At 48.7% G+C, this 56,469-nt stretch overlaps 2 protein-coding genes and 1 long non-coding RNA gene across 5 annotated transcripts; 1 reads left to right on the plus strand and 2 right to left on the minus strand.

The window, feature by feature from the left end:
- The first annotated feature begins 507 nt into the window (after window positions 1-507).
- On the plus strand, window positions 508-34,550 carry LDLR (low density lipoprotein receptor). Of its 2 annotated transcripts, XM_019964182.2 has the most exons (18): window positions 509-719; window positions 11,867-11,989; window positions 13,596-13,718; window positions 16,608-16,994; window positions 18,853-18,975; window positions 20,879-21,001; window positions 22,562-22,681; window positions 23,313-23,438; window positions 23,722-23,893; window positions 23,995-24,222; window positions 26,262-26,380; window positions 26,661-26,800; window positions 27,203-27,344; window positions 27,459-27,611; window positions 28,096-28,215; window positions 30,567-30,644; window positions 31,950-32,107; window positions 32,787-34,550. In XM_019964182.2, exons 1-18 carry the CDS (start codon window positions 653-655, stop codon window positions 32,820-32,822), a joined length of 2,538 nt encoding a protein of 845 aa, XP_019819741.2. In that variant the 5' UTR covers window positions 509-652; the 3' UTR covers window positions 32,823-34,550. The 2 variants fall into 2 exon arrangements, with proteins under 2 accessions (XP_019819742.2, XP_019819741.2); XM_019964183.2 differs by lacking the exon at window positions 20,879-21,001 and having other exon boundaries at window positions 508-719.
- A 1,577-nt stretch (window positions 34,551-36,127) lies between these two features.
- LOC139183897 (uncharacterized) lies at window positions 36,128-37,619 on the minus strand. Its single transcript, XR_011567405.1, has 2 exons — window positions 37,414-37,619; window positions 36,128-36,643 (listed from the first exon to the last, which is right to left on the minus strand). It is a non-coding gene; the product is annotated as an uncharacterized lncRNA (long non-coding RNA).
- Window positions 37,620-43,591: 5,972 nt separating this feature from the next.
- Window positions 43,592-49,677, minus strand: SPC24 (SPC24 component of NDC80 kinetochore complex). 2 transcript variants are annotated; one of them, XM_019964184.2, is made up of 5 exons: window positions 49,496-49,677; window positions 45,628-45,772; window positions 45,348-45,452; window positions 45,135-45,211; window positions 43,592-43,813 (listed from the first exon to the last, which is right to left on the minus strand). In XM_019964184.2, the coding sequence occupies exons 1-5, from the start codon at window positions 49,653-49,655 to the stop codon at window positions 43,707-43,709; spliced, it is 594 nt and encodes a 197-aa protein (XP_019819743.1). In that variant the 5' UTR covers window positions 49,656-49,677; the 3' UTR covers window positions 43,592-43,706. The 2 variants fall into 2 exon arrangements, with proteins under 2 accessions (XP_019819743.1, XP_070648969.1); XM_070792868.1 differs by lacking the exon at window positions 43,592-43,813 and having other exon boundaries at window positions 45,329-45,452.
- Window positions 49,678-56,469: the final 6,792 nt, after the last annotated feature.

The following is a 56,469-nucleotide window of genomic DNA, read 5'->3' on the forward strand; positions in this document are numbered from 1 at the left end:
ATTTAAATGCATCACTGATAACTGTTTTATGGGGCAATTTGGAAGAACCCTCTAAAACTATGTATGATGAAACAGTTAAAATCTATAAACAATTCCTAGAAAGGAGAAGGCAAGTAGAGAAAAGGGGTGGGGCTAAGTTTCCAACATCTCTAGTTTTTGGTTTTGAGTCCGAGGGGAGATGTCATTGGCCAATTAGACAATTTGGAAGGGCAGATAGAATCTTCTCTGGGCACCAAAGAGAATATAACAATCAAAATTTGAGAGAAATTTAAAGGAGATGTGGGATTTCATTTTGAGGGTGGGCATGGAGGCGGCTCAGCTCTTCCTGCCACAAACCCTGCAGCCTGTCCAAGACCAGCTTTGGAAAGAACTGGAATCTGAGTCAGGGCTTCATGGGTTAAGGAGCCCATGTCACATCGGCCGTTTGAAACTCCTCCTCTCCAAACTCCTCCTCCCACAGTGAGGTGAAGATATTTGAAAATCACCCCACTGCAAACTCCTCCCTCTCCGGGAAACCTCACATAGAAATGCTGCAAATGACTGACGCCCCGCGTGCAGTCGCGTCCGGGCCGCGCGAAGCCCGGGTTTCCAGAGCGGTCACTGCGAGCGGACAGCGGCCTGGGCCGGGGCGTGACAAGCGGAGGCTGGGATCATGAGGCTTGCGGGCTGGGGGCTGCGCTGGGCCATCGCCCTGCTCATCGCTGTGGGGGAGGCTGCAGGTAAGTCTGGCTCCGGAAGCCCGCGCAGGATAGGGGTGAGCTCCTGAATTTGGGGAGCCCCTTGGTATTTTGGGGGGCCGGCGGGAGAGAAAATGAAAAATCATTCAATCCATGGAAGACGTGGGAAAATGGCACAAAGTCCTTCCCCAATGGCTGCATTGGGAAAAGGGTTTGGGGGATAGGTGTCTGAGGGGTCTGGGAGGGAAACGCGACGCGGCTTTCCCCACAAGTATCCCCCCAATGGGGGACCACTCTACTTTTCTTAGAGCCGGGTACGCTTTAGGAGGAGGTACTCCCTCCCAGAGTTATTCCAGGGGTGAGACGGGCCCGAAAACGGGCTGCTCAGCCTGGAGGCCCTACGGGCGCTCCCTCACATCGTTTCACCCTCAGGGGTTACGGCGGCGGTCAAGTTGGCTTTGTGCTTCCCAAGGGTGCTGCTGCCCCTCGAAACGGAGCGGGACTCTTCTAACCTTCACCAAGCTTCCGCCCTTAGCCACCTCCTCCAGCCCCGCCTTCAGCCCTGTGGGCCCTCCCCCGAGCTCCCATTGGACGCCATTCGAACAGGCGAGCCTCGAGCCGCACCCCTTGGCCAATGGGAGGCGGTGGTTTTTGAGGCCCGGGCGGCGTGGGGCGGGGCTGGCGCACGCCTCGCGCCTCGCTAGGTCTCCGTGAGGATGTCGAAGGCGATTCCTCGGGTCATTCGGGGCTCCCGTCACAAATGCTGCGCCAAGTCCCGGGCCCCTGGAGAAGCTCTGCAAGCATGCCGGCCGAGCGCTTGAGCCCCGCTCGGCCAAGGCCTGTTTCCTCCTCTGTCTGCAATGATGCCTTCGTACCCACTTTGTCCTCAGGAGCTTCTCCGACCCGCCCGACTGGGACCAGTTCGCAGACGTGACCCCCCAGGCCACCTCCAAGGCCTCAGTCCCTTCCCAGTCTGAAACGTTGCCTAGAAACTCCAGTCCTTCCCGGATCGGACGTGAAGGGCACTTAACGGAGACTTTCATCCGTGCCTGGGCAGGGACCGAGAGTTGGGACCGAATGGACCCCTTTGGGATTGCCTTGTCTGTTCATAGGTGCTAAAATGAGTTCAGTTGAACTGCTCTCATGACAACATGACAACCTTTCATTTTAAGGGGCTTGAATTTTAGAATTGGGCAAGAGGCTAGTTGGTGCAACATCCTGAGTTATCCAGTGGCTGAGAGAGACATTGACCTCGCCCTGGATAATAAGGAAATGGTCCTTTTCCAGCTTAACAACCATCTGGGCCTAGAAAAGTATTGAAATTGTCCCATGAACAGGATGCAGGAAGCTTTTTTTTTTTTTAATGGGGGGGAGGGGTGGCTTTGAGCGGAGACCTTTGAACTCTTGGAATCAGACACACACATCACAGTTTCCTCTGGGAGGAAAGGAAGGAGAATTTCAGCCACATGGCAGAGGGTTATTGTAATAATTCAGCCATTGGGTTGTGTGAAGCAGAGGGATGGTGGCTTGGAAAAGAGACAGTTGATGAGCCTGTATTTCACACACAGATCCACTCCTTCCCTAAGAGGATATTAATGGCAGTGAAGTTTCATTGAGCAAGATATGTTGCTTCAGTTTCCTTTTTCACCGGGCAGCTTGAGGAAATCATATATTTTGGTTCTCAAGGAGGCTCTGAGTCTGGGTGTGTTCCCCAGACTCCTGAGAGTGAGTGGACAGCTACTAAATATCTGCCTGCAGTGTGGGAGACCTGAGTTTAATCCCTGGGTCCGGAAGATCCCTGGAGAAGGACATGGCAACCCACTCCAGTATTCTGCTGTGTATTCCACTAAGTATCTACTCTGCTGTTAACTTAATGATAGACATTTGTAGCAGCCCTGGCTACTCCAGTTTGCCCCAAGGGAGCGGGAATTTCTTGTCTGTTTACTTTGGGAATGGTAGTAATTGGAATCTTAGCTGCTTGCTTTCTTTCCTTTAGCCAAATCAAAGTCAGTTAATTGACAGTTGTATGTAGGGTATCAAATATGCCAGGGACACACCCAAACTCAGAAAGTAGAGTGTTCCCCTAAGTTGTGTCTGCTTTAACAGAGGATAAGATGGTTAGATAGCATCACTGACTCAACAGACATGAATCTGAGCAAATTCCGGAAGATAGCAGAGGACAGAGGAGCCTGGCATGCTGCAGTCCATGAGATCGGGAAGAGTCAGATACAACTTAGTGATTAAACAACAACTGCTTTAACAACAAGCCCCAGGGGGATTCACTGGTCATTGTCAGGCATATTTATCTTTCAGGGCAACACTCACTAAAGATAGGGAGAATGTTTCTGAGCTGTCTGCCTCATGCTGTCTTTCTAGGGCATTCCTGCTCATATCTGTAGGGTTCCTCCCCTGCTAAGTCACTTCAGTCGTGTCCGACTCTGTGTGACCCCATAGACGGCAGCCCACCAGGCTCCCCCGTCCCTGGGATTCTCCAGGCAAGAACACTGGAGTGGGTTGCCATTTCCTTCTCCAAAGCATGAAAGTGAAAAGTGAAAGCGAAGTCGCTCAGTCGTGTCCGACTCCCGGTGACCCCTTGGGCTGCGGCCCACCAGGCCCCGCCATCCATGGGATTTTCCAGGCAAAAGTACTGGAGTGGGGTGCCATTGCCTTCTCCAAGGGTTCCTCCCCTAATAAGACCCAATTCTAGATACCTTTTTTGCTCAGTGCTTTGATTGCCTTTCACATTCCACATTCAGTACATTAACAGCATCCACACTCTGCTCCGCTGTCTAGCAAGTAACCATGTATTGCTAAGACACCATGCACGTAGTCAGCAGTGAACAGAGATAGAAACTGGCTACCCCTCCCTCAAAGGAGCAGACGACAAACTACCACAGAGATCACCTCTGGGGAAAATATCTTGGTGGTCCCTCTTGTGGAAAAGAGCACCGGCAAAAGGATTTTTCATTCATTTTCTGCTAAGTCTCTTAGCTTCAGACATTTTTTTCTTTTTTTTTTTTTAAGATTTTTTTGGTGTGGAACATCTTATTTTGAAAGTCTTTATTGAATTGGTTATGATGTTGCTTCTGTTTTATGTTTTGGTTTTTTGGCTCTGAGGCCTTTGGTATCTTTGCACTGGAAAGCGAGGTCCCAACCACTAGATCGCCAGGGAAGACCCAGGCCATTTCTTTTTCAAGAAAATGATTCCAAGTATTTATTTTTTAATTTTATTTTGTCCATGCCTCTCGACTTGTAGGATCTTAGTACCCTGGCCAGGGGTTGAACCCAGGCCTTGGCAGTGAAAGCACTGAGTCCTAACCTCGGAACCACCAGGGAATCCCCTCCATGTATTATTTTGGTTTTCTTGAACAACCACTATCTTCAGTATCCGCGGAAGGAAAACCTTGAAAGCATTTACCACCTCATTATGTGTACTGGAGAAAAAGCAGAAATGTATATTCTCCTTTTCTGTTTCGATAACCTTGTTTCTGATTCCTCACCCGTGACAGGAGAGGTCTAAAGGCTAGAGTTTCGATTGCTTTCTTTTTTTGCAGAGGAGGGCGTGTGTTGCGTATGTAATTTTAGGCATCCCCAGTATGAGGAGGCGGAGAAGGCAATGGCACCCCACTCCAGTACTCTTGCCTGGAAAATCCCATGGACAGAGGAGCCTGGTAGGCTGCAGTTCATAGGGTTGCTAAGAGTCGGACACGACTGAGCGACTTCACTTTCTCTTTTCACTTTCATGCATTGGAGAAGGAAATGGCAACCCACTCCAGTGTTCTTACCTGGAGAATCCCAGGGACGGGGAAGCTTGGTGGGCTGCCGTCTATGGAGTCACACAGAGTCGGACACGACTGAAGTGACTTAGCATAGCATAGCATAGCATAGTATGAGGAGGAGAAGGCAATGGCAACCCACTCCAGTACTCTTGCCTGGAAAATCCCATGGACAGAGGAGCCTGGTAGGCTGCAGTTCATAGGGTTGCTAAGAGTCGGACACGACTGAGCGACTTCACTTTCTCTTTTCACTTTCATGCATTGGAGAAGGAAATGGCAACCCACTCCAGTGTTCTTACCTGGAGAATCCCAGGGACGGGGAAGCTTGGTGGGCTGCCGTCTATGGAGTCACACAGAGTCGGACACGACTGAAGTGACTTAGCATAGCATAGCATAGCATAGTATGAGGAGGAGAAGGCAATGGCAACCCACTCCAGTACTCTTGCCTGGAAAATCCCATGGACAGAGGAGCCTGGAAGGCTCCGCAGTCCATGGGGTCGCTGAGGGTCAGACACGACTGAGCGACTTCACTTTTACTTTTCACTTTCATGCATTGGAGAAGGAAATGGCAACCCACTCCAGTGTTCTTGCCTGGAGAATCCCAGGGACGGGGGAGCCTGGTGGGCTGCCATCTATGGGGTCGCACAGAGTCGGACACGACTGAAGTGAGTTAGCAGCAGCAGCAGCAGCAGTATGAGGAGTTATGGGATGTAGTGCTCTGGTTTGCATTTGCTGAAATTCAACTGAAACTGACATACAAAACCCAAACCTTGCTTGTGGAACTGGGAGGAAATAAGAAAGAGCTGTTTGTTTCTTTGGGCTGTGGTGTTTGAAATAGGACTAGTTCTGACTCCTCGCTCGGGTGGGGGTTGCCCACTGCCAGGACACCCATCCTGAGGTGCTCTCCTGGGTGCTCACTGTCCCTTATCCTCGGCCATATAAGCAAGGCCATGAGACATTTCCCAGCTGACTGCTGTCGGTAATGGTGAAATCCATTCACTCGTCATTCAGATGTTACAGCTGATGGCCAGCTGTTGGATGAACAGCTGTTCAGGTAGAAATATGTAGTAGTAGGGTCTTCTTGTTAGTAGGGTCTTCAGCCATCTATGACAAGAAAATATTTGATTAACTGCTGCCCAGGGGAGGGCTCGTTGGTGTCCAGGGAAGGGGGTTGTTATTCTTTCTCTCTTACTTTTGTTATTACTGTAATTTTTATTTTTGGCTATGCTGGATCTTTGTTGCGAGGTGGGGGCTCTCTAGTTTGTGGCACATGGGCCTAGTTGCAGAATGTGGGATCTTAGTTTCCCAACCAGGGATCAGACCCAGCGCCCCTGCATTGGGAGTGCGGAGTGCAGAAGACCACCAGAGAAGATCCGCCCTGGGATTTCTTTGGAAGGAATGATGCTAAAGCTGAAACTCCAGTACTTTGGCCACCTCATGTGAAGAGTTGACTCATTGGAAAAGGCTCTGATACTGGGAGGGATTGGGGGCAGGAGGAGAAGGGGACGACAGAGGATGAGATGGCTGGATGGCATCACTGACTCAATGGACATGAGTCTGAGTGAACTCTGGGAGTTGGTGATGGACAGGGAGGCCTGGCATGCTGCGATTCATGGGGTCGCAAAGAGTCGGACATGACTGAGTGACTGAACTGAACCGAACTGAAGATGGTTTAATGTTTCTAGCCTTTCCAGTAGGGTTTCCCTGGTGGCTCAGACGGTAAAGAATCTGGCTGCAATGCAGGAGACCTGGGTTTGATTCCTGGGTCGAGAAGATCCCCTGGAAAAGGAAATGGCAACTCCCTCCAGTATTCTTGCCTGGAGAATCCTATGGATACAGGAGCCTGGTGGGGTACAGTTCACGGCGTTGCAAAAGAGTTGGACACGACTGATCGACTAACACTTTCATTTTTGCACTTTCAAGATGGTTTAATATTTTTAGCCTTTCCAGTAGCACATTCTGTGTGTGAGATGGTTCCTTGGGCAAAGTGGATTAGCGATGATTGAAACTGCCATCTCCTGGCTGGGAGAGCAGATGGCGAAGTTCCTCCTCCAGAATCCTCCTCCTCTGTAGAGAATGCCCCTTGCCTGAACTTCCTTTTTTTTTTTAACTTTTTTTTTCTGAGAGTCCTGGAATTTTGATTGCTTTTTACCCACCCCATGTGGGAAGCCAGAAATGAGTCATTTCCTTTTTCAGGCATAATCATGATTCAGCTGTGAATCAGTGGGTGTGGGGTACATTGCAGAGGCACCTCAGAGGGCGATGTTCTGTCTGGATCAGTAGCTGGGCTACATTATCAGTCTGTCTTCTGATAGTGGCAGGTTCTAGAGCTCAGATCATTTGAATCTCCTGAGCTCTCCACTGGGGTTACCTCCAGCCTGGTCTCTTTGTAAGTTCAGTTACCAAGTTCTGTTGATGCTTCTAAACACTCCTTGTATGTATTTCTCTCTTTATCACCTATAGCCTCCTCCACCCCTCCACTCATCTCTCTTCTAATCTCACCCGACTGTTCCTCTGGGCAGGAACACTGGACAATGAGCTTTGAAGACCCAGAATTTGTTTCTTCTGAATTAAAGGTGCAATTAACATACTATAGAATCGACAGATAAGAGTTCAGTGAGTTGTGATAGACATCTACTTCCATGTAGCCACCTCTCATTAGGACCTAGAGGACTTCTCTCCCCCCAGGAAGTTCCCGGCTCTCTTCAGCTTACTCACCTGCCAGACACAGACCAGAGGCACCTCTAATCTGATTTCTGTCATTGCGAAAAGTGAAAGTGTTAGTCACTCAGTTGTGCCGACTCTTTTCAACCCCATGGACCCACCAGGCTGCTCTGTCCATGGGATTCTCCGGGCAAGAATACTGGAGTGGGTTGCCAGTTCCTTCTCCAGGGGATTTTCCCAACCCAGGGATCAAACCGTGTCTCCTGCATTGCAGGCAGATTCTTTACTTCTCAGCCACCAGGAAAGCCCAGTTTCTATCATTATCGGATAGTTGTGCCTGAGCTAGAACGGCACATGAATAGTATGTACTCGAGCAAAAGAAACCGGACAGGGAATTCCCTGACTGTCCAGTGGTTAGGACTCCGAGCTTCCCCTGTAGGGGGCAGAAGCTTGATTCCTGGTCGAGGAATTAAGATCCCACAAACCACACTGCTCAGTGGGGGAAAAAAAGCTTTGGACCTTTTTGAACTTGACATTGTTATACATCTGTGTTAATAATTCTTCTGGGTCCCGGGGACTTTGCACTTTAAAATTTGACAGATTCTGCCCTGTTGCCCTCCGAAGAGATGGAACTAGAAGAGTTCCGCTTTTCCAAAATCTTTGCCCAGTAGTAATATGATGGACCTGTCTCTGACTGGGGCATAACAGCTCAACAAATCTTGTTTTGACTCAGGCCTTGGGCTCTGATGGTTTCACGCTGAAAGGAAGAAAAAGACATTCCTTACTCTCCAGGAGTTTAAATCTAGGCTGGGGGACTCGGTAAACAAATGATTTCCATCTTGTATGTTAGGAGTAAGAAATGGGTGTTTTAAGAGCTCTTGCATGCGTGCGTGCTAAATCACTTCCAGTTGTGTCCAACTCTTTTCGACCCCATGGACTGTAGCCTGCCAGGCTCCTCTGTCCATGGGATTCTCCAGGCAAGAATCCTGGAGTGGGTTGCCATGCCCTCCTGCAGGAGATCTTTCTGACCCAAGGATCGAACAGTGACTCTTACCATCTCCTGCATTGGCAGGTGGGTTCTTTACCACCAGCGCCACCTGGGAAGTCCATGGGCTGCTAAACCCAGTTTTGGGGAAGGTTAGCTTCGAAGCTGAACTGTTAGCCAAGCAAAGAGGAGGGAGTTAGGTGGGGGCGTTGTACCAGAAGGGACTGCAGAGGTTTGGGATCTGAGGTTGTGAAATTTTTTTTACCAGATCCAGCATGTTCTCCTTAATATAATTATTTGTCATATAACTATGCTATCATCTGGTGTACATTAAAAACCATAATTATATAGAAAACCAGATATGTTAAAAAGGTGAGATAAAAATCGAACGCACATTTTAAAATATCTTGTTATTTGCAATGGCTTCCTACTATAGTTAAAAATCTCAAATCATGATGTAGTGAGGGCAAGGTTTTTTTTTCCTTTATATCTCTATATATGAAGTAACATGTGTGTATATATATATATATATATATATATATATATATAGTAAAGTATATTTGATTTACAATGTTGTGTTAGTTTCAGTGATTCAGATTCTTTTTCAGTTTCTTTTCCCTTACACATTATTACAAGATAATTGAGTATATAGTTCCCTGTGCTACACAGGAGGTCTTTGTTGGTTATCTATTTTATATATAGTAGCGTGTATGTGTCCATCTCAATTTCCTAATTTATCTGTCCCTCACTTCTGTCCTCTTTGACAACCATAATCTGTTCTCTATGTCTGTGGGTCTAATTTCTGTTTTAAATCAGTTCATTTGTATCTTTTTTTTTTTTAAGATTCCACATATAAATGCTATTGTATAATATTCATCTTTCTCTACCTGGCTTACTTCACTTAGTATGATAATCTCCAGGTTTATCCATGTTGCTGCAAATTGCATTATTTCGGTTTTTTTTATTGCCGAGCGTTAAGGGCAAGGCTGATGATTAGCAATTGGACACAGGGAGCCATACTTCAAAGAGTGCCTTTGATCATTCTTATTTTTATGGCTTGACCTTCCACCATATCTAATTAGGTCAGTTTTTATCTTGTACGTTGAGGTTAAGAGGGGCAAAATGCTCACTAGTAGGAATCAACTTGTCAGTGCCACCCTCTAAGGTCGTGAAGTTTGCACATTTACTTTCACTCACAGCTCATTAGCTTAAACTTGGTCCCATGGCCACACCTGGCTGCAAAGGAAGCTGGGAAATTATAGATCCTCCCTTGGGTAATGTGCTCAGTCAAAACTTGAAGGTCTCAAACTTCCCTGGTGCTCCAGTGTTTAAGAATCCACCTTGCAATGCAAGGGACATCGGTTGGAGCCCTGGTCTAGGATGATCCCATATGCCACGGAGCAACTAATCCTGTGCACCACATCTACTGAGTGTTTAAAGAGAATGTACATGCATGCGTGCTCAGCCATGTCCAACTCTTTGCAATCCCATGGACTGTAGCCCACCCAGCTCCTCTGTCCATGGGATTCTCCAGGCAAGAATACTGGAGTCGGTTGCCATTTCCTCCTCCAGGGGATCTTCCTGACCCAGGGATCAAACCCAAGTCTCCTGTGTCTCGTACATTGCAGGCATATATTCTTTACCATCTGAGCCACCCAGAAAGTCCACTTAAAGAGAATATCAAGGGGGGAAAAGTCTGAATACATAAAAAGACACAAAGCATGTAAGATCTTGAATCTTCTCCCATATGCAGAATGAAGGAAGAAGAGACTTCTTGCATAAGAAGAATCATTCAAGGATCAAGGATCTCTTTGTCTGGAAGTTTCTCCCAGGAATGGACTAATTCTGGAGACATAGTTTCTGCCTTGTGCATGAAGAGTTCATTAATTGCCTTTGTGAAAAATGAGCAAATGAATACATTTTGTGCAAACTATTAAACTATTTTTTTGTTTGTTTCAGTCAACATTCAAAATAAAGTGATAAAAAAAAAGTTCTTCTTACAAACGTAGTGAAAAATATAATAAACGTAGCCATCAGCCCGAACTTATATTTTACATATCATTTGCCTTCAGAATATCTGACTCATGAGGAAATTTCTGCTAGCTTCTTCCTTCTTGGTCTTATTTCCTTATCCTGAGATAAACTGGATCATAATTTTTATTAACTGTGTTACTTTACATTATGAAGGGGATCAAAGTCTATATTTAAAGATTAAAGGAGTAATACCAATTTTATTACCAACCAATAAAAGTTTATTGGAAGCTTGGTGCGCTGCAGTCCGTTGGGTCCCTAAGAGTCTGACACAACTGAGTGACTGAAATGACTGACCCACTCCAGTATTCTGGCCTGGAGAATTCCATGGACTGTATAGTCCATGGGGTCACAAAGAGTCGGAATGAGCAACTTTCACAATAAAAGTTTGCTTTGATCATAGCTCACACGTAACAATGCCCCTGAATCAAAGCATGATACCTAAAACTAAATGCAGTCAGTATTATTTTGCTCTCTTTGTGTGCTTGGTCGCTCAGTCGTGTCTGACTCTTTGCAACCCCATGGACTGTAGCCCACCAACCTCCTCTGTCCATGGGGATTCTCCAGGCAAGAATACTGGAGTGGGTTGCCTTGCCCTCCTCCTGGGAATCCTCCCCACCCAGGGATCATACCCAGGTCTCTCGAATTGCAGGCAGATTCTTTACCATCTGAGCCACAAAGTGTAAAAGTCATATATTTTAGAGGGGCTTCCCTGGTGGCTCAGGAGTAAAGAATCTGCCTGCCAATGCAGGAGACACAATTTCGATTCCTGGTCCGGGAAGATCTCACATGCCTCGGAGCAACTAAGCCCGTGCAGCACAACTACTGAAGCCTGTGGGCCTGGAGCCTGTGCTCTGCCACAAGAGACGCTCCACAATGAGAAGCCAGAGCACCACAGCTAGAGAGTAGCCCCCACTCCGGGAGACAGTGAAGGACAAGGAAGCCTGGTATGCTGCTGTCCACGGGGTCGAAAAGAGTTGGACACAACTCAGCAACTGAACAGCAACAACCCACTTCTTTAGATCTGAAATTTAGTTATATGATTATCTTCTCTGCTGGGTCTCTGCTGTCTGACCTCTACATTAATCATTTCTCATAACTTATATACCCTTTTTGTGGGGGCTGTGCTGGGTCTCAGCTGCATCATGTGGGCTTCTTGGGGTGCACGAGCTTAGTTGCCCTGTGGCAGGTGGGATCTTAGTTCCCCAACTAGGGATCAAATCTGTGTCCCCTGTACTGTAAGGTAGGTTCTTAACCACAGAACCATGAGAGAAGTCCCAATTTTTATCTCTTTAGTTCCTTTCTACCTACTGGAGAAAGCTTTTCAAGTTTTCCTCCAGCTTAATGCTTCTGCAGTCTCAATTTTCCTTGGTACTGTCTCCAGTACAGGTTTGTGACATGCTAATTCATGTCCTTTTCTTTGGTAATGTGCACCCAGGTTCTAATATTTTGTCCCCATCGCCCAGTGGATCCACACTTTGGACTCACCAACCATGATGTCAGAATCTCACACTGGGGATGCATCTCTTTTTAGGAAGTGTCCTTCGCATCCTCCACTACACTTTGGGTTCACTCGGTTTAGTTGTGGTGTATGTTTGATTTCCTGGAGACCTGACTGCTGCAGTAGGATTGTATTTCTGGTTCATTCTTCACTTGGCAGGAAAGAGACACAAAGAATTGGGTCATTTTGTGATCCCAGCCTTGATTCTTCCTTCTCCTTTCCTTCTCTTTAGTGGAAGACAACTGTGGGAGAAATGAGTTTCAGTGCCAAGATGGGAAATGCATCTCCTATAAGTGGGTTTGTGATGGGACCGCCGAGTGCCAAGACGGCTCTGATGAATCCCAGGAGACGTGCAGTGAGTTTCTCCCCGCCTTTGGACGTGACGTGTGTCCTAACCTTTTCTTTTTAACTCCTTTTTTTTTTTTAATCTAAGTATAGTTGTGTTACACTTAAACATTTTCAATGTTAATTTTCAACGTGTTAATTTCTGTTGGATGGCAAAGTGATTTGATGATAGCAGGTGACAGACGTGGTAGAAATTGACAAGCATACTAATGTATTCTTCTATGAATTAGGAGATGGGCAGAGAAGATATTGGGCTTTCCAGATGGGTCAGAGGTAAAGAATCCACTTGCAATGCAGGAGATGTAAAAGACTCGGATTTGATCCCTGGGTTGGGAAGATCCCCTGGAGGAGGGTATAGCACTCCACTCCAGTATTCTTGCCTAGTATTCTTCCATGGACAAAGGAGCTTGGCGAGCTATAGACCTTGGGGTCGCAAAGAACTGGACAAGACTGAAACGCTTAGCATGCACACAGAGACGATATTATTGGAACTTTCCTTTAAAGTTTCCTTTCCTCTTTTTTTTTTCATTGAGGTTCATGTTACACAGATTAGCCCTTTTTTAAGATTTTTTTTTTTTTTTTTTGGTGGACCATTTTTAAAGTCTTGATTGAATTTGTTATAATATTGCTTCTTAATGATTTAGGTTTTTGGCTTCGAGGCATGGGGGTCTTAGCTTCCCAACCAGGATCGAACCTTCACCCCATGTTAGAAGGCAAAGTCTCAACCATTGGACTGCCAGGGAAGTCTCACAAATTAGCCTTTTTGTGTGTTTGTTTTTTGTTTTCTTGGCCACTCCAGGTGGCTTGTGGGATCTTAGCTTCCCAACCAGGGATCGAACCCATAACAGCTGCAGTGGAAGCTTAAGAGTCCTAACCACTGAATTAGGCCATTGGGGGTAGGAATAAAATAGGAATTTGGGATTAACAGATGCATACTACTATATATAAAATAGATAATCAACAAGGACCTACTGTATAGCCCAGGGAACTATATTCAATATCTTGTAATAACCTATAATGGAAAAGAATCTGAAAAAGAAAATATATATATATACACACACACACACGTATAACTGAGTCACTTTGCTGTACACCTGAAATTAACACAACATTGTAAATCAATTATGCTTCAATTTTTTAAAAAAGCCACCCCAAAATTTTAAATTAAAAAAAAAGTGACCAGTTTAGTAGCATTAATATATTCCCAGTGCTTTGCAACCACCACTTTTATCTCATTCCAAAATCTTTGCAACACCTGGCATCTAACTTAAAAAAAAAATTATTTTTCTGCACTGGGTCTTAAGTGCAGCATGCAAGACCTTCAGTCTTCCTTGTGGTATGCAGGATCTTTAGCTGTGGTATGTGGTATCTAGTTCCCTAACCAGGGATTGAACCCAGGCCCCCTGCATTGGGAGCATGGAAGTCTTTGCCACTGGACTCCCAGGGAAGTCCTCAGCAACTAATTTTTAATAAGTTCCATTAAATTTCCTTCATTTTGGCCCAGAAAAGTGAGTCTGAATCTCCTATCAGAAAACTCTGGGTTCTTCCCTTGCAGAGCTCGGAGTGGCAAGGCATTCTTCCCTTTGCGTTAAGGTTCAGTTCTGTTTCTCCCATAGAGTCTGTCACCTGCAAGATGGGGGACTTCAGCTGTGGGGGCCGTGTCAACCGCTGCATTTCGGGGTCCTGGAGATGCGATGGCCAGGTGGACTGCGAGAATGGCTCGGACGAAGAAGGCTGTTGTAAGTGGTGTCCCTTGTCTGGTGGCCCGTGGATCCTAGCCGTGTCCAAGTGACCTGACTGGGTTCGTGGCTGAGGTCAGAGTTTATTCCAAACCATAGAGAGTTTCAGACAGGAAGGCACTCTGCAGCAGGTTCTGTCTTGCCTCTTTGATTTTATTCATTATTTACAATTTCTTTTCTAATCGTGTAGATTTTTTAAAAACAAAGTAAGACTCTTAAAAAAAAAAAAAAAACACCCTGGGGGAAATTTAAATAATTGAGATCACATCAAATCTTCAAGTTGACAAAATATGAAACCCCCCAAGAGAGTATTAAAAAAAAAAAACAACCTAAAAAGTGAGTGAGTGCTTAGTGATGCATATCTAACCTTGGTTCTCACTGGGGAACATTTTAAAATAAAAGGGATTGGGCCTCTTTTCCAAGTGTTTTATTTTTTCTTCCAGCTTTATTGAGAAATAGTTGACATGTAACATGGTGTGAGTTTAGTCTCCAGTGTGATGATTTTATATATATTGTGAAATGATTACCACAATAGGGTTATTTAACACCTTCATCATTTCACATAATTACTGTTTCTGTTGACTCTCTAATCATTCCAGCATAAACAACAAGGTCCTATTGTATAGGGCTGCTGCTGCTGCTGCTAAGTCGCTTCAGTCGTGTCCGACTCTGTGCGACCCCATAGATGGAAGCCCACCAGGCTCCCCTGTCCCTGGGATTCTCCAGGCAAGAACACTGTAGTGGGTTGCCATTTCCTTCTCCAATGCATGAAAGTGAAAAGTGAAAGGGAATTTGCTCAGTCGTGTCCGATTCTTAGCGACCCCATGGACTACAGCCTACCAGGCTGCTCCATCCATGGGATTTTCCAGGCAAGAGTACTGGAGTGGGGTGCCATTGCCTTCTCCAATTGTATAGGGCAGGGAAACTATAGTCAATATTCTGTGATAAACTACAATGGAAAGGGATATGAAAAAGAATACATTTACGTATAACTGAGTCACTTTGCTGTAGAGCAGAAATTAACACACCATTGGAAATCAACTATACTTCAATCCAACTTTAAAAAAAAATTATTAAACTCCGTCCACAATGGGAAAAAAAAAAGATTGACATGTATGTACAATAAAACTGAAGAAGTTAAAAAAAGAAATAATAGTACCATCAAACCCAGGAGGTGGGAGGATGAGTAAAATAGAGGAGGGAGATTAATAGGAACCAACTTCCTCCTGTACATAAATAATTCACAGTGATGTGATGCACAGCGTGGTAAATGTAGTCAGTAAGATGGTGATAACCTTGTAGGGTGGCACGCAGTAAGTGGACTTAGCTTGGTGATGGTTTTGTGCTGTCTAAAGTCACTGAGTCACTGTGTGGCACACCTGGAAACTGGCACAGCTTTGTAAGTCAACTATACTTCAACTTCAAAAGTCCATTATGGGCTTCCCTGATATCTCAGTTGGTAAAGAATCTGCCTGCAATGCAGGAGACCTAGGTTCAATCCCTGGGTTGGGAAGATCCCCTGGAGAAGGGAAAGGCTACCCACTCCAGTATTCTGGCCTGGAGAATTCCATGGACTGCATAGTCCATGGGGTCCCAAAGAGTGGGACACGACTGAGCGACTTTCACTTTCAAAAAGTCCCATGTCATTGTAAATAAAAACAAGCAAATAATAATAATAAGGGCAACAGTTTTTATTTTTATTTTTGCCTACTCTGAGTGGCTTTCGGGATCTTAGTTCCTCCACCAGGAATGAAACTTGGGCCCTTGGCAGTGAGAGCCTGGAGCCCTAACCACTGGACCGTCAGGGAAGTCCCCAGCCATTTTTTGGTTTTGTTTTGTTTTTTAAAGCCGAAATTACCTCCTTTTCATTTTATAAGTACTACAATGTGACATTTAAAGTGCCGTCTCTAAGCTTCCTCTGAACCTGAATGCATTATTTTCAGGGAGATATTTGAGCTGAAGGTCAAAGGAGGATGATCACATTTACTATCTAGTATTTCAAAGTCTCCAGTCGGATCAAAATATTCTACTTTACCTTCCTTCAACACCCAATTTCCAAACGTTCAGAGCTGCTCAAGGACCACTAATAAAATGAAGGATAATAAAATTTGAATAGTAAAATGGGGTCACAAAGAGTCATGTCTCTTTGTGACCCCATGGTCTATACAGTCCATGGAATTCTCCAGGCCAGAATACTGGAGTGGGTAGCCTTTCCCTTCTCCAGGGAATCTTCCCAACCCAGGGAACAAACCCAGGTCTCCCGCATTGCAGGCAGATTCTTTACCAGCTAAGCCACAAGGGAAGACTTTTAATAGTAAAGGAACACTTAATTTTAAGTGCTGAATTCCCTCAGTTGTGTCCGATTCTTTGCAACCCTATGGATTGTAGTCTGCCAGGCTCCTGTGTCCATGGGATTCTCCAGGCAAGAATACTGGAGTGGGTTGCCATTTCCTACTCCACTCATCCTTTTTTTTTTTAAACTAAAGTATATTTAATTTACAGTTTTGGGTTAGTTTTAGGTGTAGAGCAAAGTGATTCAGTTACACACACTCACACATATATTCTTTTTCTTCTTCTTTTCTACTATATTTATTATAAGATACTGACTATAGTTCCCTGCATAAACTCTTAAATACAGGTTCCCGTGTACCTTTACATCCCAGTCCTCCAGTAACACTTTGAGACAGAAACAGATGAGGAAACTGAGGCCCAGAGGGGCCCAGGAACTGGGTGGTTGTCGGCCAGGTCCCCTGACCACTGCCTGGAGTCCACTCACTGCGCTCTGGCCTCTCCTCACCTCAGTGTCCCCATCTGTGCAATGAGTTGGTGTCAGGATTGGGGAGTGGTTTCCCCGGTGACCAGGCTGTCCTCTCCCGTCCGTCCCCGCAGCCCCCAAGACGTGCTCCCAGGATGAGTTCCGCTGTAATGACGGCAAGTGCATTGCCCCGAAGTTCGTCTGTGACTTGGACCTGGACTGCTTAGATGGCTCGGATGAGGCGTCCTGCCCCATGCCCACCTGCGGCCCTGCCAACTTCCAGTGCAACAGCTCCATGTGCATCCCCCAGCTCTGGGCCTGCGATGGCGACCCCGACTGTGACGATGGCTCAGACGAGTGGCCAAAGCACTGCGGGACTCCCCACCCATCAGGCCCCCTGCAGGACAACAACCCCTGCTCGGCCCTCGAGTTCCACTGCGGCAGTGGCGAGTGCATCCACTCCAGCTGGCATTGCGACCATGACCCTGACTGCAAGGACAAGTCTGACGAGGAGAACTGCGGTAGGGGCGCCTCGGAAATCCCCTCACCCAGGCTGGGGGCTCCCCCGGCAGGGGACAGGAGTGGGGCGGTGCCTTTAGGTGCTTAAATGATTCCGCATCACACAATAAGAAAGTCAGTCCTGGACTTCCTTGGTCCAGTGGTTAAGACTCTGCTCTTCCAGTGCAGGGGTGAGGGTTGGATCCCTGGTCAGGGAACTAAGATCCCATATACCTTAGCTCCGTCAAAAAAAGAAAAAGGGACACTGCTTCCAAAGGTCTTATCTCCAGCTATAATAAATCCTTGATGGAGTGATTCAGATACAAGAAAAGAAAGAGCTAATATCCTGCATAAAGAATATGATATCCAAAGATATCTTCAGATTATATTCAAGGCAACATGGTGTCAATAAAGCATTGACCTAAAAAAAAATACCAAAAGTCGGTCCCATTTCATGTTCCTTTCAGTCTTTCTGATCACATAGAGGACACTGTCTTCCAAAGGAGTTCCCTTTTGAACACCTGTTTATTTATTTTTAACATTTATTATTATTTTAATTCAGTTACTTACTTTTTGGTTGTGTTGGGTCTTCACCGTTGCATGAGGGCCTTCTCTAGTTGTGGTCTGTGGGCTTCTCCTGTTGCAGAGCACAGGCTCTAGGCGCACAGGTTCAGTATTTGCAGCACACCGGTTTAGTTGTTGTGTGCTGCGGAAGACCATCCCAGACCAGGGATGAGACCCATGTCCCCTGTATTGGGTGGTGGATTCTTATCTACTATACCACCAGGGAAGCCCCTGGAGCCCCTATTTAATTTTTCTCTTGCCAAGAGGAGCAGACTGTAGCACGCTGTATTATTTTGGTCCAGAAAGGATCCAGGCCTGACTGGTGATGTCCAAGCTGTGTGACCCTTGGCCGGGGACGTAGCGTTACTGTGCTTTGATCTCCTCCCCTGTAGATGGAGCAACAGCGTCGGCCTCGGTGGACCTGGGTTACGACATAAAAGCACACACACACACAAATGAGTTCCAAACATTTGCATACTTATTTATCATCTTTTTTTTTTTCTCCACTGACCTCTTGAAATTGAATTTGCACATTGTCAGCATTTTCATAGTGAAATATAACCCACGGGAAAGTGCAGAAAGCATAAGCTTAGAGCTTAATGAATTAGGGTTAAGTGAAAACCTGTTTCAGGTCAAGGTCTAGTCAGAAACATTTTTCACGTTCACAGTCTGAGTCATTGAAAGGGCTGTGTGATACTCAGTAGTAATGACTTTTTTGGCGGGGGGGAGGTGGGCAGCGGGCTTCACTGGTGGCTCAGTGAAAAAGAATCCACCTGCTAATGCAGGAAACTTGGGATCAATCCCTAGGTCAGGAAGATATTAATTCCCTGGAGTAGGAAATGACAACCTACTCCAGTGTTCCTGCCTGGGAAATCCCACGGACAGAGGAGCCTGGTGGGTTACAGCACATGGGGTCGCAAAGAGTCAGACATAGCTTAGGGACTAACCAACAACATCATAACGTACCTGGCCAGGCTTCTATCTAGACTGGGACCACATCATTGCTTTTCTGCCAAGAATGGCCTACTAGCTCTGCCAGCTTTTTTTTTTTTTTTTTTTTAATATTTATTCATTTACTTCTGCCAGGTCTTAGCTGTGGCATGAGGGACTTAGCTTACTGACCGGGGATCGAACCTGGGCCCCCTGTATTGGGAGCACAGAGTCTTAGCCACTGATTGGGAATTCCCCGATCTGCCAACTTTTTAATGAATTTCCTGCATCCAAGGACAGACTGGAGAGAAATCTATGAAAATGTAATGGTTGTGTTAGGGTGCTTTCCCTTTCTTAATTCTCCACACTTGGCTCTTTGTTTCCCAGCTGTGGCCACGTGCCGGCCTGATGAATTCCAGTGCTCGGATGGGACCTGCATCCATGGTAGCCGGCAGTGCGACAGGGAGCCTGACTGTAAGGATCTGAGTGACGAGCTGGGCTGCGTCAACGGTGAGCCCCACCCCTCCAGGATCCCGGGCTGTGGGGAGATGTGGGGGGAGGAGCACAGTGCCTCCCAGACAAGGGAGGAGCCTCCTGTGTGTCCTCAAGCAAGTTACTTGAGCTCTCTGAGCCTCTTTCTCTAATCTGCAAAATGAAAACATCCACTTCAGGACTGTGAGATTTAATGAGGTTGGAGTGTACATAGCTCATGAACCTGAGCTCACAGAGTTACGTGTACAGTACAATTCCACTTTGCTGAGTTTATAGTGTAGCAGTTCCACTCATGGGAAACTTGTATCTGTGCACTGGGAGATAGGCTCTAGAATGAGCAGAGTAGCACTGTCCTAACAGCAAAGCAGTAGAAGCAACCAGAATGTTCATCAGCAGTAGAATTAATTTATATATATATATATATATATATATATATATATATATGCCATGTTGCATGACATGTGGGATCTTAGTTCCCTGACCAGGGATCAAACTCATGTACCTTGCATTGGAAGCTCAGAGCCTTAACCACTGAACCACCAAGGAAGTCCCAGCAGTAGAATTAATGTAAAAAAAAATTTTTTTTTTAATTGTGGTGAAATAGAGGCTTCCCTGGTGGCTCAGATGGTAAAGAATCTGCCTGTAATGCAGGAGATGTGGGTTTGATCTCTGGATCGAGAAGATCCCTTGGAAAAGAGAATGGCAACCCACTCCAGTATTCTTACCTGGAGAATTTGGTGGGCTACAGTCCATGGAGTCTGGAAGAGTTGGACAGGACTGAGTGGCTAACACAACCAAAAAAAACACATGTAACAAAATTTATTCTCTTAACCATTCTTAAGAGTATAGTCCAGTGGTGCTAAGTCACCATCCGCATGATCCATCGCCAGAACTCTTTCATCTTCCCGTATTGAAACTCTGTCCCCATTATACACTCGCTATTCTCCTTCCTCGAGCCCCTGGTACCCACCATTCTACTGTCTCTACGAATTCCACTCCTCTAGTATTTGACCTTATGTAACTGGAATCACAAATTTGTGTGACGGGTTTATTTCACTAAGCATCATTTCCTCAACGTGCATCCATGTTATAGAAGGTGTCAGAAATGCCTTCCTTTTTAAGGCAAAATAATATTCTGCTGTATGGATGGACCACATGTTGTTTATCCAGTCACCCGTGGATGAACACTTGGGTTGCTTCCACGCCTTGGTTGTTGTGAATAGTACTGCTGTGAACAGGGCTGCCTGGAAATAATTTTAAACGGCAGTGTCATCACAGAGTGGAATATCATGCAGCTGAGAAAAATGAGGCTACAGCCCCTGTCTGCAGCCCAGGTGAACTTCATAACCTTGGGGTTGCAAACAAGAAGGCAATTGCAGGAATTTAACTGGATACAGTTATTAAGACTCAAAAGCAAGCAAAATTCAACAGTAGATTGTTTATTCATACATGTTTGATAGAATTATTAATGAAAAAATAAAGAAGTAGTAATCAAAATTCAAAATTATCATTACCTCTGGGGGTAGTAGAATGGGATGGCTTAGACCACTATAATAGTTTAGGTCGGGGGCTGGAGAGTAGGAATTTTCAGCTCTGCAGGCCATAGTCTCAATTACATCTGCTTGAGTCTGCTGTTATAGCATGAAGTCTGCCACTGACTGTATGTAAACCAATGGGCAGCGCTGGGTGCTAATAAAACTTCTATTTAAACAAACAGGCATCAGGCCAGAGTTTACCAGCCCCTGCTATTGGTGATATTCTAATTCTTAAGCTGAGTGGAGGCTTCATGTATGATCAGTAACTGTTCTGTTTTACCACCAAATACATTTGTATCTATTCTTGCATAAATAATCATATTAATAAGAAGCACTAAGCCACCTCCTGTCTCCTGGAAGCACCTGACCCTACTCTGTGCTTATAGTGACTCTTTGCGAGGGGCCCAACAAGTTCAAGTGCCAAAGCGGTGAGTGCATCTCCCTGGACAAAGTGTGCAACTCCGTCAGGGACTGCCGGGACTGGTCCGACGAGCCCCTCAAGGACTGTGGTGAGCCCTGGGGTGTGGGCAGCTGGTAGTGTTGAGGGTGGGGTCCACCGCATTGAGACGTGGGTGCTGTGGTGCTGTGAGGGGCCAGCCCTGCTGAAGCCCACAAGTGCTGTGACTCTGGGGCTGGACAGATGTTAGGGGGGAGCCTGGGGATAAGTGGATTGGCTTCTAAGCCTCAGTTTTCCCATCTGTAAGATGGGGCAGTAACTTCCCAGACATCCTAGGGCTGCTGGGGATCAGGTGTTGCAAGTGTTTTCAGCAGCACTTTGACCCATGATTTGGACTTTCCAGTCCATAGGGTCTCTGTCGCAGCTCTTCTACTTGGCCTTTGTAGCAGGAGAGCACCCACCCAAGCCCATACACGTGCATTTGAATGCCTAGGGCCATGTTCCAATATTCTATTATGGATACAGACACTCAAATTTCATAGAACTTTTGAAATATTTTGCTTTTGATTCTTATTTTCTTCTCAACTATTTTAAAATGTAAAAACCATTCTTAGCTGTCAAAGAGCAGGTTGAGGGCTGGCTTTGGCCCACGCTTGGTATAGAAGGTAAGAGCATGGATTATGGAGCCCAGTGCCCTAGGTTTGCGCCAAGCCGTGTGGTCTTAAACAAACTGTTTAACCTGGCCATGCCTCGATTTCCCCAGCTATAAGTCTCATGCCTTTAAGGTCATAGGGAGGGTTTTGTGTGTGTTAGTCACTCAGTCCTGTCCGACTCTTTGCACAGAGTCCATGAGCTCCTCTGTGCATGGGATTCTCCAGGCAAGAATACTGGAGTGGGTTGCCATTTCCTATAGGGAGGATTAAGTGAGTTAATACATGTAACTGTAGTAAGTGGTATGTGGCTTTTATTTTTTATAATTAAAAATTTTTTTAAATTATGGTTAAAAAAACCCACAAAATTTATGGTTTTACCATTTTTAGGTGTTCAGGCATGTTTTAAGTACAGTCGCAGTGTTGTGTCACCATCACCACCATCCATCTCCAGAACTATTTCATCTTGCAGAACAACTGAGTCTCTGTCTCCACTGAATACTAACTCCCCCTCCCCCAACCTCTGCACCCACCCTCCTACCTTCTGTCTCTATAAATATGACCCCATTAGGGGCCTCACGTGGAATAGTATTTGTCCTTCCGTACCTGGCTTATAATTCACTCACTATAACACCCTCATAGGGCTTCCCTAGTGGCTCAGCTTGCCATTGCAGGAGACTCAGGTTCCATCCCTGGGTTGGGAAGATCCCCTGGAGGAGGAAATGGTAACCTACCCCAGTATTCTTGCCTGGGAAATCCCATGGACAGAGGGGCCTGGTGGGCTACAGTCTATGGGGTTGCAAAGAGTGGGACAAGAATTAGCGACTAAACATCGACAACATCCTCGTGGTTCATTCATGGTGTCACGTTGTGACAGTGGCCCTAAGACCTCTTAGGAATCATGGCAACTTCACCAGCAGTCATCATGTTGGTTATGATGAGGTAGAAACGGTTGCAGGATGTTGGACGAGGGGTGGCTGGCGGCCAGAGTGTGACCGGTGCCCCTCCTGCATCTGGCACAGGGACCAACGAGTGTCTGGACAACAAGGGCGGCTGCTCTCACATCTGCAATGACCTCAAGATCGGCTACGAGTGCCTGTGTCCCGAAGGCTTCCAGCTAGTGGGCAAGCACAGATGTGAAGGTAATTCCCAAGCCCCTGGCTCTTTCCTTGGAAGAAGAGGGGGGTCAAAGCCTCAGCCTCAGTTTTCCCATCTGTTAAGTGGGTGAAGGTACCCTCCTCACAGGGCTGGTGGGAGGCCAGGTGCTTGAACCAGCTGTTGCCAGCTTGGCCCTTGGGGAGCACTTGCTTTTGGCCTTTGGGGATTAATAATTAAGAAAGAAATCTCAGCTGATGCAACTTCGCCCAGTTGACTATGCCCTAAAGTGAATGGTGAGGTTGGGGTTAGAGATCATGCTTGGCCATTTTCAAGATTTTGGTGATCAGGGACTTCCAGTGGCTCAGACTTCACGCTCCCAAAGCAGGGGGCCTGGGTTTGATCCCTGGTCAAGGAACTAGATCCCACACGCTGCAATTAAGAGTTCATATGCTACAGTTAAAGATTCCACGTGCTGCAACTAAGATCTGGTGCAGCCAAATCAATAAATTAAAAAAAAAAAAATTGGTCAGAGCATCCTGTCCTGGAGGTTTTCCCGAGAGGGGATGGGTTGTCCTCCATTTGCCACAGGGAGGCATGGCTCTTGGTCAGAGCCCATGGTTCCATCTGCGCCCTGCTGGAAAGATGCTCCAGTTCTCTCTGTGTCCCAACTCTCAGATATCGATGAGTGTCAGAACCCTGACACCTGCAGCCAGCTCTGCGTGAACCTCGAGGGCAGCTACAAATGCGAGTGCGAAGAGGGCTTCCGGCTGGAGCCCCTCACCAAGGCCTGCAAGGCCGTGGGTAAGTGCAGGGAGGTGGCGGTGGGGGGAGGCCATGTGGTGGGACTTTCATCATCCTGTGGACAGAGGAGCATGGCAGTCTACAGTCCATGGGGTCAAAAAGAGGACTAAATCAACTTAGCATGCAATGAAACAAATAGACATCACTGTTTCTTTTACCTGAAGTTAGGTTAGAACTGCAACCATGCAGTGATTCTTAGAAGCACCTAAATCAGGGGATCCCATGTTTCTGGAGGTCAGGGTCCCTTCCACTCTGCTGAACCGCCCCCTTCCCGGATCCCCAGGCACCATCGCCTACCTCTTCTTTACCAACCGCCACGAAGTCAGGAAGATGACTCTGGACCGAAGCGAGTACACCAGCCTTATCCCCAACCTTAAGAACGTGGTCGCCCTGGACACGGAGGTGGCCAGTAACAGGATCTACTGGTCTGACCTGTCCCAGAGGAAGATCTACAGGTGAGCCTGCCTGCTCCCCTAGCCGCACGCAGCCCCAGTCCCTGAGTGGATGGAGGGCCCCCGGAGCCGACACTCTCCTCTTCCTTCTCCTTTCCCCTCAGTGCCCAGATCGACGGAGCCCCCGGCTTCTCCTCCTATGACACCGTCATTGGCGAGGATCTCCAGGCCCCCGATGGGCTGGCAGTGGATTGGATCCACAGCAACATCTACTGGACCGACTCCATCCTGGGTACCGTCTCCGTGGCTGACACCAAAGGTGTGAAGAGGAAGACGCTCTTCCAGGAGGAAGGCTCCAAACCACGGGCCATTGTGGTCGATCCCGTCCATGGGTGGGTATTCCTAGGGCTGGGGTTCACAAATGGATTAGAGGTCCAGATGGGGGGAGGTTTGGGCTTAGGTAGACCAGATGACCAGACCAGACCAGATTAGCTTTTTGTTTGTTTTTTGTTTGTGGGGTTTTTTTTGGGGGGGGGCACAGGTTTTTCTTTATGTCTTTATTTATTTTCGGATGCCTGGCTCTTCATTGTTTTGCACAGGCTTTCTCTAGTTGTGGGGCACAGGCTTCTCACTGTGGTGGTTTCTCTTGTTTTGAAGCACAGGCCGTGTGGGCTTCAGTAGTTGTGGTTCCTGGGCTCTAGAGCTCAGGCTCAGTAGTTGTGGCACAAGGGTTTAGTTAACTCCGAAGCATGTGGGGTCTTCCCACGTCCCCTACACTCTCAGTGGGAGGGGGTTCCGTCATGGTGGGAATTTTATCATCTGAACTTTGCACAGGATGGGGCTGTAGAACATCTTGGGAATGTTCGCTACATCCCCAAGACCTCTCCCAAATGAACACACAGCCCAGTTAGCATAAAAACAAGAGAGACAATGTCCTTAAGAAATACTGAACACTTAAAAAAAAACACAAAAAACCCGTACACACTTCAGCATTAGCCAAACAATTTTTGCAAACATAGTGAAGGTCGCCACCTGTGGCACGCCCCCTGCAGGTGGGACCATGGCTGAATCAGCAGCTCCAGTGTCCACAGGGACCCCTGTGAAAGCATGGTCTCGTCCCAAGTACCATGCCCTGCAGAGGACACCTGCTCCAGCACATTACATGTGTGTCTGGAAGGGTCTCTGGGGCTGGGAAGTTCACAGCCCCAGGATGGGCAGCCTGTTCTGGCTGCAGTCACTGGGGGAGAGGGAGCGATGGGCCTGAGAGAGAACAGGTTGGCGAAGCCACACTTGGCTGTGCTAGCATGGTGTCCACGGCTCAGATTGGAGGGACCCTGGGATGAAGGTGGGCCCAGCAGGCCTTCCTCCAACAAGACTAATGCCCTCATTTGGTGGAGGGTCATCTGGTCTATCCAGATGCCAGGAGAGAGAGACCCTCCCAGACACACACTCCACTTAGACTTGTATCACTTGCTCTGCTCTTATATTTCTCCCCCTAAACATCAGGCACCACCACCTGGCTCTTCCATTTGGTCTATGAGTTTCCTTTCCTTCAGGCTGATGGGCCATGATTTATTTAAACTGCTCTCAAAAATATATATATATATAAATAAATAAATAAAAATAAACTGCTCTCCAGCACATGGAAATTTAAGTTTTTCTCCCCTGCCTTATACAAAGGAGCCATGAATAGCTTTGAATGCCTTTGAACATGAGTCCTTGCAATTTATCTGCAGGATAACATACACTTAACCTGGCGGTCCAGTGTTGATACTCTGTGCTCCCAATGCAAGGGGCATGGGTTCAATCCCTAATCGGAGAACTTAGATCCCACATGCCACACAGCCTTAAAAAAAATAATAAGAATAAATAAATTCATACTTCACCAAAACAAATTTATAAAAGCCCTTAGGCTCAGAAAGCAGTGTTCAGAGAGCAGATTCCAGGGCCCCAGTCCCAACACTGGAATGAAAACCTCCCTTTGTTCTCCAAAGTCCCCGAATCTTGCCAGGTCTCACCAGGTTGCAGGTCCTGGAACTGGCAAGGTTGGTGGGGTTTAGTCCCTAAGTCGAGTCTGACTCTATGACCCCCTGGACTGTAGCCTGCCAAGCTCCTGACTGTCCATGGATTTCTCCAGGCAAGAATACTGGAGTGGGTTGCCATTTCCTTCTCCAGGGGATCTTCCCCACCCATGGATCAAACCCAGGTCTCCTGCACTGCAGGCAGATTCTTTACCAACTGAGCCACCAGGAAGCAGCAAGGTTAAGTTAGGGGACCAGAAAGAACCCATCCAGGGCCTCCCCCAGTAGGGACTGTGGGGGCGGGGGGTAGTTCCTGGCCTGGCTGATGCCAGGGAGAGAGCAGCTCTTCCGGGTGGTCACAGCTTCCCTCCTTGATGTCCCCCTGTCTGTCCTTCCCGCTGCTCCCCCAGCTTCATGTATTGGACTGACTGGGGCACTCCTGCCGAGATCAAGAAGGGGGGCCTCAACGGCGTGGACGTTTACTCGCTGGTGACCGAGGACATCCAGTGGCCCAACGGCATCACTCTAGGTACACTGAGGGGACAGTAGTCCTAGGTGTCAGGCAGGGTCTGGAGGAGAGATGACAAGGGGGCTCCGTGAGAGTGTCGAACTGGAAACTCACCTCCCCTCTCCCCACACCACACCTGCATGCGGTTCGGGTGGGAGGCGGGTGTGGATCTGAATGGCTTTCCCAGGCGCTGAGTCCGGTTGGGTGGGGGGTTGGTTCCCTCCTGTGAAGAGCGGGATGCCCAAGCCCCACGGCTCGGGCATTGCCTGTGACCTCTCCTTGCCACCACTGTGGGTTCTAGATCTTTCTGGCGGCCGCCTCTACTGGGTCGATTCCAAACTGCACTCCATCTCCAGCATCGATGTCAACGGGGGGAACCGGAAGACCGTGCTGGAGGACAAGAAGAAGCTGGCGCACCCCTTCTCCTTGGCCATCTTTGAGGTGGGGGCTGGGGACACGCAATCACTCCTTATTTTAAATTAAGAAATTTTTAAAGAAAAAAGGCTCTGGAAGAGAGAGATGGCCAGGCAGCTCTGTGAGAGTTTATAACCCAAAACTCAGTTTTCTTCCCCCGACACACCTGCATGCAGTTCAGGCTTGCAAGTCAGGGCAGGAGCTCGGGGGAGCCGATGATTTTCCCCGGTGCTGGGTCCTCAGGGTGGGGCCCTTCCTCCTTCGGGGAGCAGAATGCCCAAGTCCTAAAGCCCCCAACATCACCTATGACCTCTCCTTTCTCCCTCGCCCTACCAGCCGCACTCCCGTGGACCCATTTGGAGGGGTGTGGAACCAGTGGTCGTGTCCCCTATGGCTGATGGGGATATGTCATTCCTTATGCCCCTGTAGGATAAAGTATTTTGGACGGATGTTATCAACGAAGCCATTTTTAGTGCCAACCGCCTCACAGGTTCAGACATCAGCCTGATGGCAGAAAACCTGTTATCGCCGGAGGACATTGTCCTTTTCCACAACCTCACGCAGCCGAGAGGTAAAGATGGGGTGGCCTCCCTCACTACCTCCGCTTCTCTGCCTGTGCTCTGGAATGTTCCAGAATTTTTCTGACCTCATTCTCATCCTGCCTCCCTGCCTTTTCCCGCCGCAGGGGTGAACTGGTGTGAGAGGACTGCCCTCCGCAATGGTGGCTGCCAGTACCTGTGTCTGCCGGCCCCACAGATCAACCCCCGCTCACCCAAGTTCACGTGTGCCTGCCCCGACGGCATGCTGCTGGCCAAGGACATGAGAAGCTGCCTCACAGGTGGGGATCGGCCTTCTGCCACCCTTGAGGGTCAGCCCTGCAGCCTTTCTTTGCTCATCTGTCAAATGGGAGAGCAAGGCCCCTGGAGGCTGTTGTAAGGCTTTTCTCAAATGCTGGGTACATCAGCACTGACTAGCAAGGAGACGGAATCAGGTCCAGTTCTCTCTTTCCCAGCCCTCTTTGGCGGGGAGGCCCTGATTTTAGCTGCAGACATTAAGGGAGAATGCGGCCCCTCTTTCGGTCTCTGCATCCTCAGAGAAAGTCCCTGCTGGGGGTCAGTGTGTCTGTAGCACTTACGAATCTCCCTTTTGAAAGACAACGTGTACTATAATACCATAGACACTAGTGGGTTTGTATTTTCACTGCATTTGTCTTCAGTTTTTTCTGTGGCCCATGGCACTTGCTTCTTACCTGTTTTCAGCAGCAGCACAACTCTCATTGGCTCTCAGGCCACAGGACACTCAGGAAATGTTTATTCTTTCAGAGTCTGAATCTGCAGTGACCACCCGAGGACCCTCCACGGTCAGCTCGACAGCTGTGGGGCCGAAGCGCACGGCCAGCCCTGAGCTCACCACAGCCGAGTCGGTGACAATGTCCCAACAAGGTAAAGCCTGAGGCCACCTACCCTCCGCTCCCTGCACCAATTCATTGATAACCAGCATCTCTGTGAAGAGACAGAGTGGATTTAGTCTTGGTTCTTTGGCTGACTGTCTCTGGCATGGCTTGTGCCTGTCTGAAGCCTCAGTTTCCCTACCTGGAGCTAATAACAGTGCCTGCCCACCTCCCTGGAAAAGTGGGGATCACATGAACGTGGGAAGAACCTGAAGTTTAAGGTGTCTGCCCAGCAAGGCCAGGACTAGTGTGAGGCAAGTCAGGTACTCCCTGGGGTAGCGCCTAAAGGGGGCACCAGAAAATCAAGGACTCAGATAATAGTTTAATGCAATTTTTTTTTCAGGTTTTAGGTTTTCTTTTACACTTTAAAAATTAATTTATTTCTAATGCATTATTATTTTTAAATCAAATAATCAAATTGTGGCCTGTGGGGACAGTCCTGATAAATAAAGTTTGCTTGGTCCCAATGAGGCAGGTTTTGCAAAGTGTATCATCAGATCCTGTTTTCCTAAAAATTTTGCTCTTTTGTTCTTCATGAGATATTGGCATTAATTTTTGTTTTCTTTTCTTTTTCTTTTTTTTCTTGGCCATGCCACGTGGCTTGTGAGATCTTGGTTCCCCAACCAAGGATTGAACCCAGACCCTCAGCAATGAGGGTGGAATCCTAACCACTGGACCATCAGCCAGGGAGTTTCCATTGGCATTAATTTTGATATTTTAAAAAATGTATTATAATGTTACTGGTTTACTGAGTTTGGGGGGGAATCCCTTCAAATTTTGTGACTGAGGTGAGTCCCCAGTTCCCTTCTTAGCCTGCCCTCAAGGTCTTACTCTACCACCTCCCCAGCTTGATTGATTGGAAACCCGCCGTTCACTGATTTGTCCAGCAGAGGGCGCCCGACCCTGTTTTTGAGCAGTCCGGAAACAGCACAGGCTTTTCTGGCCAGGAAAAACAAAAAAAAAAGCACATTAGCAAGTTTCAGACATTTTTTTTTCCCCTTTCAAAGTAACTGAATCCTTTGTTCCACCATAAAGGGGATACAACAGGAACTGTATGGTAGAGAGAGGCCCAGAACCGTTTTCGATTGAAGTGCCACTGCTTGAAATACCATTTCACAGACGAGCCCATCTGCGGCTTCTCGAATTTGGCAAAGGAGCTCTTTTAAAAGAAAAATTTCTCAAGGACACTGCTGCTACTGCCCTAAATTATTTTTGTGGTGAGGTTTCTTAAATAAGCGCAAATGTAAAACTGGGTACAAACTGTGTCCAAAGCATGTATGACAGCTGGTCGATACGGATTTGAATATAAATGGTGATGGTCATTACTGCTCACTGGCTTATCGTGTGGCTCGGATGTGATTCGTGTGGTCTTAGCAGAGCATTGGCCTGTTTGGAGGCCTTTATATTTTCACTCACACGGGCCCTCACGTTGTCTGGCCCAGGTGCACACATGTGATTATATAACGATGTCACCTCCAATATCTTTTTTTGTTTGTTAGTTTTTTTTGATGTGGACCATTTTTTTTTTAAGTCTTTATTGAATTTCTTACAATATTGTTTCTGTTTCATGTTTTGGTTTCTTGGTGGTGAGGCATGTGGGATCTTAGCTTCCCAACCAAGGATCAAACCCACACTCCCTGCATTGGAAGATGAAGTCCTACCCACCTGCCCACTAGGGAAGTCCCTTCCCCAAATATTTATTAGCTGGGGCCAGCTGGCACAGGACTATGGGTCTTTGGTGCGATCCAACCCAAGCACTGAAATTGCTGAGAATTACGGGGACAGAAGGTGACCCCTGCCCTCATCCACAATAGGCTCCTTGTCATCAAATGCAGGGGCTTCCTGGGTGGCTCATCTGCCGATGCAGGAGATGTGAGTTCAATCCCTAATCAGGAAGATCTGGAGAAGGACATGGTAATCCACTCCAGTATTTTTGCCTGGGAAATCCCATGGGCAGAGGAGCCTGGGGGATACGACTTAGCAACTAAACAACAACATCAATGCAAAAGCAGGTTGAAAAATTCCATCAGTGACCTCTCCAGCCCTGGGAATGTATCCACAAGTTTTGGTCTCAGAGGCCGGCATCTGCCTTCCCTAGTGCCTCATAACACGAGCCTACAGGACCCTCTTAAATTCGGGCCATACTCCCAATTGCCCACAGGCGAGGCCTGGACAGAAGCCAGTCTGCACTGCTCAAGCCTGGGAGATACTCCAACTTCCTTTGGACGTTTGAAGACACTGGGAAGTGTCGGGTGTTCTCCTCTGCATGTTGACATCATATACCTGTGTTTTCCACCCTTTCGCGGTGCATCTGGGCCTCACTTTCTCCCTTGTCTCCCGCAGGCCAGGGCGACGTTGCCGGCCGAGCGGACACGGAGAGGCCCGGGAGCGTGGGTGCCCTATACATCGTCCTCCCCATCGGTAAGCCTGTGGCCGGTCCTCCCCTGGCTCCTTGCTTCCTGCAAAATGACTTCAGCTCCTGGCAAGCTGTTCTGGTCCACCTTCCCTCCAGTAATCGGCTGGCCCCATTGTGTGTCCTGTTTATCACTGAGCAACCCCCTTCCTAGCTTCATTCACTAAACAAGTATAGTTGAGCGACTACTGTATACCAAGGCCATTTCTGAGCACTGGGGACAGAGCCCAGAGAGAAACAAACATCCGCCCCCTTGGAGCTGAGAGCAGAGTGGGACATCTGAGATGTCACAGGGGAGGAAGGGGAACTGGGCCAGGGTTCCCGCTGTGATTGATAGGCACTTTCATCAACACCCAAAGGATGGGAAAGCACCAGCAGGGTACCTTCCCATGAGTTGTTCTGTTTCAGGGGGCAGTTTGGAGATTTCTACTTTCCTGTCCTCACCTGTCAATCATGACTTGGTTTGCATTATACCCACTTTCCTTTTTGAAAAAAAAAAAAAAATCCTTTCTTGGTGTCCTTTCACAGAGACCAGAGATCTAAGTCCCCACCAGTTGTCCAGCTGTGGGTTGATACACTTGCCCAGGGAGGCCCTCACCTCCCTTGGGGCTGCCCCAGGGTGATGCCCACCTGGCATCTTCCCACCCTCTGGGCACCAGCCAGGATCTTTTCAGGAAACGGCACCCCAAGACCCACCATCAATGATGCAAAGAGAGATCCCACGTTATCCACATTCATGCAGAAGCAGAGTGTGCCATGGTGGCCCCGAATATTGAGAACAATCCCATTTGTGAAACGAAGTAACTGATGTGTGACTAATACACAAGAAACATGGAAGATTGACAATAGCCTTCTTGTCATCAAATGCAGAAGCAGGTTGAAGAATTCCACCAGTGACCTCCCCGGTCACTGGGAATGTGTCCTAAACCTTTGATCTCAAGAGACGGGCAGCCCCTGACCCAGTGCCTCATAATGCAAGCCTGCTATATACCCAACAATAGGTTTGGGGGGGCGAGGCAGTCACAGTGGTCTTCAAGCTAGAGATTTCTTATACTCACTGATGGATTTTTTTTTTTTAACACTGGGCAAGTATTGTCTTTTTTTAATGTTTTGTGGGGCATTTGGGAAGATCTTAGTTCACCTACTAGGGTTGGAACCCACTTCCCCTGCAGTGGGTCTTAACTGCTGGACCACCAGAAAAGTCCCAAGTATTAGGAAGATTGGAAAAATACAAATAATAAATTGGGAACAAAAACATTTCCCCGTGAAAGGGCCTGGCGTCTGAAGGCGGCACCCCTCCCCTCTCCCCTCAGCACTGCTCATCCTCCTGGCCTTCGGAACCTTCCTCCTCTGGAAGAACTGGCGGCTGAAGAGCATCAACAGCATCAACTTCGACAACCCCGTGTACCAGAAGACCACGGAGGATGAGGTCCACATCTGCCGCAGCCAGGACGGCTACACCTACCCCTCGGTGAGCCGCCCCGCTGGGGACCTCGCCGCACCCGGCTGGCTGGCTGAGTGCTCCTCATGCCTCCTAAAGGCCAGGCCCTCCTCGAGAGCGGACGATCTCACGGAGTGGCGGGTGGCGGGTTGGGGTGCGGCAGGGCCAGAGGATAAGCCAAGGGAACATAGGTCCAAGGGTGAAAGCCGGAAGGGGGACTGAGTTTTTTTGTGGGAGGGCTGGGAAGGAGGGGAGGCGACTTCAGATAAGGTGGCCCGGAAGGCTTTCTTGAATAGGGAGTGTACGCAGTGCAGCAGGCACCACCTGTGCAAACGCCATGTGGCTGAACCCTGCCTGTGTGTGCGAGGGGCGGAGAGTGGGAGGGGAAGGGGCAGAGAGTGGGAGGGGAAGGGGCAGATGGAGCAGGACGCTGGGGGCCTGTGAGAGCACCATTGCCGGGAGTGAGATGGGCTCCACGGAGCCACATGATCAGACTCGGGTGCTCACGGGCGCCCCTGGTGGTTGTGTGAGGAATAGGCCTGGGCCAAGTCCCAGAGCCCCGAGACGAGGGTGGAGGCCTTTGTGCGGGTCCAGCGATAATGAGGGGGGTGGCCTGGGGGACCAGGAGAGAGTCAGGCGTGGGTGGCTTGTAGCCATGTTTACTAGATGTTGGGCTGATCGTTTCCGGCGTTTACTGCTTTGTTGACAGAGACAGATGGTCAGCTTGGAGGATGACGTGGCGTGAGCTGCTGCCTTGAGTCCTCTCCCTCCCCCGAACCTGCTGCCAGTCACTCAAAGGCAGCAAGAACACTTTCTCCCCTGACCCTTGACCTGCTCCCAACCCTTCCTGAGACTTCCGCGCCAAAAGCGCTGTTGGGGACTGCCGCCCAGGCACTGTCTGCCGGTCTGCCAGAGCTTTGTTTTATATATTTATTTTTCTGGGAGGCAGAACAGGCTTCAGACGGTGCCCACGGGCGGCAGTTGGGTTGCTTTTTTTTCTTCCTTTCTTCACACGTGAAGGAGAAAGGCAGAACAACTGGGGAATCTGTCCTCTCCGGGAATCTCTGAGCTGCTCTCCTTCTAGACACACTCCTCCCTGGAGGGAATGACGGAGGGACGTGGAGCCGGAAAGCTAGTGGCTTTGAATGCACGAGAGCAGGTGCTACCCACAGGGTCCCAGGTGGCTGCTGTTGCCACCCACCCTCTAGCCCAGGCCCCACACTCAGGACTGAACGTGTTTACTTCTGCCAGGCAAGCCTGCGGGATGGCCAGAGTTGGTCTGCCACCCCCTGGTCAGGATCAAACTAGGGTTTTCCAAGCTGGGTTTGTCCTCCACTTAAGCCAGGAGGGGACCCTGGGTCCAACCTTCCAGGAGTGGCGCCCGCTGAACCCTATTCATTCACCAAAACCCCGATCATCCCCAAAGAAAACAAATGCGAGCCACCAGTCGCCCTTAACGTTCATGTATTAAGTGCCTGAGACCCCCTTACTTTGTGCGTGAAGATGAGCAGCTCCCACCTCTAACTGTATCCTTCTGTCCGGGAGTGGGTGTCTGGACCCCAGCCCCGCCCCTTGCACGTTTCCAGTTCAGGGTCGAACACTGCGTAAAGTCGACATTCTATTATTATTTTGCACTACTTTCCGTTCTGGTTCCCTTCTGGCTGCAAAGAGTCTGGATTGATGACTGGTACTGACCCGGCCCTTCTCCCAGACCCGGCCTCTCTCCCAGCACGTAGGGAGACCTGTGCGCGGTGGCTTCATCATGACTTCAAAGCCAAAATTACGACTAGACGATCTGCCTACTGTTTCCACTTCTAGGCAGAGGCCACTGAGCCATTCATATCCCCGACAAGCCCATCATGGTTGGCTGGTGTCCATCTGAAACATGCATGGCAGGTCTGCCCTGTAAGATGTGCTCTGGGCTCGGGAATTTCATGGGATTCATTAAACAAGAATGCTTTCTGAAATTACCACACATATCATATTTATGACCACTGGGGGGTGGGGGTTGGATGGGGAGCAGCCTCCCATGGAAACGTCTGAGTGGGTTGACTACCGTACAACCACAGAACACGGGCACCCCTGCCGGAGACTGTGAACACCTTTTCTCTTTCTGAAGCATGTAAATAACACCCCCACCACCGCCGTGCAGACAGTGGGGACTTTTTGTTATGTTTGCACTTTGTATATTTGTTGAAACATTTCTCACTTATGTGTATATATATAAAAGAAAGATCTATTTATTTTTGCAAATCCTGGTTGCTGCAAAGATGCCTCGTCTTTCTGTACAAAGCTTATTTGAGCGTGCCGTGCACAGCCCTCTTCAAGAGAATCAGGTTCTGTGTTGTATATATGGGTTGCTTTTTGAGGATGGGTGTCGCTTTTTAAACCACTGTATAGAATGTTTTTATAGCCTGAATGCCTTACTGTGATCGATTACATTTCTTAAATAAAGTATTTGACTAAATCGGAAGTGCTTTCTTCTGCCTTTCTCTGGCTCCCTCCATCTGTTGATGGACAAGACTACCCCCAGGGAGAAGGATCTGGAAAGGGAACATTTTCCGACAGCGTCAACACAGGCCGCAGCCTCTAAGGGGATATTGTGCTCAGCTGGGGAGCAGCTCTGCTGGGTGCTGAATTGAAGTTTTGCTAAATTTCCTGCTTATTCAGTCATTCAACAAATATTGGCCACCCGTTGTGTGCCAGGTCATGTTCAAGGAGTGTGGGACACTGCCGTAAGAGCCTATGCCCTCAAGGAGATGACATTTTAGAAGAGGAAACAGATACAAAAAAGTATTTTAAAAGATTATTCTAGAAGAATATTTAAAAAGATAATGAGACAGAACTGACTGGCAAGAGGCTGTTTTATATAAGGGGGGGGAGGTGTCATGGAAGGATTCTCCTTAATTTTTTAATTTTAAGAATCTGCCTCCAATGCAGGTTCTATCCCTGGGTTGGGAAGATCCCTTGGAGAAGGGAATGGCTACCCACTCTAGTGTGCTTGCCTGGAGAATTCTATGGACAGGAGCTTGAAGGGCTACAGTCCATGGGGTCACAAAGAGTTGGACATGACTGAGTGACTAACACTTTCACTTTTAAATTTTATATTGGAGTATAGCTGATTAACAATGTTGTAATAGGAACATGTTGAAATGGTGTTTCAGGTGGACAGCAAAGGGACTCAGCCATACACATATATGTATCCATTCTCCCCCAAACTCCCCTCCCATCTAGGCTGTCACATAACATTGAACAGAGTTCCCTAAGCTATATGATAGGTCCTTGTTGGTTGGTTATTCATCTTAAATATAGCAGTGTGTACATGTCCATTCCAAACTCTCTAACTATTCCTCCTCCCCATCCTTCTCCTTTTAAAAAACCTTTTTTCCTGAATTTAATTCTATTAAATTCATTGTTAAGATAGAAATAAATTGAGAGGTTTCACATCACAAATCTGGCTTCATTGTGATAACATTTGTCCAGAGCCACAGACATCGGGGTACATGGCACTGCACTCTCCTCAGTCCCTGGCACCCCTATTCTCTTGTGCATCCCAGCTTTACCTGAGTCTGACCTCAAGGGCATTTCAGACCCTTATCTTCGGGCGTGGCAGTCAAGCCACAGATAGTCCTGGTGTTTCAAGTGGGAAACAGGAATACGGCAGGTCATTGGATAGGAAAAAAAATACAAGGAACTAAGCATAAAAAACTAAATGGGACAAACCATAATGAGATGCCACCTACATGCCATTTGTATGGCTGTAATTAAAAACAAAAAACAAAAGACTTCCCTGATGGTCCAGTGGTTAAGATCCTGTGGTTCCAAGGTAGGAGATGCAGTTCGATCCCTGATCGGGGAACTAAGATCCCACACACCTCGACTAAAGATCCTTCATGCCGCAACTAAGACCAGGCACAGCCAAAATTTTAAAAAATAAATAAAACTACCATGTGATCCAGCAATTGAAATCAGGGATTTTGATATTTGCACACTCGTGTTCATAGTATTATTCACAAGAGCCAAAAAGTGGAACAAACACAAGTGTCCATCTGTAGGTGAATGCATAAATAAAATGTATATATACACAGTGGAATATTATCCAGCCTGAAAAAGGAAGTTCTGAAACATGCTCTAAATGGATGAATCTCCAGGACATTGTCTAAAGGAAATCGGCCAGATCCAAAAAGATAACTACTGCATAATTCCACTTGTATGAAGTCCCTTGTTGTTCATCGCTCAGTCATGTCCAACTCTTTGCGACCCCATGGACTGCAGCACGCCAGGCTTCCTTGTCCTTCACTGTCTCCCAGAGTTTGCTCAAACTCATGTCCATTGAATCCGTGATGCCATCAAATCATCTCATCCTCTGTTGCCTGCCTCCTTCTCCTCTTGCCCTCAATCTTTCCCAGCATCAGGGTCTTTTCCAATGAGTCAGCTCTTCGCATCAAGACTGGAGCTCCAGCTTCAAGCAACAGTCCTTCCAATGAATACTCAGGGTTGACTTCCTTTAGGATTGACTGGTTTGATCTTCTTGCTGTCCTTGAAGTTCCCAGTGCAGTCAAATTCCTAGAAACAGAAAGTAGGATAGAAAGTGGGTGCCTGGGGCTGGGGGAGGAGGAGGGGGAGTTGGCGTTTAATGGGTACAGGCTTTCAGTTTTGCAGGAGCAAAGAGCTGGATGGTGAGCAAGGTTGCACAACAAAGCGAATATGCTGAATGCCGCTGAACTGCACACCTCAATGTGGTTAAGATGGTAAACTTCAGGGCTGCCTTGGTGGTCCAGAGGCTAAGACCCCGTGCTCCCACACAGGGAGCCTGGGTATCATGCCTGGTCAGGGAACGAGATTCCACATGCTTCACCTAAAGATCCGGCTCAGCCAAATGGGACTTCCCTTGAGGGTCCAGTCATTAGGAACTCAGAGCTTTCACTACACCGGGCACAGGTGAATCCCTGTTCGGGGAACTAAGATCCCGCGTGCTGCACAGCACAGGCAAAAAAAAAAAGACCAAATGCGGGGACAATGAGGCATCCAGAAATAACAGCAGAAGGGGTGGCATTACTGGAGCCCAGGAATTGTGGGAGCTGGGAGGAGACCCGTCCACGGCACAGAGAGAGGAGATTCTAGCCTCTCCCCGCCTCCAGGCCCCGCCTCCCGCCAGCACCCCCCTCCCGCTAGCGCCCCTTTGTGCTGAGCCCAGTAGGACGTGGGAAACGGGGTTCCCTGCAGGACCCGGCCCAAGGGCAGAGGACCCGGAGTATGGAGGCAGTGGGTGGGAAAGGGTGCAGACTGGCTGGAGTTGGGTGACTTTGGACCCATCCGAGCCTCCGTTTCCCCACCTGCAAACGGGGCGATGCTGATCCCCGCCTCCCGGGCTCCGCGGGTGGCGGGTGTAGCGGTGGCGGAGGGAAGCGCCGGGAGCCGCCGGGACTGCGATCTTTTCTGTGTCCACAGGGTGGCACTTCCTTCCTTCCTTCCACCTTTTGTCTTGGGTAGGTTCCAAACTGCCTCTGGGGGCGAGAGCTGAGCGGACCGCACAGGAAGCGTCCGGGGCCTGCAGGCGGGCGCTCGATAATTGGTTGATTGACTGACTCCATGCTCAGCCGCGTGGCAAACCGGACAAATGAGCCTGAACAGTCCGGACGCGCGCGGGAGGGGCCGGGCAGTGGCCGAGAGCGCTGAGAGGGGAAGGTGGGCAGGACTTGGAGGGCGGGGTCTCCGGCAGCCTGGGAGAGACTGGAGGTGATGGAAGTTTCTGATCCCTGGCCTGGGCAGTTTTCTGTTAACGGAGGGAGTAGTAACCGAAATCCTTCCTCGGCGCCCCCAGAGTGCCAGTGAGTGTGACACAGACACAGGTTTAGAGTGTCAGGAAAAATAAGAGCAGACCCTTCTTGGTGATTAACTGTCTGCAGCCTCTCTGTGGCGGCCCAAGCAGGGGCCCAGAGCCCATTTTACAGATGGGAAAGGGGAGGCTGGGGTCACTGGGCTTGGGTCCCAAGCTCCTGGCGAGACCTGGATGCCCTGCCTTATCCGTCAACAGCGGCAGCCTAAAAGGCAAGGCCGTGGTGGTGAACCTCTCTGGGCTCACAGGGGGTCCCCTGGGGAAAGGCGTGGTTGTCACTCAGGTAAGATGAGGGGCAGCTGGCCGGCTGCTTGGAGTTGGTCTGTGGGCTCCCCCAAAGGGGTGGGGAGCAGACTGGAGCTTGGGAGCTGCTGTCCCTGAGGACAGGGTGTGGGCAGGTGATTCTGAACTCCGGCCTCTCCAAGAGGCTAGACAGCTCCGACCAACACCAGCCGGGTAGTGGGAGGAATTTGCTCCCCCAAGCCTGACACCCCAATTGACATCCTCTGCTGCCTCCACCCCCAACCCCCAGCCCCCACAGGCATCTGAAACCACAGCTGCCTGTGGTGAGTCAGGCTGGAGCCTGCGGGGCTGAGCCCAGGTCCGTGGGAGGAAAGAGGGGAAGGAAGGGAGGGGGAAGAACTGTCCGCATGCTGGCCCCTCCCCCATGGTGGGGGGCAGCGCCCCCCTTCCTCTAGGCAGTGAATTCCCTCAGTGATGAGGAGATGAGAGCGGCTGAAAGTTGGAATTTGAGCAAATACTGGTCACATCACCCACCCCATGGAGTGGAGTGGAATTGAGAGGCGGGGAACAGCCCCCAGGACTCCTGGGTCCTGTCCAGCCTCCCCTCCAGGCAGCTCAGGTTTCAGCTCTGACTCCTGCCCTTGGTGGAGGGGCTCCACCCTCCCCGGCACAGCTGCTCTGCTTACACCACAGCCTCCTCTCCCAAGCTGTGCCTATGATTGGACTGAAGGCTGGGAGCTTGGGGGTTCAAAGCAAAACCACTCCCCTAGTTGGCTGGGCCTCTGCACCATGACCTGTGTCAAGAGGGCAGTGTCAGACTCTCCTTTCCCAAGCCCCAACTCTGAGCTCCCCCACCCCACCCCCGGAATCTGAAAATCCTGCTCATGTCTCACTGTGGACTGCAGGCCTGGCTTGATCCAGCCCCATGGCCTCTCATTCTCTCCTTGCTGGCCTCTTTGCTATCTCTGAACCTTTGTACTTGCTGTTCCCTCTGCCTGGGTCACTGTCTCCATACTTTTATCCCCTGGGGGCTCAGGTCTGTCTGGGCTCAAATTACTCTTGCTCCCTGGGGCCTCCAATAGGCTCTGCCTTCATCAGCTGTGATACCGTTCGTGACCAGCTTACCTTCACTGTGCCTTGGTTCCGTCACTGAAGGGCACTGGGAGCCAGCACACAGCACCTGCTCACGGCCTCCACAGTAGCTTGGCTCCCTGGATTGGGGGGCCTGGCAGGTCACAGATGTCCATTGCACACTGCTGAGTCAGGTGGGGAGGCCACCAGGAGGTCCTGGGGCCTTCCTGGGGGTGGTCCAAGCACTGCTGTGTCTGTATTGATCCCCTGTGGTCAATCTTCCCAGCCTCTCCCCAGCCTCAGCCCACCAAGCTTGCCAGAGGTCCAGGTGAGAGGTTCGGCCTCTCCACTCCATATACCCTTGCCTATTTTCTCCAGAAACACCAATTAAAAGCCAGGTTGCGTGAGAGATATGGGTTCAATCCCTGGGTCAGGATGATCGCCTGAAGTAGGAAATGGCAACCCACTCTAGAATTCTTGCCTGCAGAATTCCATGGACAGAGGAGCTTAGTGGGCTACAGTCCATGGGGTCGCAAAGAGTCAGACACGACTGAAGTGACTTAGCATTTCACAATGTAACTTTAGTGTTTTAAAGCAGTCTTCAAACATTACTTTCTGAGATGTCAGTTATATGAAAATGTATGAAAGCATAGAAACTGGATTGAAAGACAATCATTGAAATGTTAGCTGTGTTGTCTCTAGGCAAAAAAAAAAAAAAAGCCAGGTTGGCCAGGTGTGTGGGTATTGGACCAGCAACCACTGATTACTAAGGACTTCAAGTGCTCTGTTGCCTGGCAGGGCTCTACCAAGTACAGGCCTGAGTTCCAGTTCTTGGTCTCTTTCCACCTGGGTAACTTTGGATAAGAGGCAGGTGCCTCGGAGTCTATTTCTCATCTGTAGAGCCAAGAGTCTCCTCCATGGACCCTGGGGCCCCCCTGCTGGGTTCAGCCTCCTGGGGAGGGGGTGTCACTGTGACTTTGGGCAACTGACTGGACCAAGCTGTGCCTCGGTTTTCCTATCTGTAAAATGGATCCCCCTCACCAGCTTGGGGTGGTGCTGGCCTGAGAGGATGCCAGAAGAGGAATGGGGTGGGTGTGTGGGGTCAAGTCTCAGTTCTGGGGGCGCCAAGGTTTGGGTTCCATGCTCCCTTCCTGGTGGTAGAGGGGAAACTGATCCTGCACCCCTACCAGGGCTGGCCTAGCATTCAACGTGCCCCTAGCCAGGCTCCATAATCTGGGAAAAGGCTGGTGGCTGCTGATGGGCTGGCTCTCAGGGGGAGAGCAGGCAGGGCGGGGGTGGGGGTGCAGGCTGGAGGCCGTGGGCCAAGGCCATCCGGGCGTCTGGCCAGCATTGGGCAGTGAGTCAGGGCCCAGGCATGCAGAGGGCCAGGGCCTCCCTGGCCCCTGTGAGTTCAGGCACCTCCCTGAACCCGCCCATAGGGCCCCACTGGGCTGCGTGCCTCACCCCCTTGCTCACTCCTTGGGCTGGTCTCGGGGGGCTGCCTGGGGAGATTGGACATGGCCCCCTGAATCTTGTGTCCATACAGCCTCCTTCAAATGTCAAATGTCCTTCTTCTTGGTCACTGAGCTCTGGGCAGGCAGGCAATGCCTCCTAGGCCCCTCCCCGAACAAAGCCACTGCTTGGAGGGGGGTGTGACTATGGCAGGGGAGCAGATCCCTGGGGAAAGGGCTCAGGCCCTGAGCTGGGGCCCAGAGAAAACTTTTTCTGTAACTGTACCTGCCTCCAGCTTTCTCTCCCAGGGACTCTGTGCCCATAAATTTGAACTAGAGAGAAATACACTTCTCTGCCAGCCCTGGGACACTCGACTGGGCCCCAGTCCTCTCAGGGCAGGGAGCCTTCCTGGCACCTTCACTCGTGCAGGGGAGCAGGTGGAGGCTGGCTGTGTCAGCAGGAACGGCCATCAAGGTGACAGGAGCTTCTCAACTGACCTTGGCAGAAGACTCATGGATTCCCGGCTCAGGCTACAAGGCAGAGGGGTGGAGGTGGGGGTGGCAGCCCTGAGTAGGTCCACCCCCCCAACCCCCAGGGTTTTCAGGACAGGGGTTGGCTCCCAGTATCTACAGGGTGGAGGCCAGGGTTACCGCCAGGTTATCCTATGATGTCCCGGACAGCCCCCAGCAGAGAGGGACCTGGCCCCAGCACTGCGAAGGCTGGGGTTAGGAAAACCCTGGTCTAGGTCGTCTTTTGCCCTTTGGAGGCCAAAGTTACCAATGCAGGGCTCTGCTTCTTCTTCACATCATAAAACAACTCTGCCAACCTTGAAAATGAAAACAGCCCAGGAGGGCTTATGGGAACATAGCCTTGAATATGTAAAGCCAGGGCCTCAGCATAAAAGCAGGGCCTCTGAAGTTCTGGGAATCTTGTGAGCCAGATGGCCTGGGGAGGCTTGCATTTCAGTGACACTAATAACCGCTTTTTGGGGTCTATCTCCCGGACCCAACAGGCAGGATTACTTGCCCTAGGACCTCCAAGGGGTACGGGAATGGACTATTTTTAGCGCCCATTTGATGTACTCAGGTGCTGCTAGAACTTACTGTTCCTTCTGCCTAGAAATGTCCTTCTCTGATCAAGAAATACAAATTTTACTTATTGTAAGTTGTACAGAGGTGCACAAAACCCAACACCCAGAGGTTCATGTAACTGCTAAATCTACTAGCTTCAGGCGAAGCTGTATCCAGGAGACGCTTGATAGCAAAGGGACCCTACTTCGCACTTGCTGCCCTCAGGCAGGCAGAGAGGCTGGCCATAAACTTCCTGCTGGTAGTAGTACCTCAGTCACTGAGGATGGGGGTTAGGTGAATGCATTGATTGGCTGGCCCAGGCTTTGGCTGCATGCTCAATCAGTGAGGGTTTATTATGGGTGTCTGTGATAGAAAAACTAAACTAAGAAAGACACACACAGCAGGTTAGCCCTTGCACCCAAGAAGTCCAGTATTGATACCCAGCTCCACCATCATCGGAGAACCAGGCTCTTATCATCTCTAGAGAATGTCACCCCTCCTCGTGTGGCAATACAGCTGCCAGGGCTCCAGCCATCACACCCAAATTCCAGAAAATAGAGGGGAAGGGGAGGGGGGTACTCCCTTGACTTTAAAGAAGTCACAACACTTTTTACATTTCATTGTCCTGAATTTAACTGCAAAGGAGACTGGGTAAAGTTGTGTTTTGTTTTTAATTTTTCAATTATTATTATTCAAAAGGAGAGACATTACTTTGCCAACAAAGGTTCGTCTAGTTAAGGCTATGGTTTTTCCTGTGGTCATGTATGGATGTGAGAGTTGGACTGCGAAGAAGGCTGAGAACCGAAGAATTGATGCTTTTGAACTGTGGTGTTGGAGAAGACTCTTGAGAGTCCCTTGGACTGCAAGGAGATCCAACCAGTCCATTCTGAAGATCAGCCCTGGGATTTCTTTGGAAGGAATGATGCTAAAGCTGAAACTCCAGTACTTTGGCCACCTCATGCGAAGAGTTGACTCATTGGAAAAGACTCTGATGCTGGGAGGGATTGGGGGCAAGAGGAGAAGGGGACGACAGAGGATGAGATGGCTGGATGGCATCACTGACTTGATGGACGTGAGTCTGAGTGAACTCCGGGAGTTGGTGATGGACAGGGAGGCCTGGCGTGCTGCGATTCATGGGGTCGCAGTCAGACACGACTGAGCAACTGACCTGATCTGATTATTTTTTTTTACTTTACAATATTGTATTGGTTTTGCCATACATTAACAGGCATCCACCACAGGTGTACATTGTTCCCCATCCTGAACCCCCCTACTACCTCCCTCCCCAGAAAGTTGTGTTTTGACTTGGGCAGTTAGAAGGAGTTCCTTACCAAGTGGTGAATAAATATTAGGGAGGCAACCAGTGGTCTCCAATACACAGTCCACCCTGGATCCAGGGATGGGTCCCTACATAACCTCTTTGTGACTGGCTCTTCCTTTCTAGTCCCTGCATGAACACCACCCCCATCCTCTGGGTGTTCCCTTCCCAGCCGAGGTCCCACAGCACTCTGGACACTCTCTAGCCCGAGGGTGGCATCTGATCACTTCTGACTCCTCTGTTGGCTGAAGAGATCCTTGTCACCTTCACCTTGGGCACACAGCAGCACTTAGAGATTGAACGGATAGAAAAGGGGCCACACTTGAATCACAGATGAAGACCTGGAATCTGTTATTGGCTACCACAGTGTCATTGGCATGCACTGTTACAGATGTGAAGTTACAGCCCTGGCAAGGTTAAGTTGTTTCTCTTTGATTACCTAGTCCAGCATCCAAGGCCAAAGTCGGGAGGGTGAAATGGGTGGTGGGGGGGCAGGGAGAAAATCAGTAAAAAACAAAAACTCATTTATGTGTCAACATTTAATTTTAAGCTCATCTCACCACCAAGGCACTGACCACCCACCACGGCTGATTCCCACTGAGTGGGGCTGTGTGACACAGTCCCAGAGGCTCCAGGCTACCACTCTGTGTCCACCAGATTCCAGAGATAGTCGCTGATGAACTTCTTAGAGAGCTGGGTGCTGTCCAGGTGGATGGGCTGGGCAACGCTGGGGCCGTGGTGGACTGAGCATGGATGTAAGGAAAGCCAGCATGCACTGCCCTCTCCCTCAACCCCACGACAAATGGATACTGCCTTGCAATTGTTATTATTAAGATACTTAGAGGGGCTTCCCTGGTGGCTCAGTGGTAAAGAATCTGCCTGCCAATGCAGGAGATACAGGTTCAATCCCTGGTCCAGGAAGATCCCACAGGCCACAGAAGAACTAAGCCTGTGCACCATAAATACTGAAGCCCGTGCACCCTGGAGCCCGTGCTCCAAGGGAAGCCACCACAAGGAGAAGCCCACACACTGCAATTAGAGTAGCCCCTGCGCTCCACAACTAAAGAAAAGCCCACATAGCAACAAAGACCCAACACAGCCAAAACAAAACAGATGAAGCTAAAAAAAAAGAGAGAGACTGAAACAAATTTTCATAAACAGAAAAGTAAATTCTGACAGTGTACTTTAAAAAAACTATGGTAAAATCTATGTCATATTATACTGACCACCTTAAACATTTTCGAGTGCCCTGTTGAGTGGCATTCGGTATATCACACTGTTGTGCAACCGTCACCATTTATCCCCAGAACTCTTCATCTTGTAAAACTGAAAAGTCAAAGTGAAAGTCACTCAGTTGTGTCCGACTCTTTGCGACCCCATGGACTGTAGCCCGCCAGGCTCCTCTGTCCATGAAGTTCTGCAGGCCGGATATTGGAGTAGGTAGTCATTCCCTTCTCCAGGGGATCTTCCCAACCCAGGAATTGAACCAGGGTGTCCTACATTGCAGGTGGATTCTTTACCAGTTGAGCTACCAGGGAAGGGCCCTGGAACACTGAAACTCTGTCTCCATTAAACACTGACTCCCCCTACCCCACTCTGATCATCCTCATCTTACTTTCTGTCCTCATGAAACTGACTCCTCTAGAGATCTCAGGCAGGTGGAACTAGATAGTATCGACTTTTTGTGTCTGATTTATTTCACTCAGCATACTATACCCTGGGTTCATCCTCGGTAAACTGTGTTGGGATGTCTTCCTTTTTTCCACCCTGTGGATGGACCACGTTTTGTTTCTCTGCTCATCTGCTGATAGATGCTTGGGTTGCTCCCACCTTTGGGCTCTTGTGAACAGGGCTGCTGTGAAATGGATGTACAAACACCGTTCAAGTCCCTGCTTTCGTTCCTTTGTGGGTACACCCAGGGTGAAATTGGGTCATATTCCAATTCCCAGAAGTGGAATGGTGTCATATGATCATGCTGTTCAGTGTGTGGGATCTGCCACAGTGTCTGCACCATCTAATTCTCCCCAGCAGTGCCCAGGGTTTCACTTTCCCCACAAAGGATACTGCCTTTGATCATCCCAGGCTCACACTCATAATCCCACTCGATTTTACTAATTCGGCGATAAAGTTGAGCCACGTACCTGTGCGAGAAGACAAAAAAAAAAAAATAGAGAAAAGAAGTCATTCCAGGGTTAACTCTAGCAAAGATCCATGGGCTACAGACACACACACACACACTCACAGGGATACGCACTCACATTACATCTATGGACCTACACAGCTGAAGGGATGGTGACTGTCGTGTCCTCATCAACTTCCTTCTCTTGTCTTTCGAGATCCGCCTCAATCTCTTTGAGCTCCTCCAGTTCTCTTGTGAGCTGAGTAAAGCAGGTAGTTAAGGATCCCTGGTTTTGGAGGCAGGGCTGCCCACATGCTCATACCTCACACCAACCCTGTCGGCCCCAAGCCACTGGCTCTAGGTGTGTTTTCCAGTGTGAACAGGTGCCTCCCAGGTGGGGCTGGGGTCCGACCATTCCACACACACAGGAAAGGATATAGGAGGTTGGCCTTCAGATGGGCGTCCTCCTCGCTGGCCCTCTGAAGCTCAGCTTCAAGCTGCCGCACCTCGACACCACCCTGGTGTGCTTGCTCCTTTGCATCCAGGAGGCGCTGGGCCACCTCCTTCTCTGCGGTGAGGATCTCTGCAGGGTGGGGTGAAGTCTCGGCCCCTCAACTCAGGCTCCCCAGTAGAACCCCGGAGCAGAGGACGGCCTCAACACCCCCATCTACGCCCACTTCCATTTGTGGCTCCCAGACCCATCGTCCTATTTACAAATACCCACAAGAGTCCCACCTGGAATCTGACTCAGGGTATCCATTTCACTAAGTCACACCTGAATCCATCAGGCGAAGAAACTCCAGTCCCTCTTTGTCCACCTAGTCTTAATGTATGACATCACTCTCCACCCCGTTGCCCAGACAACAAGCCCAGGACTCACTCTTTGGATGCAGTTGGCCATCCATCCTGGCAGGGCCCCTCCTTCCTCGTGCTGGTCCTTCATCCCTCCAGGACCACCCTGTCAGCCCCCCTGCTTTGCTTTGGTCGCTCCTGTTGCCAGTCTGTTCTGCTCTCTGCCTTCAGAGTGGCTGCGTCAGAGGCCGAATGCTAAGTCACTCCTCTGCTCAAAGACCTCCCAGGGCTCCCCCAGTGTCTCCAGGATAAGGACCTTCCCCTTCCTTGCTGACCTCCTTTCTCCTTGCTTTTCTCCCGACCACGTGTTTTCCCTCTGTTCTGGCTGCAAAGATGTGTCATTAATACGTGCAGACATGCCATGTTTTCTCATGTGTGTTCCTGGGCCCCCGCCTGCCTATCCTCCAGGGATGCTGCCATCGGGCACACCCATTCCCAGCCTGAGGACCTCCTGGATAATGCCCAACTCAGGCGGAATGGACACTGTCCTCTCCCTCCTGGGGCATGACTGTGCTCTTAACCATCATCCTGGCTTATTTATTTCTTGTCTCTCTTCTTCAAGGCACAAATTGTGTCTTACAGTCGCTAAATATCAGCCAACACCTACTCAGAATAAATGTATTTGGAACGGAACATCTGAAAAGATCAAAAACACCCTAAGAAGGTTATTGTGTTCCTTCTCATTGAGTCAGAGAAACCGGCCAACCCAGGGAAGACACAGATGACAATGCTTCTCAGAGGGCCAGTGTTTGTTTACAAACTTAGATCAAGTTAATTTTTAATCAAAGCGCTACATGTCTATGGTTGTGAAAACTTAAACACACACTTGCACATGTACACACACACACACACACACACACACTCCTCTCTAAGCCTCTCCACCCTCTGAAGCAGCCACTTAAACTCCTCACTGTTTTCTCTGGCATCAGCCTTCATATTTCTAAATAATTTGCTTATGCTGCTATTTCTTGACCTGTGTTAGACGGTGCCTGCTGACTTCCTGTCGGAGAGCTGGGGGTCTGGCTCTCTTACGCAGCCTTCCCGCCCCTTCTCCAGGCACCGTCCGAACCACAGCCAAGTCTCCTGGCTGTTCAGTCTAAGCCGTCACTGCCTACATGCGTGCTCTGGCCACGGGTGACCAGGGGGCCCTAACCCATTCTGTACTCTCACAACGCTCTGAGGGCAGCTTAGCCCTCCTTGAGTTTGAGAGGCTATGAATGGAAGTTCAAAGAAGTGGCTTGTCCACAAACTTAGCTCCAAAGCCGGGATCTGAACTGGATTCTTTTTTTTTTGGCCACGCTGGGCAGCATGTGGGATCTTAGTTCCTCGACCAGGAATCGAACCCGAGCCCCCTGCAGTGGAAGCGTGACTGCCACCAGGGAAGTCCCTGAACTGGATTCTTTGATCAAACCCCAGCACCCTAGAATGCTGACTCTTCTCTCCTTGCCCCAAATCCATCCATTCTGCTGACCCAGGCAGGTTGGGTTATGTTGATCTTCTCCCCAACCACCCATGGAAGTAGAGTTACCGGAAAGGGAGAGGAGAAAAGGAAGGAGGAGGAGGAGGAAAGAGCAGAAGACCCGGCCCAGGGCATCCACCACGCTTAGTAGTTGCTGTTTTAGTTGCTAAGTCATGTCTGACTCTTATACGACCCCATGGACTGTAGCCCACTAGGCTCCTCTGTCCAAGGGATTTCCCAGGCAAGAATACTGGAGTGGCTGCCATTTCCTTCTCCAGGGGATCTTCTCGACCCAAGGATTGAACCCCAGTCTCCTGCATTGAAAGGCGGATTCCAACATGCTTAGAACCAACATCCAAACTCCTCCTGGGGGCTAGCAGGCTCTGGCTACTGCTGACCTCACTCACCTCTTTCTCCTGGGTCTCCAGGCTCATTCTCACCTCGTGACCTTGTCCCTGAGAGTCCTCTCTGCCAGGATCCCTCCTCCCCCCAGGCATCCTATGGTTAGCTCCCAGCTCATTCAAGTCTCAACCCAAACAACACCCCCTCATAAAGTGTAATTGTCAAAAGGCATTACAAATCCCTGGCACTGAAACCACAGTGGAAAACTCGATGACATTTCCTCAAAAAAAATTAAATATCAAATTATCATCTGATCCAGCATTTCCACTTCTGGGAAAATACAAAAACAGAATTGAAAGCAAGGACTCAAAGAGATTATTTTGTACCCTCCTGTTCATAGCAGCATTATTCACAATCGCCAAGAGGTGGGAGCAACCCAAGTGTCCAGTGATAAATGGATAAACAAAATATAGTGTATCCATACAATGGCATACTGGAGATGATGGTGGGGATGGTTACACAACAATGTGAATGTGCTTAATGCTGTTGAACCGGACACTTAAAAATAGTTAAAATGGTAAACCTCACGTTACGTCAACTTTACCACAATTAAAAAAAAGTCTAAAGCCTTTAAAAAAACCCCAAATACCCTGATGCTGAGAAAAGCTGCAACATGAGCAGCCCCCACTTCCACCCCGTTCAAGGGCACAGTGCTATGCAAGCATCATTTCTGTGAATTTCACTTTGAGTCATCAAAGGGGTGCTTCAGCAGCCCCCTTTCACAGATGAGGAAACTGAGGCTTGAGAGGCAAACCACTGGACTGTGACCACAGGGCTCAGGAGTTAAGGGCTGAATTCCTTAGCCCATCACCTCCTGACAAATTCATTTTTCTTGTTTATTCTCTCCCTCAACCCGGTAGAGTATCAGCAGCCCCCTCACCCCAGGGATTGTGTTTGCTCTATTCCCTGCTGTCACCCCAGGGCTGGCACTATGCCTGGGCACAGCAGGTGCTCAGTAAAACATCTGAACAACCTCAGCAGGAAGATGTGGATTATTTATTGTTACACCAAGTTATAGGAAAAAGAGGCATTGTGAGGTTAAGTAAGTCACCTCAAATCTCACAGCTGGGAAGTGGGAATGCTGGGATTCAAACCCGGTGTTTTGACACTTGAGTTTCAATTCAAACCCTGCGTACCCCAGCTCCTGCTCACTAAGCGGCAGAGCCTGCAAACTCATATTCACCACTAAACCCCCTGGCTGGCTCAGATGGTAAAGAATCCGCTTGCAATGAGGGAGGCCTGGATTCGATCCCTGGATTGGGAAGATCCCTTGGAGGAGGGTACGGCAACCCATTCCAGTATTCTTGCTTGGAGAATCCCCATGGACAGAGGAGCCTGGCGACCTGCAGTCCATGGGGGTAGCAAAAAAGAGTCGGACACTACTGAGCGACTAACACACAAACCCCCGCTGCTATCCTGAAGCCCATTTCATGAATGGGGAAACAGAGGCTCAGAGGGGACAGTGCTCACCTGCACGGGGAAATAGGTTAGGGGAAGGGGCGCCCAAAAGGGAGGAGGTTCGTGACTGGCTTGGCCACCGCTCCCATGACACGGACCCCGGCTGCCCCTCGCCCCGCCCGCCCAGGTCCTCACCTCGCAGCCACTTCTCGGCGCCGTCTTGCGTCTCCAGCAGCCGCTCCACCATCTGCTCGTGGCGCCCCAGCAGCCTCCGTTGCTGCGCCTCCGCGCGATTGGCGCCCAGCAGGCTCAGCAGCCCCTGGCTCACCTCCTCCATATCGCGGAAGGCCGCCATGACTACCTTAGAACAAATCCCGCGCAAATTTAACTGTCCCCTTAGCCCCGCCCCCATCCCGGAGAGACTCGTTTCCATTGGGTTGATCCCACGTCAGTCATCAGCGAATGAGGGCGGCTGCTTCGAGTCGGACAAGTGCGCCTGCGCCAACTCTTCTGTCAGTCACTGGCGAAGGCCAGTCTGCGCAGGGTGGGCGTGTCTCTGCAGTCCTGCCTGATAGTCTTGCCTGATGCGCTTGTGCTGGCTGGAGAGCTGCTGCAAGAGGTTCAAACTTTCCTTCTTACCAAATTCAGTGCCTGCTGCTTCCAGGTTGGGGTTCTAGGGACTAAGCTGATAACTGCCTCACGTGGAACCGACGTTCTGTGGTGTGTGCATGGAATACTCACAATAATCATAAATAAGTAGTCTATAAGAGGCTGCATCGCAAAATGGAGTCTGCAACCAGATTTATTGGGTTTCAACCCCAGATTTGCCACTTACTGGCTGTTTTACTGGGCTTCCGTGGTGACTCAGTGGTAAAGAATCCTCCTGCTAAGGCAGGAGACCCAGGTACCACCCCTGGGTCGGGAAGATCCTGTGGAGGAGGAAATGGCAGCCTACTCCAGTATTCTTGACTGGGAAATCCCATGGACAGAGGATGCTGAGGGGACTACAGTCCAAAGGGTGGCAAAGAGTCGGACTTAGCGACTAAGCAACAGCAACAAGCTGTGTTACCCCAGGCAAATTGCTTCATCCCTCTGCTCTTCACGTTCCTCTTCAGCAAAATGAGGGTCATCATAGTGTCTGCTTTAAGAGTTGGTTTGAGAATAAATGATCCTATCTACAAAACAGTATTCTTTCCTGGAGAATCCCATGGACGGAGAAGCCTGGTGGGCTACAGTCCACGGGGTCGCAAAGAGTCGGACATGACTGAACGACTTCACCTTCACCTTCACCTTCACAAAACAGAAATGGACTCACAGACATAGAAAACAGACTGGTGGTTGCCAAGGGGGAGGAGGAAGGGAAAGAGATGGACTGGGAGTTTGGGGTTAGCAGGGCTTCCGTGATGGTTCAGCAGGTGAAGAATCCACCTGCAATACAGGAGACTCAGGAGTGTGGATTAGATTCTTGGGTGGGGAAGATCCCCTGGAGAAAGAAATAGCAACCCACTCCAGTATTCTTGCCTAGAAAACCCCATGGACAGAGGAGCCTCATGGCTGCAGTCTAAAGGGTTGCAAAGAATCGGACACGACTGAAAATTAAGCACTCACTGACTCAGATGCAAAATATTACATTTAGAATGGATAAACAACAAGGTCCTACTGTATAGCACAAAGAATTACATCCAATCTCATGGAATAAATCCTAATAGGAAAAAATATTTAAAAATATTATATATATGTGTGTGTAAAACTTGTCACTTCGCTGTACAGCAGAAATTAGCACAACATTGTAAATCAACTATACCTCAATAAATAAAAGAATTGGCATGAGGGTTAAATAAGGGCAGTACCCGTATTCAGTAAGTGCTATACAGGTGTTATTGCTTCCCTGGTGGCTCAGTGGGTAAAGAATTGTCTTCCTGCAATGCAGGAGATGCGCATTTGATCCCCGGGTTGGGAAGATTCCCTGGAGAAGAAATGGCAACCCACTCCAGTACTCTTGCCTGGAAACCCCATGGACAGAGGAGCCTGGTGGGCTACAGTCCATGGGGTTGAAAAGAGTTGTACACGACTGAGCACACAGCATTTAAGGCCCCATATCAATCGATTCTGAGTGAACTAAAAGGGGTTACTATATAGGTGCTAAGTAAAACATACATAGCGAGCTAGTAGCTGAAGGAAATGGCAACCACTCCAGTGTTCTTGCCTGAAGAATCTCAGGGATGGAGGAGCCTGGTGGGCTGCCGTCTATGCGGTCACACAGAGTTGGACACGAATGAAGTGACTTAGCAGCAGTAGGTGAGGTATCCAGCTCTTACTGAACACTGTGCTGTGCAGGGTTACAGTACAGGAAAGAAAAACTCCTCATTTTTGTGACCTGTCCCTCAAATGTGAAGACATCAGTGCAGCAGGTCATGATCAGCATTTGCTGCAGAATACAATGGTGAAAAAAATCAGTGCATTGTGTACAAAAAGCTAGGTATTGTTTTGGGGAAACTCCAAACATTTGTCTACGGGGTGTGGCAGGTAGTATTTTCCAAAAAATAGCGACAGAAATAGTTCCAGTTTTACCACTCCCTGTCAAGAAGCAGACCTATTCTTTTGAACTTCAGCAGGATTTTGTGCAACTAACAGAATGTGGCAGAAGGGACGCTGTATGACTTGAAAGCCTCGGTCAGAAACTAAGATGCATCTTTTGCCTGGTGCTAGCTTTCTCCCTCTCTCTCAGTTCCAGGATAGGCTCTCTGAGCCCATTTGCCATGTTGTGAGGAAGCCCAAGCCACATGAACTGTCTCCCAGATAAGGGCCCAGCCAAAACCAGCATCAACCACCAGACAAGTAAGGGAGTGAGCACTGAAATGATTCCAGCCCCCAGCCTTTGAGCCTTCCCCGCTGACACCAAGAGGAGCAGAGAGAGATGTTCCCAGCAAGCCCGCTCAAACCGCAGGTTTGTGAGCAAGATCCATGTTTTTGTTTAAAGCCAGTAAATTTGGAGGTAATTCGTGATGCAGTTGTAACACCTGGATCCCTGGGTCACATATGAAATTTGTGTCTTGTTGTGGGACATGTGAAAAATCATGAGGACCTCCCTGGTGGTCCAGTGGTTAAGAATCTGCCTTGCAGTGCTGGGGACACAGGTTCGATCCCTGGTCCGGGAAGATCCCACATGCCGCTGGGCAACTAAGCCCATGTGCCACAACTACTGAGCCCACACTCTGCAACTAATGAAGCCCAAACACCCTAGAGCCCATGCTTTGCAACAGAGAAGCTACCACAATGAGAAGCCCGTGTACCACAACTAGAAAGCTTATCTACAGTGTTGAAGACCCAGCACAGCCAAAAGAGAATAAATAAAAAGATATAAATTATATTTAAAAATTTTAAGGTAAGGAAACCACTGAATTAAAAAAATTTAAGGGAGTGCCAAAACTCTTTTTTTAAAATATCATTGAAAGTCACTGCTCTAGTGACAAGACCTCACAATAAGCAAATAAATGAATGAGATCATTTCAGTCTGCCAGGAAGACTTGCTTTGAGGGCAATAACACAGGGTCATAGGACAAAATCACCAGAGTTGGAGCAGGGGAGGGAAATGGCTTTAGGTTGGGGGCTCAAGGATGGATTCCCTGAGAAGGGGACATGAATAGGAACCTGAGTGATGAAAAGGAAGCAAGACACAAGGCAAAGGAAAGAACAAGTTCAAAGGCTCCTGAGGTGTGGACGTTTAATTTCTTTCTTTCTCTCTTAATATTTATTTATTTGGCTGCACCAGGTCTTCGTTGCGGCAGTTAGGATCTTTAGTTGCAGCATGCAAACTCTTAGATGTGGCATATGGAATCTAGTTCCCTGACCAGGGATGGAACTCAGGCCCCCTGCCTTGGAAGCTCAGAGTCTTAACCTCAGGACCACCAGGGAAGTCCCAGCCGTTTAATTTCTTTAAGGAATGGTGAGGAGGTTGTCATGGCCAGAGAGGAGTGAGCAAGAGATTTCGCGAGTCTTTATTCTGATGCACCAGGAAGCATTGGAAGATGTTACGTAGGGGAGAGCTAGGCAGGGGATTGGCTCTAGATCTTCTGGAATTGAGAGGACTTGCCAGCAAGCCTGGATATGCAGAATGAAGAGAAAGAAAGCTCCTGGGCGTTTGGCCCAAATACCTATTAGGTGGTGGCCCAAATACCTATTAGGTACTTGTGACCAATATGGAGAGGAACAGACTTGGAGGTGAGGGAGTGCGTGAAAGGAAAGGTTTGGGGAAGGTCCCAGGGCCTGGAGGATGACTGTGTGGAGCTATCAAGAAAGCAGTTGCTTGGCTGTATGAGTCTGCAAAGACATCTGAGCTGTGGATAGAAATTCAGGCTGTCAGGATGCAGCCAGTGCCAGATGACAGCTCCCCTGGGGGAAGAATATGGAGTAGAGGAAGTTCAAGAACAAAAGCTCTGGGATTTCCCTGATGGTCCAGTGGTTAAGACTCTGAGCTCCCAATGCAGGGGGCCCACGGTTCAATCCCTGGTTAGGGATACTGGATCCCACATGCCACAGCTGGGACCCAGGGCAGTCAAATGAATTAATTAAAAAAAAAAAAAGAGGTTCCCCATCCTTTGTCTCATAAAGTGGCTTTGCATACAAGTGATGTCACCTTTGTATTTCCTGCAGAAATGTCGGTTTCCGGGTGTGGAGCTGGGACCCCAGAGTCAATGCTTATGGCATTGCTCACCATCCTGATGGCGGAGCATTTGATGCTGAGTTTGCTTCGTTACCATCAGCTATGTGACCTTTGTTTGGTGTTAGGGGCTGACCTTCTCTGCGTTGAAAGGCAGGCACAACGCTGAGTGGAATAAAAAAGCGGTAAGACCATGGATTCAGTTTCTGGCTGTGCAGATCACCTGTGACCTTGGCAAGTTCTTAACCTTTCTAAGCCATGAGCTAATGATAGCTCTCTTATCAGCTGGGAAAGGCTGTTCAAGAGATAAGCCATTCCAGGTTGCACCAGCAGAGCCTGAAAGATATAAATGCTTCTGTCAGAAAGGCCACTCACTTCATTGCCAAAAAATAAAGCAAGAACTACTCACAGCCATTATGATGGCTCCTATGAAAAATAAATCATAAAGCAGAAGCTAAAGCTTTACAACAGTGTAAAGCAATTATTATATGTGCGTGCAATGCTCAGTAAGTTGTGTCTGACTCTGCGACCTCATGGACTGTAGCCCGCCAGACTCCTCTGTGCATTGAATTTTCCAGGCAAGAATACTGGAGTGGCTTGCCATTTCCTTCTCCAGGGGATCTTCCCGACCCAGGGATCAAACCTGCATCTCCTACATTAGCAGGCGGATTCTTTACCGCCACCTGGAAGCTACTACAATAAAAATTAATTAAAACAATTAAAAAATCAGAAAATAACAATTGTTGGTGAAGAAATGGAGGAACTGGTTGGTGGGCCAACCGCTCTGCAATAAATTATAGCTATTCCTCAAAATACTAAAAATAGAACTACCACATGATCTAGAAATTGTACTCTTAGGTATATATCCCCCGTGTCGAAAGCTGGGACCTTGTTTGTACACCCAGCACGATTTACAATAGCTCAAATGTGAAAGCAACCAAGTGTCCCTCAATGGATAAATGGATAAATAAAATGTGGTGTATGCAAACAATGGAATTTTATTCGGTCTTTAAGTACGAACATTCTGCCACATGCTACAGCATGGATGAATGTTGAGTATATTATGCTAGGTTGGATAAGCCAGTCATAAAAAGACAAAAGCTCCCCACTTCCACGAGGTCCTTAGAGTACTTGAATTCATGGAGACAGGAGAATGGGAGTTGCTAACGGCTGGGGGTGGGGGTGATGAAGTTAATGTTTAAAGGGGACAGAGTTTCACTTTGGGAAGATGAAAAGAGTTCTGGAGATGGATGGTGGGGAGGGTTGCACAACAAAGTGAATGTACTTAATGCCATTGAACTTCACAGTTAGAAATAGTTTAGTCGGTAAATGTTTTGTTATGTATATTTTGCCGCAAAAATAAACAGACTTGTATTTTTTAAAAAGCCAAACAAGACACTGGGTTTGGGGAGTAGGGAATGAAGTCTTCAGCATGAGCTGGACAAGGTAGCAAAGATGACGAAATGATCCTGGGTGACTGCTTACGAGAAAGAATTTTTATTTTATTTGTTTTTTGGCCATGTCATGCAGCTCGTGAGATCTTAGTACGCCAAGCAGGGATCGAACCTGAACCACAACAGTGAAAGCACCAAATCCTAACCTCTGGACTGCCAGGAAGTTTCTGAACAATACTTTTTTTCTTTGCAATTATCTTTTTTTTTAAATTGGAATATAATCACTTTCCAATGTTGTGCTGGTTTCTGCTATAAAACAACGGGAACCAGCTGTGTGTATACATACATCCCCTCCCTCATCCCCACTCCTTGGGGTCATCACACTGAAGTGAGCTCTCTGTGCTGTACAGCAGCCTCCCACTATCTATCTTTTTTTTTTTTAATATCCAAAAGGTCTCTTCTTGGCTCACAAACCACAGACCCTTCCGAAAACTGACAAGAATCAGTGAACCCTTCCACTTAGGAATATACAACATTGCATAAAATTTCTAGGACTTCCTATAACCTCTGAAAACCACCCATTATCTCCCAGTCCAGAGGGAAAACAGAGGAAGTGAGAATCAGGAGACCAATCATCCATTATCAGCTATCCTTGGGGAAGAGAGGGAGAGAGGTCCCAGGACTGGAGAGAGGAGGGGCTGAGGAGACTGCCCTTCCTGTCCTGGTAACCCGAGGATGTTCACTTTTCAGACCGCCATGGAGCTGTACACTTTTTTATTTTTGGTGCATGGAGGGTCTTAGTTCCCTAACCACGGATCAAACCCATGTCCCCTGCATTGGGAGCACGAAGTCTTAACCACTGGACTGCCAGGGAAGCCCCCAGCTTTTGTACATGACTCATACACAAAAGGTATAATGCTGCCTCAATAAAAAAAATAAAACAGGAAAACAAAGTATTTTAATACTCAGCCTGTTAGGAAAACGTTTGGCAGGAGATTCTCCAAGTATTGACAATGGTGCATATTTCTACCAAATGGGACCATGGCACCCTCCCCTAGGCCAGATGTTTCCATTATTGTTTAAAGTTTGCCTTTTACAATCACTGTAAATTATTT

Source organism: Bos indicus, chromosome 7, assembly GCF_029378745.1.
Source record: "Bos indicus isolate NIAB-ARS_2022 breed Sahiwal x Tharparkar chromosome 7, NIAB-ARS_B.indTharparkar_mat_pri_1.0, whole genome shotgun sequence".
NCBI lineage: Eukaryota > Metazoa > Chordata > Mammalia > Artiodactyla > Bovidae > Bos > Bos indicus.

Coding starts and splice junctions, on each gene's coding strand:
- LDLR (XM_019964182.2), top strand. CDS start 653: ATGAGGCTTGCGGGCTGGGGGCTGCGCTGGGCCATCGCCCTGCTCATC. Junction 26,801..27,202: donor TCTCCTTGGCCATCTTTGAG/GTGGGGGCTGGG, acceptor ATGCCCCTGTAG/GATAAAGTATTTTGGACGGA. Junction 27,345..27,458: donor CAACCTCACGCAGCCGAGAG/GTAAAGATGGGG, acceptor TTCCCGCCGCAG/GGGTGAACTGGTGTGAGAGG.
- SPC24 (XM_019964184.2), bottom strand. CDS start 49,655: ATGGCGGCCTTCCGCGATATGGAGGAGGTGAGCCAGGGGCTGCTGAGC. Junction 45,773..49,495: donor CGCCGAGAAGTGGCTGCGAG/GTGAGGACCTGG, acceptor CCCACCCTGCAG/AGATCCTCACCGCAGAGAAG. Junction 43,814..45,134: donor GCCTGGGATGATCAAAGGCA/GTATCCTTTGTG, acceptor ATCCATGCTCAG/TCCACCACGGCCCCAGCGTT.